This window comes from Meriones unguiculatus, chromosome 5 (genome assembly GCF_030254825.1).
Source record: "Meriones unguiculatus strain TT.TT164.6M chromosome 5, Bangor_MerUng_6.1, whole genome shotgun sequence".
Classification (NCBI taxonomy): domain Eukaryota; kingdom Metazoa; phylum Chordata; class Mammalia; order Rodentia; family Muridae; genus Meriones; species Meriones unguiculatus.
Genome location: NC_083353.1, coordinates 133,810,766 through 133,873,078, shown reverse-complemented (window position 1 = coordinate 133,873,078; position 62,313 = coordinate 133,810,766). Strand labels below are relative to the sequence as shown.

The 62,313-nt window shown below is 42.1% G+C and overlaps 1 protein-coding gene across 2 annotated transcripts; it reads right to left on the bottom strand.

The window, feature by feature from the left end:
* Window positions 1-6,980: 6,980 nt before the first annotated feature.
* Resf1 (retroelement silencing factor 1) lies at window positions 6,981-29,493 on the bottom strand. 2 transcript variants are annotated; one of them, XM_021657539.2, is made up of 5 exons: window positions 29,320-29,493; window positions 28,678-28,737; window positions 12,877-17,251; window positions 11,189-11,272; window positions 6,981-7,811 (listed from the first exon to the last, which is right to left on the bottom strand). In XM_021657539.2, exons 3-5 carry the CDS (start codon window positions 17,192-17,194, stop codon window positions 7,654-7,656), a joined length of 4,560 nt encoding a protein of 1,519 aa, XP_021513214.1. In that variant the 5' UTR covers window positions 17,195-17,251; window positions 28,678-28,737; window positions 29,320-29,493; the 3' UTR covers window positions 6,981-7,653. The 2 variants fall into 2 exon arrangements, with proteins under 2 accessions (XP_021513214.1, XP_060240538.1); XM_060384555.1 differs by having other exon boundaries at window positions 28,696-28,737.
* Between the last annotated feature and the right edge of the window lie 32,820 nt (window positions 29,494-62,313).

The window sequence follows — 62,313 nt, the reverse complement described above, 5'->3', positions numbered from 1 at the left end:
ATTGAAAGCCCACGTTGGAAACTATATTTCAAACATAAAATGGCAAACGCCTCTGGTTATCTTGATCTACCAATTGTGAATGACAGTGGATTTGGTGACCTGGTATATAAGCTTTCTATAGTATGGGGGGAAATAAGGAAAATGATTTTGCTGGATGACTGCTCTTAGTAGCTCTGGTTAAGTTAATAAAGGATAGGAATGGGCTCCATGATAAAATTAACCAACTTCAGAATATGATGAAGAATAACAATGAACTTAGTGATAAAACTGATTGGCTCTACACATAAATAAACAATCTAAAGGTTTCTAAGAGAATGCTCTCTCCAGCTACCACAGACTTTGAGTTGCAGAAAATCAAAGTGAAGCCCTTATTATAAAGTTGGCTGAATTATTCCAAAAACTTAAGTCTCAGCCTCAGAGGGTGTCAGCAGTTAAAAAGTTAGGGACATTAATTGGAAAAAAAAAAAAAAGAAAAAAGGGATCCTATAACTTGTGATGGGAATTTTGGGAGGACCCCTACTAAAGCTGGGAACTCTGAACCCTCAGATTCTCAAGGGTTTACCTCACCTGAGGAAGCAGTGCCCTCAGTCCCACTCCTTGAAATATTGCTCTTTTCACTTGAGACATTACTCCTTCATTGTGTGTTAAACCAGCACACATTTTCTTCTTTCTCTGAAGAAAATGTCAGGTAAGACAATACTGATGTCCCTCAGGGCCCACCAATAGTTGCCTCTACACTTATAACCAGACTCAAAGCAAAGCAAGTCCCTAGAGGGGAAGTGGAAAGTATGGCTCATGAAGTGTCATACACTAATGAGGAGCTTAATGATTTTGCTAATTCATTCAAGCAGAAGTGTAGTGGAAGTTTTGCTTTCTTTAAAAACTCCAACCAAGGTCCATTCAAGGAGATAACCTAGAACCCTGCACAGATGTAGCCCACAGCAGCTGTGTCATTGTAGGTTCCCTAGCAATGGGAACAGTGACTGTCTCTGACATGAACTCAGTGGGTGGCTCTTTGATCACCTCCCCCTGAAGAAGATGTAGCCTTACCAGGCCACAGAGGAAGACAATGCAGCAAGTCCTGATGAGACCTGACAGATGAGGATCAGATGGAAGGGGGGAAGGACCTCCCCTATCAGTGGACTGGGGGAGGGACATAGGTAGAGAAGAGAGAGGGAGGCTGGGATTGGGAGGGGACAAAGGAGGGGGCTACAGGTGGGATACAAGGTGAATAAACTATAATTAATAAAAAAAAACTTAGTTGTGTTATGTGAATGTGTTTTTTGTTTTGGTCCTGTTATGCCTTTTTTAAATATTTTTTTATTTTTAAATAATTTTATACATTCACTTGTATCCCAGCTGTAGCCCTCTCCCTCTTTCCCTCCCAATCCTCCCCTCCCTCCCTCATCTCCTCCCTGCCCCCTTCCCAGTCCATTAAGAGGGGTGTCCTCCTCTCCTTCCATCTGGTCCTAGCTTATCAGGTATCTTCAGGATGGTTGCAATGTCCTTATCTGTGGCCTAGCAAGGCTGCTCCTCCATCATGGGGGAGGGAAAGTTCATGAGTTCATGTCAGAAACAATTCCTGTCCCCTTCTAGGGAACCCACTTGGATACAGAGCTACCATGAGCTATGTCTGAGCAGAGGTTGTAGGTTATATCCATGCATGGTCCTTGGTTGGATAAACAGTCTCATAGAAGACCCCTGTGCTCAGATATATTTGGACCTTGTGGGGCTCTCTAGGATATACTAATTCCTCCTTCCTTCATATGATTCCGTACACTCTGCTGAAGGTTTGGTTATGGGTCTCAGCATCTGCCTTGATACACTGCTAGGTAGAGACTTTCAGGTGCCTTCTGTGGTAAGCTACTGTCCTGGTACTTGTTTTCTCCTATTTCTAATGTCCATCCCCTTTGTCTTTCTAGATGAGGATTGATCATCTTACCCCTGGACCTCTTTCTTGTTTATCTTCTTTAGGTGTTCATATTTTAGTATGTTTATCCTATCTTATAGGTCTATATAAGTGAGGATGTACCATGTGTGTCTTTCTGCTTTTGAGATACCTCACTCAGGATGATTTTTTTCTAGATCCCACCATTTGCCTGCAAAATTCATGATTTCCTTGTTCTTAATTGCTGAGTAGTATTCCATTGTATAAAAGTACCACAATTTCTGTATCCATTCCTTCCCAGTTATGCCTTTTAATATTTAGGCAGCCTGCTTCTGAGCTGCCTAGCAACCTATGATGTCATTATGAATCGTTGCCCAGGTAGCTACACCTGGCAAGCATGGTTACATTGCTCCTTAAAAGGATCAACTCACCACTTTGTCTCCCTCTTGGCTCTTGCCCTTTCCTCTCTTGCCTTCTCCCCTTTCTCTGTTGGGGCACCTCCTCTTCCCCCATCATGTCTCTCTCCTCTCTCTCCCTTCATCTCCATCTAATAAACCTCTTTCATATAAAATCTGATGTCTGTATCATCATCATTTTCATTGGTCCTAATATTGGTGCCTTTGGCTGGGAAGGGCTGTCTTGGTAGCACCTGGTCTGGTCAAGCCAGGACCCCTTTAATCTTAATTGGACCATGATGCCTGCAGCAGATTTTTCTCAACTGCCCTGCCCTTACTGCACACACCTGTCCTGCTGCTTAGAGTTGGCGTCCTGCCAGATGCTCCAAGTACACAGCTTACACTCACAGTGTGCCAAAATTGGCTTGGAGAAACTACAACACAACACTGACACTTGAGACACAGCCTGCTTCTAAACTATTACTGTTAGTTACACAATTGCTGGGGACCCTGCCCACACACAGATGGCTTTAAATTGTACCACTGCCTCAGGCAAGATTTTAAATCTCTGGAGGAATGCCTGCTGGGAGAGGCTGGCTTGCAGAGGAGGGTTTTCAGTTGTGCAGACTTCTGATGAGCCATGCCATGCCCACCCAGAGTGTTTTGAACCAGGCTGGGACAGCCATCCCACAGGCATGCACATGGCTAGCTGCCATTTGGTTTTGGTATAAGGTAGGTAGAAGCATGGCTTCACTGCCATCTCCACTAAGGGCAAGCCCATGGTTTCACAGCCATCTTAACTTAGGGCCATTAAGGACAGTCACATGGCTAGCTGCCACCTTGGTCATAAAAAAACAAAAGTGCTATGGTTTCCCTCACTGCCGGCTGCTTTTACTACTTTGTTTCTGTCCTACTGTTTTCATTGCTGCAAAACTGCAGTCTCTTATAAGCCCTAAAGGACCACTGTGCCCCTTCTACCTCCATTCTAAAGCTGCCTATCTGTCCCTATCCTTTCCTTCAAATGAGATTTCCTCTTCAAGAACCTGATCAGCCTTACTGTTGACAAAGCCCTGGTACCAGACAATGAGGTTCTCAGGCTTAGCTGGGCAAACCCCACGACCTGCAGTGCTATTTGGTTGACGAACCTCTAGCTGCATGGTCTAGGTTCTGTTTCCCCTTCCTGATTCACAGGAACGACTTCCTCATATCTCTGCTCTTAGGGAAACCTCTGGCTTCTACACCTATATTTTCCCTACTCAAATGTTTACTATCCAGTAACACTAAGAGCAATCTGTCAAGCAAAAAACAGTTTTTGATTTCTCTTTTCTCAAAGTGTTGTCTGTTTCTCTCTGCCTGCTATCTCACTGAAAATACTCTCTGGTTTCTTTTAATACTCTCAAGAAAAAAATCTTACACTGTAAACCTTAAGGTGACCACATGGTATGAACAATTTTAATCATAATTAATTCTCTGTTTATCTTATCTTCTTTTAGACTAGGACAGCAACAAGCCTCATTTTAAATTGGTATGGATTTTTATAAAAATTCAAAGTTACATTTTACAATATATGTAATGTCTTTATCAATTCCTAAATTAATACATGCTGTTTCTCCTGCCATGAGCTGCCTATAATCCAGATTCACCACTAGGCTTTCTGGCAAATGGGTCTGATATAATAGATTCAAGTGTAATTTTAAAATTGCTTTATATTATTCTACTATATTGTTGGTTTTAAAACTCATAACTCAGGGGTTACTATGTACAAGTTTTTACCAATACTGTAAATTAAGATCTATTAATTTTGGAGGCATGTATGTTAAAACTTGATCATTGTGCTATATCTTTACTATCAAAAGGTTAAAATATGCTTGGTCTTGTTTTCTAAAACTGATATTATTATTAATCTATAGTATTAACAAGCTATAGTACTTAACAAGCTCCAGGTCAGCCAGGGCTACACAGTGAGACTCTTCCTTAACCAAACAAGTCACACACACACAAAATTAAACAAACCCAAACAAAACCCTATTATGATGCTGTTGTGTCACTATGTGCCAGACACCTACAGGTCATTCACCTTGGCACTCACTATATATGGACCTAACCTAGGTGACCTTTAACAGGTAAGAATAATTTAACAATAAAGAATAAAATCCTGCCAACTGCAAAAAAAACCAAAAACAATAAAAACCAGATGGAACTGGAACGTTCAAGAAATTAAGCAACTAAGCCAGGCACTTAAGAAATAAGCAGCACGTGTACTCAGGAGGAAAATTAAAAAAAACACACTGAATAGTGCTAGCTCAGTGTAGCCAATGTACAGACACATCTTAATAAAATATGTATTTTCTTTTCCTCCATAAAAATTCAAGGTGCTTTTCTTTTTTTATATAATTTATTTTTATTTTATATGCATTGGTGTTTTGCCTGCACGTATGCCTCTGTGAGGGTATGGGATCCCCTGGAACTGGTACAGACAGTTGTGAGCTGCCATGTGGGTGCTGGGGATTGAACCCACTCCTCTGGAAGACCAACCAGTGCTCTTAATTATCGAGTCATCTCTCCAACACCCAGTTTTTCTTTCAATGAAAATCTGTCATCATATTAGGGAGGAAGTAATATTCTAAATACTACTGCCCAGAACTGCAAACATAGAAATTTACTGATCTTTTACTAAGTCAACACAAAAACTTTTTGCTGAGATTTATTTGAACTTAAATTTGCCACAAAACATCCATTGGCACTTAACAAGTCAGGTTCTAAATTTAACATGTAAAAATTACTTCTAAAGTAAAAACATTAACAATTAAACAATATTAACAGCCAATGTAACTGTTAAAGATTTTAAAAATTAACTTTATGGAGAAATAGCTGCACAGGTAAAAGCACTTGCTATTCTGCCGGAGGACCCAACTTGAAGTCCCAGAACCCACACCTGGCAGCTCACAACTGCCTATAATTCCAGTTCTAGGAGAATCAAATTGCCCTCTGGCCTCTGCAGCCACTGGCAAACACATTCACAGTCACACAACTAAAATGAATAAATCTTCAAAATGAGATGGAGAGTTGGCTCAACAGTGAAGAATACTTGTTCTTGCAGAAGACCCAGGTTGTTCCTAACAGCCACCAAGCAAATCAAAACCACCAGTGACTACAAACCCAAGGGGTTCCAAAACCTCTTATAACCTCAAGTACCAGGCACACACATGGTGCACCTACATACAAGCGAGAGTAACACTCAACACACACCTAAATGGAAATATCAAAACACAATTTAGACCGAGGAACGGTAGAGACTGTTTTTGCATCTCTTCAAGTCTAATAACTTATTTACAACAGCTATTTTCATATCTGCTTGTACTTTTTTTCTGTGGTTATAGTAAATTGTGAGGAAAATCTGACTCCATAAACACCTTTGCTTTCTCTTGATTTGGGCAGGATTTTACCCCCTAGTCCAGACTATCTTTGAAGTAGCAGTGACCTTCCTGCCTCAGCCTTCCATTTTACAGTGTTGTTTTCATAGAAAAATACATTAACATTTTCAGATAATCATGTATATTCCTTGAAGAGTAATAAGGAGTTCTGCAAGGAAATAGTTTCAGCGTTCATCATTCAGTAAGGAAATAGTATACAGTAAGTAACTAGCAAACAACCCACATTATAGCTAAATGTTTGCTAGTAACTTACATACACAATTCTTTAAAATCCTTCTGCCTTATCAAAGGGTCAGTTTGATGGGCGCAAAGTGGCATACACATGTAATCCCAGCACTTGGCAAGGCAAGACAGGCAGATTCTGAGTTCAAGGCCAGCCTGGTCTACAAAGGACAGCTAGGGCTACACAGAGAAGAAACCCTGTCTCAAAAAAACAAAACAGTTAAAATGGCATCAGGTGTAAGGGCATCAGGTATAAGCCTATTAGTACCAGGATTGTGAATTCAAAGCCAGCATGTTACACAGTGACTCTGATGACCACTTCTCCTTGGCAAAGTCTTAAGTTTATACCAGAAGCCCTGTCTCTAAACAAGTCATCCAGAGGAAAATAGTTGCTGTGCATGGGGGCACCCAAGCACTTGAAAGGTAAGGCAAGCAGATGAGGAGTCATGGTCATCCCACCTACACAATGGGAAAGTATAAAGCTGCTAAAAAGAACAAGGTTTATCTACACATACTGATATACATCCTAAAATTGTCCTTTAAATGCACTAACGGCATGACATATGATAAATACACACATACCAATATTTTATCTCACAATGTGTGCAAGTTTTGCAACAAGACCTCACTGTCTAACCAAGGCTGGCATAAAAAGTTGTTAAGTAGGTGTTTCCTGCATGATTGGTGGCAATAGGGAAGATGAATGTACAAGAGACTTGTACAAGTCTTGATTACCTTCCACTCAATGTATTCCTTAAATAAAAGTTACATATACAACACTAGCATTTCAAGAAAGAACAGGACTGGGGGATAGTTAAGTGGCAGAGCACTTAGCATGCATGAGCTCTAGAATTCCATTTTCACCACTCAAGAGGGAAGGGTTCTCTAAAAATAACCATGTTCTAAAAGTAAACATTCTGCATCCACTGTAGCACAGGCTGCCTTAGTCTCCCAGAGAGTGCCACCATGCCTAACTTATCAACATCTATCCATTAGCGAGGGTAAGAAACCAAAGAGAAATGGAACTCTGAAGACTGAAACTGTAGTTCTTTAAAAAATAAATGTTTATTTCAAGTAAGAAAAGTAATGTCAAGACATCTTCCAACAACTCCAGTTTAACAAAAGTATAAAACAAGACTTCTGAAAAACCTTTACAGAAAGGTACAAAATACATAGGAATATACTTTTGACATTCACAGTAGACACTTTCTGAAAAATAAATTTTGCTAATGTGCTTAGAAACAAAAATATATTTACAGCCCCAGTCAAACAACAAAGTCCTCAGCTAATGAAGTTACCCAAGGATAGCAGCATTTCAAAGTTTTTCATTGTTGTTTTTAGAAAGGGTCTCATAGAGCCTCATATGGCCTCACTATGCTGCTACAGATGACCTTGAATTCTTGACCTTGTCTCCATTTGTCAAATGTTAGGGTAACAAGTACGCACGACTATGATAGCAAAATTAAAACCAGTAAACATGGTTCAACGATGTAGAACACACTCTGTACTTCCCAGAGAAATGCAATCTACTTCTTTTGCCTGCTCAGCAACATTTTAGTCACACAGCATCAGTGAAAAATGTAACATAAGCTGTGACTGGACTCCTTGGTTGAGAAGTCCAAATGTAATAGTCCTGAGTTATCTCCAGCAAGGGAGCCTGAAAAGAAAAACTAGGGATTTCCTGGTGGTAAAAGCAAACCACTACATCCTGTGACTATTTTACTGGACTGCTCCCGAGGCTTCTGCTTCTCTTCTCCAGGTACATTTTTTTGTAGGTCCGGAACATGACATTTGAGTCTTTTACTGGGTTTTGTAGCATTTCAAATTCATCTGCACTGAAACTTCTCTTAGAGAGTCTTGAATCAGCACGATCTAAGGAAAAAATGGGGGGGGGGGAGAAGGACAATGTTCAATACAAAAAAAATACACAATAAAAAACGAGACAGGAAATGTAAAGTATCTGTGGGGACAGAAAGCAGATAGCTGAAACTGCAATAAGTGCCTAAAATCTCAGCATTTTTAAGGTTGAGGAAGGAGGATCTTCAGCTCAAGGCCAGTCTGAGTTTCACAGCAAGAGCTTGGCTCAAAAACCAAGGAAGGAGTTGGAGAGATAGTTCAGTGCTCAGTGCTTTCTCAGTCTCAGTTCTTGGGAGGCAGATGCAGGTGAATCTGAATTTGAGGGTAGCCTGGTCTACAAAGAGTTCCAGGCCAGCCAAAACAACACAGTGAGAAGACAGAGGTAAGTTTGGTTCCCACACCTACATCATGAGGGTGCACAATTGCCTGTTAGCCCCAAGGGATCGGATGCCTCCTGGATCTGAGAGCACTAGGCCATATACACATAACCCTTCCCAACAACATATACACACAGTTACAAATAAAAACAAGCTAGGAAGTGGTGCTGCACACCTTTGACCCCAGCACTCAAGAACCAGAGGCAGGCAGATCTCTGTAAGTTTGAGACCATCCTGGTTTACAGATTGAGTTCCAGGACAGAGAAAATCCTGTCTCGAAAAGACTATATATGTATATATATACATACAGCATAAACAAAATGTAGAAAATACACAGAGGTGATCAGGGAAATGACTGTAACCTAGGTGGAGATAGGATGATCAGAGTTCAAGGTCAGTATCAACTACACATCAAGTTCAAGGCCAGCCTGGGCTATATAAGATACCATGTTTGAAAAAAAACAGAAAAATGAGCAAAACAAAGTATGGCCATTTCCAAACAGTGAATAAAAGGGGGTAACTTCTAGGTAATCCTCTAGTTCTGGTTCTCCAGTCTCCAGGCATCTAGCTACAACTCTCTCACTTCAGGGGCCTCCTCTTTGCTACACTTTTAGATCCTACTTTAGCCATTCCTTCAACTGGCTGGCACGGGTGTCAAACCCAGAGCCTCCAGATGTGAAGCAAGCTATTTATCCCAGCCCATTTTTTTGTTCCTTCTTTGCATCCCTTCAAGTATAGGGCTTACAAGCAGATGGATCTCCATGAGTCTTGGTCTACAAAGCAAGTTCCAGGACAGTCAGGGATACAGAGAAACTTTGTCTCGAAAAAAACAAAACAAAAAAACCATTCTGGAGCTAGAGAGTGATTTAGAATGTATACCATTCTTGTAGTGCACACAGATCTATTCCCAGCACCCATGTTGGTGGCTCAAAACTGTTTATAAATCCAGCTCCACGGGATCTAACGCCTTTGATGGCACTCATGTGCACAGACCCAGAGACCCACTGTAAAGGCTAAGCAAACTCCACTTTGAATCAGGCTCCATTTTGTAAAAGGTACAGATCCAAGAATGACCCTCCACCCACCCAGTTGCAGTAAAAACCACAGGATGTACAAACATTTAACTGCCAAACTGGGCCAGATGTATCCTATAGATAGGCTTACTTCCCTCAGCAACTCTGCCAGATGGCACCCACCAATAGCAGTAAAGGTCACCTTGCTCACTCAACCCTTATCCAATCCTGTAACACCATGGCCTGGATTCTCCACTTGCGGTTTTTTCCCTTTAAAAACTCTGCTCCCCTAAACTCCGAGCTGCTCTCCTAACATGCTTCTTCAACAGGCCCAAGCTCCAGCTTGTAACGAAAAGATCCTCATGTGTTTTACAATGGACTCAACTCCTGGTGGTCTTTTGGGGTCTCACGAATCGGGCACAACACCCACCAATTAAAATAATGCACTAATTAAAAATATTTTAAATTTAAATATCTTTTAAAAATATTCTATCATTGCTCCTAATAAAACTGTTCCCTATTTCATGACTCTAACACTATCTTTGCCTTTTAAACTAAACAAAACTAAGACACAACTCCTCAGTTCTATCTTTAAATCTCAATGCAGAACCTAGGATATTCCTTCCACTTTAGTTAAACAAATAATGAGGATCCAGTTAACACAGCTCTTGTTTAGCATGCACTGGGTCCTGGATTCTAGTCTCAGCAGCACAAACTTTCAGCATGTGGAGGTGGAAGCAAGAGGATAAAAAGTTCACGGAGAGTACAAGGCTAGCCTACCACATAGTTACTGAGCCCAATCTCCAACAAATAAAAGCTACCAGGAGGGCAACCTTTGGGCAGAGTGCAGGGAATCTTATGAAAGAAGTGGGAAAGATCTTATGAAAGAAGTGGGAAAGATCTGGAGAGGTCAGGAACTCTACAAGGAGAGCAACAGAACCAAAATATCTGAGCACAGGGGTCTTTCCTGAGACTGATACTCCAACCAAGGACCATGCATAGAGATAACCTAAGACCCCTGCACAGATGTAGCCCATGGCAGTTCAGTATCCAAGTGGGTTCCACTGTAATAGAAACAGGGACTGTCTCTGACATGAACTGATTGGCCTGCTCTTTAATTACCAGGAAGCAGCATTACCAGGCCACAAAAGAAGACAATGCAGCCACTCCTGATGAGACCTAATTGACTAGGATCAGAAGGAAGGAAAAGAAGACCTCGCCTATCAGTGGACTTTGGGAGGGGCATGCATGCAGGGGGTGGAGGAAGGGAGGGGAGGAGGGAGGGAACCACAGGGGGGATACAAAGTTAATAAAGTGTAATTAATAAAGAATTAAAAAATATATAAATGAATTATAAAAACTGAATTTAAATCACTTTAAAAATGAAAATAAAAGACTATGTAGAAAAAAAAAGCTACCAGGATAACTAGCTTTCTGTCCTTTAAAATATTTATACCACTATCCTCAATGAACTCTGAAGAAAGAGACTAGGATCAAGACCCTATCTGGCAATGTAATAAGCCAGATGAAAAATAGTAATGTCCTTGCCTACCTTGTTAAGGGAATTGAATGAATGAGGCTGCAAATCACCAAGTGGAGATTGGCAGACATTATAATCCAGCCTGTCACAGCTCTTAGTGAAGAGTTTAATCTCAATACTCTCATTTATATATCATCTGATACAATGTTAAAATTGAGGTCAGCTCAGATCCAGAAAACTCAATACTTTATCTATGTCCAACTCAGGGAAAAGATACAAAACTCCCTTTTCTAATTCAGTGTGATAGTATTATTTTCCTGTTAAAAGGAACTAGATCCTGACCTCCGTCCTATTCCATGCTGACAGAGAAAACAGACCACTATCTTACCTTCAGAAACAAACACCAACGAACTGAAAAAAAGAATATGAATTAAACCATGCATTGTGGTAATACTGTAATTATATCCATGTTATACACAAGCTGGCAACTTAAAAACAAAACAATAAGGAAACAATGTTTACCTGTTTCTTGACTTGATTCCGGCATCTTTGTCTTTGTAGGGATGCATTTTAACCAGTCTTCTTTTGTACTTTTTATTCCTGAAACTGTTTGGATATATAACCTTTATTCCTCTATTTTAACATAACGAAGAAATAAAACATCTAAGTCTATATAATACACATCATGGAGCACCTTACTTTTTCTTTTTTGGTTTTTAGAGACAGGGTTTCTCTGTGTAGCTTTGACTGTCCTGGACTTGAGTGCTGGGATTACAGGTGTGTGCCACCATGCTCTGATCTATGTAGTATCTTATGATACAGTATATAGACCATATGTATATAACCTTTTTTAAAGGGCTTGAAAAATTATTTTTCCTGTGTGATAAAACTGAATATTTTACAACAGAAAAATGAATTGTTCTTGTTTTCACACTAGGAAAACATTTTCTCACCTTGGCTGAATCACCAACCTTTCTCAGGGCATTTAGAAGTATAAGAGAGGTAGTTACTCCCCTGCTCAATCAAATTTCCAGCTACACTCACGTTCTCAGATGCTAAAAACTTAATAAAAATGCCTACTGAAATCACCCTTTCATTTTATTTGTTTTGAGACAAGGTCTCATTATGTAATTCTAGCTGACCAAGCGCTCACTACGTAAGCCAAGTTGGGTGTCTGAATTTGACACCCACCTGCCTCTGCCTCCTAAGTGTTAGAATAAAATGCCTGGCCTTGAAATCAGCCATTTTAAACAAAATTATTTTTGTATTCTAAACCTAACACCTTACATAAAGAAACACTATGCTATAGTTTTATTCATCCCAACAGGTAAACAAAAACAACAGCAACAAATCACAGATAAACTAAAATCTTATATTTTTCCAATCTGAGTTTCATTGCCCTCTGTAATAGTGATGGTACCCACAACTTCAAAACCTCAAGACCACAACTACTCATCCATTTTCCCCTCTAATTTTGCAATTCATGGAGGTACTACCTGTGTCTCATGATTGCTATTCTGGCTTTTTTACTGATTTTAGTTTTTCTAATGAGGTCTTATAGCCAAGGCTGGCTTTAAATTCCCTATATTCTTCTGCCTCCAGCATTCCACATGTAACACTCTGCCCAGTCACCATTTAGGCTTTCGTGACTAATTTGAGATTAATTTGTTTCAAGCAATTAAAGTGTCCACAGGCCTTCTATTTTATAGGTAGACTACATTACCATTTTAACTTTGGGGATAACATCTTCATCCTCAGTGTCAAAGGTGGTACCAAGCGACCCATTATTAAAAAGTACATTAACTCCCAGTTTTGGAACAAAGTTCCACATACAGGCTACTTTGAAATTAACAAGTACAAAGGGAAAGTAAAACCAAGTCTCTGGCTGTGGCTAGGGTTTATTGCTAAAGTGTTGGGTTTGACCACCAATACACAAAATCCAAAACTTCTTGAAATAAATGCACACCTGATACTTTTAAATTTTTTACCACAATCACTCACTCACCCACTCCTAGGAATCATGCCTCTATAGTGCTTCACACATAAAACCTATGGCTGGACCCTGTGCCAACTTTTCTACTACTTGGGAGATGGAGACAACAGGATCAGAGTTAAAACCAAACTTGAGATGGTGGTTTAATGGCAGCCTGAACTGTGTAAAACTGTCTCCCCAATGCCACCCCTCCCCCAACACAAAAATTTTACTGGACCTTGCAAAGGCACTTGCTCCTTCCCAGGCCCAGGCTTTAGCTCATCCTCCTTGTGGGCAGAGCTTGTATTCCGCAATAACACATCTGGACATAATTTAAACTCCAACATCCCAGGTTTGTCTATGGCTGCTGTCTTGGGAGCAGAGGTCCTATTCTTTTCCTCTTCAGGGAGCTTCTTGGATGCACTGTCCAACTTGCTGAGACATATGCTCTCCCCTTCAGTGCATTTGAATGCAACTCGATTCAGGTACTGTTTCTTTTGTTCCTTTACCTGGAGAGCCCCCTGGCCGGACTCACTACTTGGCAATCTTTCTAACTTGGTTGTATCAATATAGGTTTTGTCAGGCTGCTTCCCATCAAATTTTCCTTTCCTATTACTTGACACACTGTGTGTACTAGATTCCTCAGAATGGTGGATCCTGACATTTTTACCATGGCTGGAAGAATTATGTTCTGGTTCTGAGGTCTCTGCACCGACACTCTGGCTCTCTAACTTTGCCCAGCTTGCTGGTGCAGAGTGCTTACTGGACTTCATGTATTCCAAGTCACGCGGCACAGTTTCTACACAAACGTTCTTAGAAGCATTAGTCCCGACTACATGTTTGTCTTTCTGCCGCTGTAAATACTCCTGCATGGTTATAACTCTGGTATTCTTAGAGGTGCTGCTCTTGGAGTCTGAGGACCCAGAACTTGGCACTGTTTTTTCTTTAACATTGGCTCTTTCATTTGGTTCTTCTATCAGAGTACTGCACAATTTGAGTGTGGACCCAGAATTTTTGTTCTGCTCTTGTTTCTCATATTTCTTCTTTTTTATTTCTACATCTGGAACAATCACAAGGTCTCTCTTTCTTTTTTCAAAGTATTTCAGTCTGGAGCCGCCTGCTTTAAATTTTAATTTTTTCTTTTCTGGTGATACTGATTGCACCAAAGAGTTCTTTCTCCTGCATACATCTTCATTTGGCAAAAGGCCTACACGTACTTTTACTGGGCCTGAGTCCTGGGATATATACTTTTTCTGTAGGCTTTCCTGAGAAGCTTGTTTAGAAAATGATGGCATATTTTTATCAGAGTTGGATGCTATCACATGAAGTATTTTGGAGGTTGCTATTTTATTGCTTTTTGAAGGATTTGGTTTCTCACATTTAGATGAAACATTTTTTAGTTTTTGCTCCATTTTCAGTGAGCTGACATGCTTTACTTTTAAATTACCTCTTTTATCTTTTTTGTAGCATTTAATTGAAAAATCACAGGCTAATTCCCGTTCCAACCTTGGTGAACTGCTGCCTTCTGTTTTGGATGTTTTTATCTTTTTACCACGTATTTCAGAGGAATGGCCGTTCTCAGGTGTTTGGGTGAGAGGAGTATCTGGGTCATTAGAAATAGGATTGATTTCAAAAATAGTAATTCCACTATTGCAAGACTGTTCTCCTCGTGTGCAACTGCTGTTCTCCGAAGAACACTGGTCCTTCCCTTTCTCCTCTGTAGAACTGCAATGACACTGTGGCACACCTTCATAAACCATTGAGAGCCAACCCAAGGCACAGCAATGGATTCTGTCTTTCTCCAAGTCCAACATTCCAGAGTCATGATTTCCTTCTCTGGGGACCAGGGAGTCACATGGACTCTTTACTTCTGCAATTTTATTCTCAGGTTCTTCCAATTTGTTTAAGTTGCAGGGCTGATCCTCTTCAGGAAATAATTCTTTGATTTGTTCGGAGCTTAATACTGTAATTTTTATTTGGTCTGTGCTATCCCCAGATGCATTACCAGCTTTATTACCAGTCTGACTTTCTAAGATTTCATGTGTCTTTTGTTGGTCCACAGAAACTTCATGTCTAGTAACAGATTCAATGCCATAAGGGAACTCTTTTAAAAGTTCTGACAGCTGGTCATGTAGGTATGAGACAGACTCATTTTCATCATTAATCTCACTTATTGCAGAAAGACTCTGGGCTGACTTACTGCTGAATGTATCAGTTTCCCGAGGGTGAGGATCCTGCTGAACAGCAGCTGATGAACACACATCCTTAGTCGGGCTTTCCTCTCCAGTGGGCTCTGTACTGCTTTCATCTAGAACTTCTCTCTTTGCTTCAACATATTCACAAGATGCTGGCTCTAGAGGCTGCAGCGGCTCTGGCTGCTCAGGTACTTCTTGAGAAGGATCTGTAGACTGTAGAACATCTGAAGTTTTCTGAAAACTAAAGTCTTTACTTTCAGTGGTGTCGCCTACTTGTTCTTGTTGACTGTTAATTACCTGATTCGGTGAAGATTTCTGAGGCTCATTTTGTACATAGTTGAATATCTCTGCTATCTGGGAATTGTAAGATACATCACCTTCTGCAAGAGAACAGATACTTTCGATCTGTAACATGGGTCCACTCACAATGGTGCTGTCCCTAGGGTTAGGCAGAGCTTCAGTGCTTAGGGAAGAGTGTTTTCCTAGGATGCTATCAGCTATGTCTGGATTACCCTGTGTTGGTTTGTGCTGCTTTTCCTTATCAACAGGCAGAGAAATCTCAGCTGATCCGGTACTACCTGCTAGTGTTCCCGTAACATCAAAAGGCAAAGCAGTTTCCGCCTGTTGGTTTTGTAAGCTACAAACACTGCCTTCCTTAACAACTGGATATAGAGTTTCAGGCAAAACTTGAGCTGCTAACTCTTTTCCAGGTAAGGTATTGGTGCCTGAAAGAACTAAGGGTGACACCACAGCAATCTGAAGCTCTGTTCCTTTTCCAACGGCTGAAGACTCACAACTTGGTGTGAGAACTGTCTGTGAGGAGCTCATCATTTTCTGAGAATTTCCAACCAAACAAAAATTCTTAACATGAACTTCATTTGTGGGATTTGAACTGCCAACTGCTGTTGTACTAGCTCTTGATGTGTTATACTGTTTTTCTTCTAAAGGTTTTGGAACATTTTCTTCTGTGGTTTTTGAAGGTTGGTTTTTCCAAAGAGAAAGACATGTTGCTAGTAATTCCATGGAGCAGTGATTGTCACTTTTAGCAGACTTTTCTTTTGCTGAGAATTCTGAAGGCTGAGTTGGTTCAGTGTAAGAAGTATTGGCTGTTTTACTACAACCAGCTGCCATCAAAAGACTTTTATTAATTTTAATTTTTCTTGCAAGTTCTGAAAATTTCTTTTTGATTTCTACAAGTGATTTAATATCCCTCACCAGCTTTTCTTTTGTGGCATTTGTATCTATTACTTGATTTGTATTTGGATTATAGGAATACTTTCTTTTCTCTTCATTATTCTGAACAAGAGCCTGAATACCATCACCAGAAGATCTAACAGATTCATTATAAGACTGTTTGGTGTTTATTTTCAACTCACAGAATTTTCCAATGGTGCTGACGTTTTCACTAGAGTTCTGCCACTGCTGTTTAAAGCCTCTGTAGGCATCTTTCTTTTCGGATGAGTGCATTTCTGAACTCTGGGGCACTTCTATAGGCAAGTGTTTAGAAACAGGCTGAGAATTCTGCATGTGCGGGCTTCCATATCTACAGCTGAAGGGAAGGGCGGAGAGTCCCTTGCTGGTTTCTGTAGCATACTGATATGACACAGATGCTGATGGTAAGGCCTGTGTATAAGTTGGAAGCTGATTGTTTTTGACTTGTAATGATGTAGTAGATGGCACAAAGCCTTGTTGTAAGTAAGGGTGTTGCTTTGGAGGTGGCCTGCATTCTGGGAAAGGAAGTTCACTGGATGTGTACTGTGTCCAGTCAACCAGCTGATCTGGTATCAAATGATTAAGTCCTTGATTTTCTTGATAATTTCCTTGACGTGGTATAGGAACTTTTAAAGAATTTGAAGGAGCCATCTGTAGTTGCAAAGAATAGGTACCTGATGGGACAAGCTGACTCTGTGGTGCATGTATGAAAGGCACATTAGTCCCTCCACCAGGATTATGGGACATGGCTCCCTCTGTATGAGAAGGTAGAAGATTCCTCACTGATGACTTCAACCAGACATTCTGCACAGCTCCTGAAGACACTGTTTGCAAATTGTGGCTTGGCTGTTGAAGTCCTTTAACAGTTGTACATATGACTCTTTCTACTGAAGACTGTGGGGCCACAATTGTCCTATTATGCAGATTAGAAACAGGAATCTGAGGAGATATATAATTTCTGCCGTTCAAAAGTGGCTGTGAAACTAAATTTGAATTACTAGAATACATGCATGCTTCTTGATTGATGGCAGGATAGCTAAAAGAACTTTGAGCAGTTGTGGAAGTCATTAAAAACTGCTGCAATAAAGACGGGCTTTTGGAATATGGTGGGGCGTTGGCACCGCTCTCTGGTTTTGCATTCCAATTCATAGTTGATCTGACTTAATAGTAGTGCTATAAAAATCTGTGGTCTTGAATGTCACAAATCTGTAAGAAATACAAATAAAGATCTTTTATTAGAACTTTTTTCTCCACCCCATACTTTTTGTTAGTTTTTGAGTTTTTTCTGGCCTAGAACTTCTTCTATAAGATTAGATTGGCTTGAAACTTATGGTAATCATTCTGCATAAACAGAAATTTGAAGAAAAATAGAAGCACGCAGAAGAACCTCACATTAATAAACTGCACTCTTAATCGGAAAGAGAATTAGTAATGGAAGCTGCAACAATAATTGAGGCAATTGTCACTATCAATGGAATGTGTGAGGATCGACTCTGAACAAAGCAGCTGTCACTTGTTATACTTGAGTGGCACTTTCCTGATTTTAATTATTTTGTGAGGTGTAGGTGATGAACTGCAGAGCTTCAGTATGCTAAGCATTCACTCTACCACTAATATATGTATGTATACACACATACACACACACACATGTGTATCTATACGTACATATACAGATGTATGTATGTCTGCACATACATACATATATCTATAGCCTGTTTTTACTTATTTTTATGACTTATGTATTCTATGCAATCCACGCTAGTTGTAAAGCAAAGCTTACAGAAAAAGTTTATATTGTACATCCTCAACACATAATTCTTTTGGAATGCACAATATTATTTTTTCGTAAAATCCATAAGCATAAACAAAAGTTCATAAAGCTTCCCATTCTGCTTTCAACTACTCAAGAAGCTCAATGAGATTGTGAAAATATCTGGACAACATGAAGAGACCCTACCTGAAAAATGAAACAAAATCTAAAACATCTTGTAAGACAAATAGAATCCTACCAAACACAATCTATTGGTTTACTTTCATTATCATACACAAGCAGGTTATTATATTTCACTAAAAACTTTATCTACCTGCATGGCATTCCACTTACAGCTGTATCACTCCTAATACACAAAATTAATTTTCAGCCAGGACTAGTTGTGTATGTTTATAATCCCAGCACTCAAAAAGCTGAAATAAGCAAGTTTAAGGCCTATCTAAGCCATACAGTAAATTCAAAGCCTACCTAGGCAACTAAGTAAAGGCCTTGTCTCAAAATGAAAAGTTAAAACTGTGAGCATCCAGATGGTCTGTCATTCCTTTCTCAAGAAGAAAGCCTGACTGAGGTATGACTACATGACTTCAGAAAGCAGCAGGCTTAGCTAATGTCTAAGAAGAAATGACCTCCAGCACAAACAAGACCACAAGAGAAGAAGTGTAGAAAAGGAACTCAAAGAATGGTACCAAGAAGCTTGCATTCAATTCTGTCTTTATTAGAGAGCTGAACTGCTATAGGAACAGCTGTGGAAAAACAAAACTTACTCATTCTTGAAGTGAAGCCACAGTCATAGTCCTTCCTGTGTGTCTGCCTATCACTGCCCTCCCTTCCAGGACCCTGCTAGCCTAGCACTTAAAACAAAAAAGAAAAACAATTTGATCTTTGTCCCTAGCACAAAACATTACATCACTTGTGATACCCTGAGCAATAGGAGCACCTTTATACTACTGAGGTAACAGGAAAAACGCAGCACACACTCAGCACCAATGGGATAGAACTTCCAACCACACCCAGTTTTAGAAAGGGCAGGAGGAGCCAGAACAGCACTCCACGAACAGCAGCACTGAGATTTGATATACAGTAGTGCTAAAGGGCTAGTATGCTCTGACTTGAGGTGGAAACCCTGCCTACTCCTTAAAAAAGGCTTGCCATATACATCTCATTCTCCAAGTTTTGTTGAGTATAGCAAAAAAAAAAAAAAAACAACAGGGGGCTGTCAATGAGCCCTTTAATTTGATGACACAGGATTGAATGGGAGGGCAGGAAACCCAGAAGGGATGCACAGACTAGAGAATAATCTGGCAGGAAGAAAATTCCCTGTTGTCACAAGTGTTTTGTGAATGTGGGAAGACAGCATTAAAACCATGTGGGTTATGGAGACACACTGGAGTTGCTGGCAAACCAAAGGACAGTGCAAGGAACAGACCGTGAGGACAAAACTTTGGGAAAAGATACACACTTTAATTTTGAACTTCCAGGCTGCAGAGGTGAGAATGCTGGCTGAGCATTTCACTGTGTCATATATTGTATAGTACAACAATTGTATCAGTAACAACTGCCTCAGTTCTAGACAGAGCTCCCCATATACCTACAGACTTGAGATAGGGTCTCACTCACTCTTTAGTCTTTTCTAACCTTAAACTTGTTATCCTCTGTACTCAGTGTAGGAATTACAAAGCATGTTCAACCATGACCAACTAAAAACACAGCTATACATCCTGGTAACCCCATGTTGGAGGTTTGAGGATGGAGACCACAGTCAACTGACGGATGGACTACAAAACTGAGTTAGACATACAAAATTTTAAGTTATCAATCCTTATAATGAAAAAGCCGATTGTGCCTCTTAAGGTAGATAGAACTCCTTGTGCAGAACTGAATAATTGCTGTTAATAGGTCCAAATGGTTTCAAAGAGACATCTAATGGGATTGTTTTCCCTGTTATTTATAGGTCACTACAGCCCACACTCCAGGGTCTCCAGGTAATTCAGATTCTGTTCAGTTAGCTGGTTACAAGAATGTCAGCACAGGCTTTCTGTGAGCCTAGGAAGGAAAGGGTAAATATCTCAATGGTCCCACTAGACAGTCTACCTTCTTGTCAGCACAGTAAACAGGGTAAGACAAACCCAGCCACACTGGGTGACACTGTAATCCAGGGTACTTTCTTAGCACCAGAGACCATGGGAAACCATGACTAATAAAGCAAAGATAAGATTTTTTTTTTCTTCACCTTACACCCATTAGAATGGCCAAGATGAAAAACTCAAGTGACAACACATGCTGGAGAGGCTGTGGATAAAGGGGAACCCTCCTCCACTGCTGATGGCAATGTAAACTTGTACAACCGCTCTGGAAATCAATCTGGTGCTTTCTCAGACAACTAGGAATAGCGCTTCCTCAAGATCCAGCCATACCACTCCTAGGCATATATCCAAAAGAGGCTCAAGTACACAATAAGGACATTTGCTCAACCATGTTTGTAGCAGCTTTATTTGTAATAGCCAGAAACTGGAAACAGCCCAGATGCCCCTCAATTGAGAAATGGATGCAGAAATTGTGGTACATCTACACAATGAAAAATAAGGAAATCATGAAATTTGCAGGTAAATGGTGGGACCTGGAAAGGATCATCCTGAGTGAGCTCTCCCAGAAGCAGAAGGACACACACGGTATATACTCACTCATATAGACATGTAATATAGGATAAACCTACTAAAATCTGTACACCTAAAGAAACTAATCAAGAGAGAGGACCCTGACTAAAATGTTCAATCCCCATCCCGAAAGGCAAAGAGGAAAGATATCAGAAGAAGAAAACAGGAAACAAGCTAGAAACCTGCCACAGAGGGCCTCTGAAAGGCTCTGTCTGCCCTGCAGACTATCAAAGCAGATGCTGAGACTTATGGCCAATTGTTGGGCAGGGTGCATGGAATCTTATGTAAGAAGTGGGAAATAGTAAGATCTGGAGAGGACAGGAACTCCACAAGGAGAGCAATAGAATCACAAATTTGAACACAGGGGTATTCCCAGAGACTCATACTCCAACCACGTACCATGCATGGAGATAACCTAGAACCCCTGCACAGATGTTGCCCATAGCAGTTTATTATCCAAGTGGGTTGCATAGTAATGGGAAGAGGGACTGCCTCTGACATAAACTGATTGACCTGCTCTTTGATCACCTCCCCCTGAGGGGGGAGCAGCCTTACCAAGCCACAAAAGATGACAATGCAGCCACTTCTGATGAGATCTGATAGACTAAGATCAGAAGGAAGGAGAGGAGGACCTATCAGTGGACTTGGGGAGGAACATGCATGAAGAGGGAGGGAGGGCAGGATCGGGTGGGGAGGAAGGAGGGGCTTACGGGGGGATACAAAGTGAATAAAGTGTAATTAATAAAAAAAAAAAGAAAAAAGATTTTTCTTTCTTTCTTTCTATTTACTTATTTTCTAGGTATACAGTGCTCTGCCTGCACGTACACCTGAAGGCCAGAAGAGGGCACCAGCTCTCATTATTGATGGTTGTGAGCCACCACAAGGTTGCTGGAAACTGAACTTAGGACCTCTGGAAGAACAAGCAGTACTCTTAACCTCTGAGCCATCTCTCTAGGCCCAAAGTTGATATTTCTATTCATTACTAGGTTACCAAGTGCTTAGTAATCAACAAGAACTTGGAGTAGCTAATGAATGACAGGAATAGCCCGTAGAATGTTCCTACCAACCAAGCACAATGATACTGAGTTCAATCCATAGGACTAATATGTTAAGACAAAAAAAAAAAACTCCAGCAAGTTGTGATCTGACCTGTGGATGTTCAATTTTGGTATTCAGATGTGCATCTCACTTTTACATATACAATATAAATACAGGTTTAAAAAAAAAAGTTTTAAGGGGCTTAAGAGATGGCTCAGGGATTAAGAGGGTTCTTCCAGAGAATCCGGGTTCAATTCTCAGCACCCACATGGCAGTTCACAACTGTCTGTAACAGTTCCAGGGATCTGACTCCTTCACAGTGACACGTGAGGCAAAACACCAATGCACAAAACATAAAAAAAAAAAAACTTTTTAAAAATGTCTTAAGATTATTTGAAGTGCTGAAGAGATGGCTCAGAGGTTAAGAGCACTACTGTTCTTCCAAACATCCTGAGTTCAATTCCCAGCAAACACATTGTGGCTCACAACCATTTATAAGATCTGGTGCCTTCTTCTGGTGTGCAGGTGTACATGCAGGCAGAATAATGTATACATAAATAAACCTTAAAAAAATTATTTGGAGGACTAAGGTAGGCATGGTGATAATACCCATTTGTAGAATGAGGCAGGAGATTTTCACAAGTTTGAGACTATAGAAATAGGCTATGTAGTAATTTTCAGACCAGTTGAAAAAGTGATAGAGGAGAGGAAGGTGAGAGGCTGGGATTGGAGGGAAGATATGAAGAACTGAAAACCTAAGTCACCCCACAACTAGGTAATGAGGATCAGATGGGTAAACACCCACATCTGAATAGAAAGATACACAGTGTGAGGATATCCATTACTCTACATAAACTACCCAAACAGAGCTTCTCAGCAAGACAAATTCTATGATTATCTCAGGCATTGTTTTGCTGTAAAAGACACCCTGACCATAGCAAATCTTATAAAGGAAAGCATTTAATTGGGGCTTGATTACAGTTTCAGAGGGTTAGTCCACTATCATCAAGGCAGGGAGCATGTTGGCAAGGATGGCCCTAGAACAGAAGCTGAGAGCTACACATCCCGATCTGAAAGCAGAGAGGTAGAGACGAGGAGGAAAGGAGCACCTGAGACAGGACCTGGCCTGGGCTTTCGAAACCTCAAAGTCATTGGCAAGGTCCTCCAAGGGCCTATCTTCCTAATCCTTCTCAGAGAGTGCCACTAACTGGTGATATTCAAATGTATGAGCCTGTGGGGGCCACTCTTATTCAAACCACAAGGACAGAGTTGTCCATCTTCTCACCGTACTAGTGTTCTGAATAGTCACATTTTGCCAAAATGCCTAGTCTCTTAATTTAAGTAGCCTGTTCTGGGGTAGAGAAAAAAAAAAAAAAAGTTATTCAAGGGCATCCTTCTCACAGCTAGTACCCAATGGGAGTTCCTGGAATCTTTCCATCAACCAATTCTGTTTACATAAGGGAACCATGCAAGTTTGCCAATTCATTCCAAATTTTAAGCCAGCCTAATCACAGTCCACTGTTACAAGTTGTGTGCCAGAAGCCCTGATGAAAAGCCAAAGGGAACTAGTTCTGTGTGCTTGCCCAGTGGCAGAGTTGACAAAGTCTGGTCCAGGATAGGGCCAGTGGGCCTCAAAGGAGTTCCGGTTTCAGTTCTTGGAACATTTCTCCCCCCTCTGAATAAGTATCAATGCAGCCAGGCACAGTAAACCCAGCACAAAGGGAGGCAGAGGCAGGCAGATCTTTTTAACTGTGAGGCCAGCCCGGTCTACAAAGTCAACTGGAGTTTATATAGCCAAGGCTACACAGAGAAAACAAACAAACAAACAAACAACACTAAGTTTGAGCCAGACATGGTGGCTCAAACTTAGAAAGTAGAGGCAGGAGGATCACCCTTTACTATACAGTGAGTTTAAGGCCAGCCCTGAATACATGACACCTTGTCTCAAAAATAAACAAGTAAAATACTTTGGCTAGGTTACAAACACAAGATTAATCACGAAACTAAACAGGTATGGTAGCATATGCCTGTATCCCTACCACTCTAAAGAGAGAATCTGAAAGCTCTCTTTTGAGGATAGTCTGTACTATATAGTAAGACATTATATCAAGGAAAGAATGAAAGAAAAAGGAAAAAAGTAAATGCATTTCTTCATCAAGTCAGAAACTAGAAAGTTATTCCATTTACAGCAACATCTGTTAACATTTCGGAGACCACCACTCACATATACAACTGGCAAGTGCTTTTTATTTAGCAAAAACAAGAAGCCTACCTGCACGGTTCAGCTACTTATTAAAAAAAAAAACAACAACCCCAGAAAGAAGCACCCAGCTCTATAGGAAACTAGGGAGATGCTAGCAAGGGTTAGGTAATCCAAAACCTCATTGGTCGGTGCCGGGAAAAGTTACAAGGGTCAATTCCCTGATTGGCTTACCTCCAGGTGGTCAGTAGACTGCATTCCTGTGCCATAAATGTTTAACTATAGAATGAAATAAGGCTGCCGGGCACAGATGCCCCACCCTGAGACAAGATACTTTCCCATTCTTGTGGTTCTCTCCAGGCTGTTCCTTGGGTAGGGGGATTTATGGCTTGTTTCTGGAATTTATGGTCTGTTTCTAGAACTGGTGATCTATGGCCTAGTCCCTGGGACTGATGACTTATGGCCTGGTCCTAAAATGGAGACAAATTGGAGTTTATGTCATAGTCTCACATCAAAGACAATGTTAAGGAGCCAGAAATGTTGGCACACACTTTCAATCCTAGCACCCAGGCAGCAGAGACCAGCCTGATCTTCATAGTGAGTTCCAGGACAGCCAGACACTCTTATCTCAAAAACAAACAAAGAAAAACCACCAACAAACAAGTATCACAGAAGGCAGCTCATAACCACCTTTAATTCCAGCTCCGAGGGACCTGACCCCTCTTCCAGACTCCAAGGGCACTTACACCCACATGCACACACCCTTCCTCATACTTTAAGCCTTACTGAATTACTAAAAATTGAAACAACCAATCACATTGACCTAAGTGTTTGAGCAGACTGCCTGTGCCAATCTAAATTATGTCTAAATAACCAGCAAGGCCAATCAGAATTGCTAAAAATTTTAACTCATTGTTCCTCTTTTAAAAAATCATTTCCTTTGAAGCACCATGTTTGATTTCTAATTTAACCTGATTCTTCCAAATTATATATTTTATTTTATATGAAAATAAAAACTTTACCCTCTTCTGTGATATCTTGGTCTAAAACTGGCTAAGAACACATGGCAGAAAATGGCACAGCTCAAAGACAGTTTTCACATCTTTAGATTTGTTTGTTGGGTAGTTCTAACCTCACCTGAGATGTGTTCCTCACTAGGCCAGCTCTAATTACACCCTTCATTTACAAGTTCACTTAGCACACTGTTAGCACTCACTGTTTCTCCCTACACATTAGCATAAGCATGGCCATTTTTAAAAAGATTTATTAGTGTTCTGCCTGCATTTATGCCTGAACACCAGAAGAGGGCACCATATTTCACTATAGATAGTTGTGAGTCACCATGTGGTTGCTGGGAATTGAACTGAGGAGCTTTCAAAGGACAGCTAGTGTGAGCCATTTCTCTTGCCCCGACTTAAAGATTTACTTATACAAAGAGCACTCTATTTGCACATATGCCTGAATGACAGAAGAGAGCATCAGATCCCATTATAGAAGGCTGTGAGCCTAAGAGATCAAGACTAACACCATTTTGTTTTTCAAACACCATTTTGAGCCACCCTGTACTTTAGGTGACCCAATTTCCCCCACCTCAGTTCCAGGAACTTGGCAAGTGAAAAATCACAGGAGGAACTTGGCAAGAATAATTAGGCCCTGCACCTGGGGCCAACCAATGACATAAAAGTACACCCACTCACCCAGGTCAAACTGTTTTCTGCTGCATCAGGGATGATTAACAACCTGAGCTCAAGCTTGAATAAAGACCCTCATGTTTGCATTAGACTTGTGTTCCTGGTGGTCTCTTGGGGCTCTCTCGATCTAGGACAAGACACCATGTGGTTGCTGGGAACTGAACTCGGGACCTCTGGAAGAGCAGACAGTGCTTAACCACTGAGCCATCTCTCCAGCCCAAATGTGGCCATTTTTGTTTCAGGACCAGCAGGAATAGCTGTCAACAGAAAAATCTCTAAGGTTGCGCTGACCACAAACTATGTTTATATTAAGGGATTTGTTGTTCTCACACTCTGTAGCCTTGTTGTTCCTAGAAATTCCTCAACTATAAACTCAGGTGGCCCTAACCAAAGGCCCCACTTGGGACCAACCAAATTAAAGATCAGCTAGAACTGCTTTGTCTAGTTAGCAAAAGTAAACTGAGGTAGAGCTGACCACCCTGTAACACTTTCCACCCCCATGTATGAGCCAACTGTAGTTTTTGCCTTTAATAAACTGACTCAGTAAAACATTCAGGGTTGCAGTCAGTCTTAGGGTATGTGTTTAATAAACCATTCATATCTGAGATCAAGTGTCTGAGTGGACTGTTAGGCTATTCCTGGACCGAAACAATACTAAGAATTTTAATCACTGCATACTTGCCTTAAAAAAAAAAAATAAATCACCATGTATGGATATAACCTAGAACCTCTGCTCAGATGTAGCCCATGGTGTAGCCCGTGGTAGCTCAGTATCCAAATGTGTTCCCTAGTAAGGGGAACAGGGACAATTTCTGACATGAACTCAATGTTGGGCTCTTTGACACCCCCCACCCCAGGGAGGAGCAGCCCTGCTAGGCCACGGAGGAGGACTTTGCAGCCAGTCCTGAAGATACCTGATAAACCAGGGTCTGATAAAAGGGGAGGAAGTCCTCCCCTATCAGTGGACTTGGAAAGGTGCTGGAAGGAAATGAGGGAGGGAGGGTGGGATTGGGAGGGAATGAGGGTGCAGGATACAGCTGGGATACAGAGTTAATAAACTGTAACTAATATTAAAAAAAACTTTTAAAAAATAAGAACTCAAGGTCTCAAGGTTGTTTTTAGTTTACTATCTAGTTTGCATTTCTATAGTCAGGGCTGGTACAAGTTCTTGCCTTACCTCAAAATGAATGCTTCCTACAGTTTTAAATGACTTAGTTTCCAAAGAAGTAAACAGCTAAATTCCTAAAATCAAAGCACTGATAACAAACAAGATTTTCAGAAACTAAGCAGGCATATTGTCCCACACCAATAATCCCAGCACTAGGGAGGCAGAGGCAGGTGGATCTCCAAGTTCAAGACCAGCCTGATCTACAAAACCCATGAAAGCCAAGGCTACACTGAGAAATCCTGTCTCAAATAAATAAATAAATAAAAGTAGTTTTTTTTTCTAAGAAACTAATTAAACAGGAAAAAATTAAGACCAAGCTTCCTGTATCCAAGGAATTCACTGGGTGGTTTTGATTTCAAACAAGCCCTAGTGAGCAGGTCCAAATCTAATCCCAGCATTCAGGGGGAAGACCAGAATTTGGATCAGGAATGAAGGTTATCCCCAGCTGGATGGAAAGTTGAAGGCTAGGCTGTAAGACATGGGTTTAAAATAAGTCCACTAATTTATTTTGAATTTAAATGAGCAAATTAGACTGCCTATGAGACAGTGTAGCTTTATAATGTGTAAGGCCATAAAAAATATACTTCCTCTATCTTAAACTGGACTAAGCAAGTACTATGTGCCAGAAGCTATTTTAAGAGTCTTCTAAGTGGTTGGCTGGCTGGTTGTTTTTGTTTTTTTAGACAGGGTCTCAAAATATAGACTAGGCTGGCCTGGAAGTCAGAGTTTTGCCTGCCTCTGTGTCCTCCGCTGGGATTAAAAGTGTGCACTACCACACACAGCCTAGTTACAAAGCTTGTAACTTACCACAATTCCACACTGTAGGTCCTACTGTTACCCCATTAACATATGAGCAAGCTCAAGCAGAAAAGTAAAATTCTGAGATTTTAAGGTGAGGGGTGGAGCCAAGACCTGACCTGTAACATAACTGCAGGACCCATAGGCCCATCAGCAGAAGAGGCTTTCTAACAAGCTTTGTAGTCATGAACTGGGACCCCAGAGATCACTGTTCACTCCGCAGATAGGACTCAATAGTTGTGGTCCTAAAAGAAGACCTGTGTTGCCGTCGTAGCACCACCAGGGTAGATGCACCTGCCTGAGATTCCAGAGCGGGGATCCACACCTTCTTCTGGGCTCCACACATCAAGCACACACAGACCACACTTACATATGTTCATAAAATAAAGAAAATCTTCAAAAAACATTTAAAAATAAGAAATGTTGCGCCTACATTGCCGAGACCCCAAGAGATCACCAGGAGTCAAGTCTGTTGCAAAACACACAGGGTTTATTTGGGCACCGAGGTCAACGAGAACAGGGTTTTAAGGGGAAAACAGCAAGCAGGGGCTCCAAGCTTTGGGTAGAGGATCTACTTTAGGCGCCAAAACCATCCATTTGGAGAGTATTTGATCATGAGCAATGCCTGGAATGTGCTGATTAGTTGTTGCTAGGGAAGGGCAATTAGCACACTCTTAAGTTCAGGAAGGAATATGGTCCAGCCTGATTACTCCCTGTAGTGGGATGGACATGTCGTAATTAACCCGGTCCTTTGTCTAAACTTTTATCCAGAACTTTAGTCATGCTGCCCTAAGACTCCAAGTTTTAACTCTGGCCCTCTCAGAGACAGTCCCTGGTACTCCATGCCCACCAACAGCCTCTGGTAACTTTAATTCACCACCTAACATAACCTCTCAGGGCAACAATCTGGCCCAGACTTCCATCTCCAACACTGCCAAAATCCTCTACCCCTATTTCATTAAAGCAAAAAAATAAACTGTTAAGTTCCATAACAGCAACATTCTTTCTTACTCTCTGTCATCAAATCCACTGTGTCCCATCTGTTGTTTGGGGAGTTTTTGAGCCTTTCATTATATAGTCATGGCGAAACTGGATTTTGCTATGTAGCCCAGGCTAGCCTTGAACTCAAGAGGTTTGCCTGCCTTGCTTGGCCTTCCACATGCTGAAATTAAAAGTGTGCAAACCATGCTGGGCCAAGTTCTGTAGGTTTTAACCAGTGTTAACTAGATGATGTTCCTTTTTCCAAAACAGATTACTCCACGGTATAATGTGAAATCATCCAGTAGAATAACTTTATAAAGGGCAGACTTACCTGTAAATACAATTTTACCTTTTAGTCTCTTCCACAAGGAGTATGTTCATACCTCTGATCCTAAGAAAAGCAAGAAAACAAAACTACTGAACCAGGCTAGTCTCAAAATATTTTCTGCAAGTAGAATTCAAGTGCAGTCCTCCAAGTCCACTATTGTCCTGTAATTCCAAAGCAAAAGTACTTCTTTTGCAATTTTATTGGACTGGGGCTGAGGGGGGCAGTAACTGAGACCTTAGCATACATGCATTTAACAAGAAACAAACTTAGGCTTTTTAAACGTAATATATTTAGCAGACAACTTAAACTCCCAAGAAAGTTCTGTAGTTGGCCTACTGAAATGCTCACACATTTCACCTGTTTTTCCATTTTTCTAGGAAGGACTCAAAGTACCACAAATGCAAACTGCTTCCGAGATGCTGCGGGCCGCGGCGCTCACCCAGGCCTGGGCGCTTGAGGGCGGAGCGCCAGGCAATACCGCTGGGTCGCAGGGGCGGCGCGCGGAAGACGAGCCAGAAAGAAACCGAAAAGCGAAACAAAGCTCGGCTTCTCCTTCCTAAACAGGAAGGAGCGCGAAGCTGCAACCCGCCTGCAACCCCCGGCCAGCAACCGCGGCCGCATCCGCCCCGCGCGCCGCGACCCTACCGAGGTGGAGGACGCGGGCGGCGGCCCTCGCCCGGACGGAGGAGCACGAGCCCGCACCCCGGGCGCGGGACAAAGCCGGCCCCGCTGCACACCGTCCCCGCGGCGGGGCTCGCTCGCGGACGGCGCGGACCGAGGCCTCCGCCGAGCGCACCGCGCCGAGCTCTGCTGGCCGCCTCGGTCGGGGCGGATCCGGCTGGCTCCGCGCTCCGCCCCCAGCGCCTGCGCCGCGCCCGGGTCCTAGTGCCCGGCAGATGTCCGTGAGGTCTGACTGGAGAGGAAGCCGCTCCCTGCACGTGGAATTTGCTGGAGACTCACCTGCAGGGCTTCTGGAGTAAATACCGGATTCTTTCGGTTGGGATGGGGCTGAAACTGCATTTCAGAGAAGTTGCAATTTCTGTGAAGATAAGCTGATGATGATCTCATAAATCACTGATCCGCCAGATGTAGCCATCTGGAATAACTATGTTGGTAACCATAATGACAACATATAATTGTTTTAGTAACCGCAAGGACAGCGGTCATTTTGACCTCTTTTCTGATTGGCTGGTTTCAGGGTTGGCAAATTTTGGGGTCGTTCTCAGAAATGTTGTGGTTTCCTGCAAGTATAAACATGTTTTTCTGAAGCTGAGGACTTCAGTGTGCACACAAGGAAACACTCTGGTGTCAACAGGCCCACCAGTCATCTTCAGGGGATGTAGGATAACCTTGCTATTTAGGGGTCTGAGTAGCAGGAGCAGTATATAAGTGCTGAAGATGAGCAGTAACCTGTCCTCTACATAGACCTGTGCCCAATATTGATTGAAGGGTGACCAGGGGCCTCTTGATGTCCGCAAGCAGTTACTTCTGTAGATAGGGGATAGTTTCCTCCCATAGCTCCTCTAGACATAACCAAAGGAATCGTAAAATCTGGTCTAGAGGCATTTAAAACTTGATACGTTCTGGCAAGTAGATTCCAGGTAGGGTTAGGCTCTCCCTGGACGAAGTAGTGACTGAAGAGGCGCAGCCTGACTTAATCCTGGAGTTTTAACCTTGTTAGTTTGCCCTGGGGGGTGGGAGGGTGTAATACTTTGTTGGGCCCAACTGCTTTAGGTCCAAAATTTTTATTTTTAAGGAGTAATGATTTTAATCGGATTGTGAACAATCCTCCAGGGTCCCTTCCTGGTCGTGGTTTTTCGTATATGTGAGTTCCCCAAGTTTTTCCTAATTCCCACCCTGTGGCTATTTTTCCCTTAGGAGTGAAGCCTATCCCTACTGGATTGCATTTTGTTACCGATCTCGTGCAGTCATAATCACAAACAGCTACAGTGATTAAATCATCTTTCTTTGGTAGACACACAGGACTAGGAGACACAAAAATAAGACTCCCCTCCCCTACAAGTTTTATCGAAGTTTTTCGTATGCCCAAAGCAAACATAAAAGTGTCTTTGCAAAACACTGGCTGGTTCAGGGCAGCAGGTACCTGAAAGGTAATTCTAGCAGGATTAAGTAGCAACACTGATATTCGTTATATAGGCATTAATGAGCCAGCGGTCAGGCTGCTTTAGTGCTCCCTCAATGTCATGTGGAGTAATGACGGTCAGATCTTTACCCAGAGACAACATGTCAGCGTCCTTGAGCAGGAGAGCCTCTGTGGATGTGATGCCAAGGCACAGGGGCCATCCTGCAGCCACCAGGTCCAGTTTCTTAGACAAGTAGGCCACAAGGTGGCGGCATGGGCCAAGCAGTTGAGTCAGGACCCCTTTCAAAATACTCTTATTTTCAGGTGAAAAGGCTTAGTCATATCAAGTAGTCCAAGGGCAGAGGCCTAACAACAGGGCCTGTTTTAATGCCTCAAAGGACTGCTGGTGAGCCTCAGTCCAGAGGAATCCTGGTCTCTCACAGAGGGACTTGGCAATCTCTGCAAATCCTGGTATCCATGGCCTGCAGAACCTGGCAGGCCCCAAGAACTCCCATACTTGGAGGGGACTCTTTGGGGTTGGGATCCTGAGCACAGTTAGTTCTCTTGTAAGAATGAATGAGCCAGCACTTACCTTCTTTGAGTATGTAGCCCAGGTACTGAACTTGTTGCTTGCACAGCCTTTTCGGCAGAGGCTCCATATCCTCGATCTCCCAACACCTGCAGCAGATGTTCTTTGCTGATCATGATCATGAGGCTCTGACTGTGCCACCACAAACAGATCATCTACATACTGCAAGAGAGTGAGGTGAGGATGCCAGGCATGGTACTCACCAAAGTCCTCATGTAAAGGCTCATCGAAGATGGTCGGCAAATTCTTGATTCCTCGTGAAAGTCTAGTCTGCCATTCCAAGGCGAAATAATCTTGGCATTTCAGGGCTGGGGGTGGGTGGGCTGAAGAAGGCATCTTTTAGATCTCAAACTGTGTACCAGGTGTGCTTGGGAGGGAGTGTACTCAACAAGGTTAGGGTTAGGTACTGTGGGGTGACGTCCATCACCCATTCGTTCATCTCCCATATATCTTGCACCAGTCTATAGTCATTGGAATGGGGCTTTTTTACTGGTAGTAGGGGGGTGTCCCAGGCCGACTGGCATGGACTTAAGACCCCCAAGTCCAGCAACCTTCGGATGTTGGGAGTGATGCCTAGCTGCTGGCCAGATCAACTCCTTGTTTGAGCTCCACAAAGATTGGGTGCCAATGTTTGGCCATCCCTCATCCTCCACGAGGCTCCAAAAGATCACCAACACCACCAGGAGTCAGAAATCATATGCAAAAGCAAAGAGCCTTTATTCGGGCTTAAGCTTGGGCTCCCAGCATGAACTGACACAGCAGTCAGAGCTGGAAAGAAGCTAGGTTTTAATAGGGTTTTTAGCAAGGGGAAGGCGTTTCCAGACTTGGCAGTTACAAGATTGGGTGACATCCAGCAAGAGCAAGCTTGTTACATAGTGACTGATTAGAGACAAGCTGTGACCATCTGGAGTAACTATTTTGATAACCATAATGATAACATGTAATTGTTTTAGTAACCACAGGACAACGGTCATTTTTGACCTGTTTTCTGATTGGCTGGTTTCAGGGTCATTCTCACATTTTGGGGTCATTCTCAGAAATGTTGTGGTTTTCTGCAAGTATAAACATGTTTTTCTGAAGCTGGGGTAAGTTTTAAGTCATGTGTAAGATGGAGGCTAGTGACAAAATGGGGTCAGTTTTGTTAAGGCTCTTCAATGGCACACACCTTTAATCCTAGCACCTGGGAGAGAGAAACAGGTGGATCTTTTTGTGAATGAATGAGTCCAGCCTAGCTATATAGGATTATACAAAGAGACCCTATCTCAGCCAATGGAAAAAATAAATAGAAGATGCTGAAGGGTTCTGACAGACCCAAACATGGCACAGGTCCTGCCCTTTCCCCCTTCTCTTTTGCTAAACAACTAGACTCATCTGGCTACTTCCTTGTGACTGACTCATTCTGAGGCTGACTACCAGGGTCTGGCTATCAACATTTATTATTTGGCTAAACTGACTAACATGTCCAATCAGGACTTGCCAACTTGCCCCGTCACAGACTTCCCCTATTTTCTCCCTAAAAGCCACTCCTGCAGAGCCACCTGCTGATGTTTCTGCCCAGTTCAGATTCGGTTTAAAAAATTAATGGAGCAGAGGTCTTAGTTACAAGTTATCATAGATGGTAGTACTTTCTTGTGCCTTTGAACCTTGATTCTAAACTATGCTGCTAATTAGCATAGCTCATTAGGGGTAAATCACAAGATTGTGACTAGCCGAATGAATTAAACACATATACTTCTTTTGGAACAGCTGCTGCAACACAGTTGTAGCACACCAGCTAGAGAAATAACTGTAGGGTAAAAGGGCCAGGGAAAGAATACCCTGACCCTGACCCTGACCCCAAGCCCAAGACATAGACCGAAGGAAAACTACCCAGGCCCTGGTTTGACCCAGAAATCCAAAGACTTGGAAATCCCCAACCCCTTGTGACTCTTCTAAGATACTTTGCAACCAAGGTCACTTCTCATGCTCCAAAAACACATATAAAAGCCTTCCCCGAAATTTAAACCTCTGTTGTCTTTCTTTCTGTTCAGAGGTAGCAACCATTCTCTTCTCCCCTAATAAATCTCTTAGGTGAAGTTTATTCCATGCTATGACTTTGTGGTATTCCTTGGCTCCTGACTGCCAAGATGCCCTTGTGGCAGAAAAACCTTTACATTGATGTCCCGACCCGCGGGACCTAGTTATTTGTGGGGGCGAAGGGGGTCGTACCTGTAGGAGATGAGGGAGAGAGAGAAACGAGCACAAGTAGACGAATGCCTTTCAAGTGCTGACTTTATTGTGCAGCAGTTTTATTTTTATAGGGCAGTTCTGGCAGGGAGGGGGGTTTTGAGGAGGAGGAAATAACAGTGGAAAATCACCAAGACTATTGTAAGAAATCACTTGATTCATGTGATTGTTACAGTGGAGGCTCACAAGGTTATACAGTCACTAAAAACAACATCTATGGTTTCGGACATCTGTTGTTTGTCCGGCAGGGCTATTAACCGAAAGGTATGATTCACAGACCTCTGTTGTTTGTCCGGCAGGATATTACAAATCAGAGTCTGGGGGCTTTGCCGGCTCCCGACACATTGATATCATAACAGGCCCTCCCAGTGTCCTTCCTCTCCCAGTGTAAATCACGCAGGGCCTAACCCTTATCGTCAGCCCCACACAGCACTCACCTTCCAGTTTGCCTATCTGTCAGCACCTCATCCACAGGGGTAATTCAGTAAGTTTCCCCTTTGGTCAGTGTGAATGCTTCCTTAAGTCTGAGGAAGTGACCATTGAGTGTCTGCACTCCTTTGGTACTCATGGAGGTGAGGGTAGCCCCAGCCATGGTCCTCATGGCTGCCACTGGCTCTGTTCACTGAACACCCCTCCACTGAACACACACACATACACAGACACCCTCAGAGCTGCAATCCTACAGTTTCCTTAGGCCAGACTGGACTCTTGTGACTCCTTCCCTTTTATGCCTCCCCTTCAACAGTTGCATAATGCCACAGCTTCTCTATGCCCTCATGGCTTTTATGATGCTATGGGATGAGTTCTCAGTTCCTTTCTATGGATGAGACCTCATTCCTGAGCTTGGTTTTCTGTTGCCTTTTGGCAAGCCTTCAGGCCTCATCAAAAGCCCTGATAGCAAGTGCAGAGTCTCCTTGAGCACTTACATCTGACCCTGTTGAGTGCCGTGACAACCCAGAGAATGGCTTGGTCCTCTTTTGGTCCTCCCTGAGGACATCCTCAACTATAAGCTGATGTGGTACCATTCCCATACATGGGAATAGTATCATCCATACCTTCTCAATATCCCCTTGGAATATCCCTTAGAAAACCTCCAGCCTCTTCACCTAGCACCTGACCTAAAGGATCCCAAAATTACTCACTTTTGCAATCAAATTTGGCCTAAATATCCTTTAGATAACCAATAAAAATGGCCACCTAACTGCACACTAGACACCAGTATTATTCAGATCAGGGACATGGAAAGAGACTCCCTATTTTCTATGTTCCAGCTTTCTCTGACCTCTACTACAAGCCCTTTTTTTGTGCTTCTCTTCTCCCACCTAACTCATCCTAGCTATGAAGCAGGAACCACTTCCAGTCCAGCTGACAAGCCTGGTGTTTATTGGCCTCAATTCTCATCTCCTTCTCTTCTTCTGGCCCCTCCAGTGACTCCTTCCTCTCCAGTGAGAGGCCATCCTAATCCTCCCTATTTGGCAGCCACTTTTAGACCACTGGAATCCTTTAGTCCTCCTGCTTCTTGCTCCCACTCCACCATAGGACCTTCTCAGACAGCCTCTACCTGACCTAACCCAGCCCTGTAATATTTATGTTGGGTCTGGAGTTCTGCAAATGAGACACCAGGGACACCCTATGAGCAAAAAGGTTATTTGTTTGTTTGTTTGTTTGTTTGTTTGTTTGTTTGTTTTTGGCAAAAAGAAGAACTGGCAGCCAGGGACTCAGTTTCAGTAGCCAAATTGAAGACTGAGAAAAGGGCAAGCTCATTTACAGCCTTTTTAAAAGCAGAACTCATTAGTAGAAAGGTATGTGCAGGAACGGGAGAGGTTAGTCTTACCTGGTCAATACCAGGTGAACCTGATGGGTCCTAGCTTGAGAACACCTACGAAAACTGGGAACTTTCCACTGATTACCAAATGCAGAGTACACCCTCTTCCCTCTGCCCTTCACCCCCAGGACTCAAACCTTACAGAAAGTTGCCGGAAACACCAAGGACATATATGCAGGCAGTCCTTGGAACATCTGCCTAGACAGATGCTGGAAACACTCCAAGGACACAGATGCAGGCAGTCCTTGGAGCATTCACACAGACAGATGCTGGAAAAACCCCAAGGACACAGGTGGGGGCAGGCAGCCCTTGGAAAAACTGCAATTCGGGTGGCTTGACCCAGACCACACTGGCCACCCTCCCCACTGGAATGTCTCTAGCATGTAGCTAGACCCCAGATATCCACCAATGAAAAACTGCCCTGTTGCTATTTTCAAAGTTTGCCTATGCCTAAATGTATAAAACCCCAAAGCTTTTGTTCCTTGGGGTCACCTCTCCTCATGGTGCAGGATGACCCCATGTTGGTTTCAATAAACCTCTTGCTGTTTGCATGGATCCTGGTCTCCATGCCTCACTCGAGGGCCTTCCTGATAGCATAGGACTCCCCGGAGTCTTACAAACTCATTATTTCTAACAAGGTGGGGAGTGGGCAGGATGTGATAAGAACCAGGGAGTTAACAATGTGTGGAGTCAGCAACTTGGGACTGAGACCATCTGTCTGTCCTTGACAAATAGATGGTCCTTTTGTTCTGGTGGTTTTTCCAGAACTGAAGGCCTGTGTATGTTAGGCCTAAGATGGAGTCTGGTTTGTTAGTTCTTTCATTTATCTTTCTAAATTAATCTAATATTTGTACCAATAAAGACATAGGAGGTATAAACTGAGGTAAAAACCTGCTAGCTCAGCAAGGTAACTTTATTTTCTGAACTATATACAAAATATTTGCAAGCCTGATTCTACAACTAAACTGCTAGTTCATTAGAAATCTTTCTGTGTTCTTTTTACCTAGCTAGTCTATCTTTCTCTTGAACTCCTCCGAATCCAAGAGGGCTCCTGTTGGTATAATGTTCTTTTGGAATGTATACACTTTACCCTTGTTCATTCAAATGCTGGTTTCTCTCCCCTACTCTCTGGTTTCAATCCCGACATTGCATTGTGATATTTATTCTAAGCATCACCTGTCCCAACTTTGGGTAAACATGCCAAAATCAAGCAACTAGCCACAATGTTGAGCTAGGGAAAGGAAGCAAGAAGAGAGGGAGGAGCCAAAGAACAGGAAGGTGGGAGGCAGAGGAGGGGAGAAGGGCAAGAGCAGAGCTGGGAGGATCAGAGGCAGGAGGAGAGGTCTGGGAACTATGTGGAGAGATATACTGGACCTAAGATTTCACAGAAAGCAAGTATAATGGGTAAAATCTAAATGCTAGGAAACTATGAGGGCTTGGAAATTTAGGATGGAACAACTATTGCCCAGCATTGTGTTCTAGGTTAACTAAATAACCCAGTCTCTGCATGGTGAGGTTTGGTTATACAGCTGTTTAGTATTAACAGCAGCTTTACCAGAAGATATATCAATAGTAAATACTAATTGACACAACAGGCTCCTTAGCTCTCTTTCTTAGAATACTGTTTTACCTCTTGTAAGGGTCCGAGAATCACTGAAGAAAGACCCCAGACTCAAGTAGTTTGCAAAAGCAGAGGGGGTTTATTCTGCAGAATTCCAGCATGCAGGGATCACCTTTTTAAAAATGGTGAGCCAGAAGTGAGCACATAGGCTTTGTTTAAAGGCAATTAGGTTTTTTTCAGAGGAGATGAGGTGAACTTTAATTTGACTCAGAGGAGATGGGGTGGGCACAGAGGGATTTAGAATTGGCTAAATACTTAGAGAGTTTTCCTCAGAGTTGCTGAATCACTGTGCTTGGCTCAATTTCATGTGTTAACCTTTAAGCTGATTGGCTGCTCTCACACTTCAGCTTTCCAGGAACTATTTTTCTGTATTCCAAGAAACAGAAACTCAGGCCTAGTCAGGCAAAGTTGAAAGTGAAGCCTGCATGGAGTCAGGTTAGCCAAACAGATTAGAGCCTTCTGGGTGGGGAAAACTCTCAGGGGTTTGGGGTTACTAGACCTCCATTGTATCCTGCCAGTTGCTTCTCTGTGTTCCTGTAAGCCCAGAAAGAAAATCTCTCTTATCCAGAGCTCCTTCCATGAGGGCTCTGGCAAGCCAAAAAGGGGAGCTCTCAAAGGACCAGTTGCCATATAAGAAGTCTCTAGTCTTCCCCTACACTCTTGGCAAGCTGACCCATGTCATCTTCATGGGGTGGGGGCTCCAATCAAGTCAGGAGGGCCTGAATTATTTCACCTTTAAGGTGGGGCAGCTCAAGGCCTGCCAGCTGAATTTGCCTCTGGTTATAGAATAAAGATCACAGGAACTCTTCCAAAAAAACTTGCCTTAAAATAGATAGGAACTTTCTTTAGAACTCTTATCTATGGAGGCTTTCAGAGGCGTACCCAAAATGCATCTTTTCACTTCACACCTAACTGCGTCTATGCTTTTATATGTTGCTTATAATTAGGTTTTCTATGTACAATAATCAAATACCCTGCAACGTAGCCCTAGTTTTCCCTTTATGGGCCCCCTTTCAGGAGGTTGGGTTCTTATATCACTAATCAATCAACCTTCATTAAAGAGTTCCAATATATCACCCAATCTTACAACCTCATTTTCTATGACATTAAATGTGTAAGACCTGGAGTCTCACAGCTCAGGATCGCGCCCTTCCCAGGAACCCTCACAGACCACGACTCGATGCAAAAGCAAGAGGTTTTATTCCGATTGCAATGGGGTCGCCCCTCCAAAAGCAGGAGATGACCCCGAACATGCAAAGCACAGGGTTTTTATACCTAAAAATCAGACCACATTTGCTCCTTACATTGATTGGTCAGCAAGAATAGCATAGAGACAGTTCAGCAGCTGGCTGTTTGTGGGTTTTGGCCGTTTGTGGTTTTTCTCGGAACAGTCCACCCTGCCCTCCGAGAACTATCTGCACCTGGCTTCAGTTCAAGGGTGGGAATAGTCACACTTGTTTCTCTTTTACAGTTGCTTTTCTCATTCCCGGGTGGGCTCTCAAATGATTCTCACCAACAACTTTCTCCGCAAGGAGCACTGGCAAGTCTGGTACCAGCACATGCAAATGAAATTCACCAAACTAATGCTGCTTACACACTCAGAGCTGAGGCAGTCCCCAACTGACTGGGACCTCAGGAGGAATTACAATACTCCTGGTGTACCAAAGGTGATTCCAAAAGGCCTCAAAACAAAAATACCTGATGTTGGCTAAGGCTTTTCAACTGGCCATAGCAACTGCCCAGGCTCTCTTAACTCCCAAAGCCCAAGAACCTCTGAATGTCTCTTCACAAGTAGTCAGAAAGGTGCCTAAACCCAGGCCTGCCTGAGCCCTCATAAACCACTAAAGAGGAATTTTAATCCAGCTGCTGTGATCACATTTAAAGACCTTCTAGATCTGTTTGATCTGGCTGGAATGCAGATACTCTACACATCTTTAATCCCTTTGGCTGGAATTCAGACATGCCCTTAGTACACACCTTTAATTCCAAACAGTGACATCTAATTGAAGGACAGACAAAGTGACACATCAGAGAAAGATTTGACAGAATAGGGTAGGCCCAGCTCTCAAGAGAGCAGCACAGGAAAGAGAGGTGATTTAAGAGAGTACAGGGAGAGGCACTGGAGTTGAGTTGAAGTCAGTTTGTCAATTGAATCAGTCAGTTGGAAGTAGGTGGAAAGGCAGTGCAGGGGAGTTGAGTTCAGAGGCAGTTTTTACCTGGAGAGTTTTACAGTTTTACAGACACTGGTTGCAGAGAGAACAAGCTATACACAGGTGAAGACAGAACAAACCAGAGAATAAGAAGCCAGGAGATTAGAACAGATTGCTAGAGTTAGTTTGAGGCCAAGCAGAGCAATTCAATCAGAAGATAAGAGAAGCTGGTTTGAATCAGTCAGCTTGGAGGAGTTTGTGCCAGAACAGCTGAATTGAACCAGCTAGCCAGAGCTCAGAAAGAGCTAGAAAAAGTGAGCTAATTCAGCAGTAAGCCTCTGAGATGACAATTATATCTGGAGAATAAAAGTTACTTTTTTAAACCACCTCTGCTGTGTCTGTCTGTCTTAGGATTTCTGTTGCTGTGAAGAGATACCTTGACCACAGCAACTTTTATAAAGAAACATTTAATTGGAGCTGGCTTAAAATTCAGAGGTTTAGTCCATTATCATGGTGTCAAACATGATGGCAGCTATAAAAGTACTTGAGAAGAGACAGTGACAAGGGCCTGGCTTCAACATCTGAAACTTCAAAGCCCCCCACCCGCCCCCAGTGACACACTTCTTCCAAGGCTACACTTCTAGTAGTGTTGAGGACCACCAACACTGAAACATGTCCAGACATGTCCAGGTCAGCCGGAGCATGCTGGCAGAGTCGAACAGTTCCTGAGTGGGGAGTGAGGATTGAAATAATTAAAACAAGTCACAATACACATGGGTCCAGCTTGAGAGGGCTGTCAGTAAGACTGCAGTGTGAGTTTATTCCACAATTCCTTTTTACAGGCACAACAAAAACAAGTCATAGCAATACAAGAAAGAAGTTTGTGGAACTGTCAAACTTGTTTTCTAAAACTACTTCCCTATATCAGATATGGTCCAAGGTCACACAAACAAGTTTTAAGGAACTCGGCAAAACTTCTTTTCTCAAGGTGAAGGCCAGGGTGAAAACATGTTTTTCGCTAAATAACAAGGCAGCTTGACAAACAAGCAGCTCTCCACACAGGTCTTCTTTTTTTATACTTTAAAAGACCATAGCTTAAGAGCTATGAAGTAGAAGATTGTGCCTGTCTTAGGTTGTCTCTCTTGAAAGATATATTCTTACCTGCTATTGGTACAAGAATTCCACCCTTCCTGCCCTGTCTTAGGTTGAATATTCCTCAGAGAGATCTTTGACTACCAACCTCTGCTAGGGTAGACACTGGAATTTAATCTTATGCAGATCAGCTGTAACATTCTTGAAGGCCTTGATGAAGGTTTTAATTATCCCTGGTAGGAGACATGCTCCTAATAAGAGTAATAAGCCAAGTACTATAAAAGTGACATTAAAAAAAATGACCATGAGGGCCATAATACCTGAAATAATTAACCCAACAATTCTTTTAGGTCTGCTTCTAACACGTATAAGCTTATCTAGCACTTATTCTAGCACTCATCAGAATACCAAGCCTGAGAAACACTCACAAGAACCATAATAAAAGAAGGCTGTTGAACAACCAGAACCTGCTGTCCATTTGAAAGCTTAGAAATAGTTTCTAGTTTACATTGATGACAAGAAACATTAAAGGTTGGATCTTGTATAAAAATGTTAACAAGCCAAATAACAAAGCATAAGGAGGAATTACACAAGCAGTTACAGGGCCTCCTGAGAGTTTCTGAAGCAAGTTTCCAAATATAGGTCTGCTGAAAAGAGAATCAGACCAAAGTCCCATAGTCAGTCCTCTTTCCCAGTCTTCCCGACTTTGTTGAGAATTATCCTGATTACCAGACCAATCAAGTCCAGTCACATTGTATCTAAAAGGTTTCTCTGCACAATATCTTCTTCCAGAATCTAACAAATGTGAGTCAGGAGCATAAGCACAATACAGCTCTCCATTCACCATCAGGACAAAATTCATTGTTGTCAGCAGCAGGAGTATCCTCCTTCTGGGGAACTTCTTCCGAAAATCACACCAAACTTTCTGGGATCCATTGGAATCCTTCAGCATCCTGCAAAAAAAAAAACAAAAACACAAACATGCCCTTTTCCCCATATTAATACAGAGTAGGGGCCCATCTATATTCCAGTAATCGTATCTTTCCTTTTCACTTGGGCATAATTAACTTTGGTATTAAGGTGCCACAATCAATCAGCTGCAGAACGGCCTTGTATATTCACATTCAAAAAATTTTAAATAAAGAGAGCATTATTAAGATAATTCTGTGGTGTTTGGGGATATAACTCTCCTGTTTTTATTTTTTGCAATTAGTTCTTAACAGAGCCATGGGCATGCTCAACAGTTCCTTGGCCTTGATTATATAGAATACCTGTTTTGTGACTTATATTCCTTTGTACACAAAAATGCTGAAAAGCTTGACTGGTATATCCCGAACCATTATCAGTCTTTATAATGGAAGGAATACCAATTGTAGCAAAAAATTTTAAGCAATGATTTATAATATATTTGGTGGCTTCTCTTGTTAAGGAGTTGCCATGATATATCCTGAAAAAGTATCAATTGTTACATGAACATATTTTAGTTTTCCAAATTCTGGGATATGAGTTACATTCATTTGCCACAAATGATTGGGAGTCAAGCCTCTAGGACTGACACCGTATTGAGGTACATTAAAATGTTCAGGACAAGAAGAACATAATTTTACAATTTGTCTAGCAGCTTCTCTGGTAATATTAAACTGCTTTCTTAAGTTCTGACTATTTTGATGATGTAAGGCATGAGATTGTTGAGCCAGTTTTTGTTGGGTTAATCTGACCAAACATGTGGCTTGATCTGCTAAATCATTCCCTAAAGTTGGAGGTCCAGAAAGCCATGAATGAACTTTAATATGCCCTATATAACAAGGCTGCACATGGCTCTGGATACTTTGTTGTATCTCTCTAAATAGATCTTGTATTTGTTTATTAGCTGTATCAACATATGTTACAGTCTCTAGGACTTGCAAAGCCTTAGCAATATAATGACTATCAGTGCATAAGTTAAAAGAAGTAAAAGCCATATTTTTAAAGACTGCAGCTACAGCTCATAATTCTACAACTTGAGCTGAGGCTGGTAATTTTGCAAAACAAAAAGTCTGTCCCTGCACTATATACACAGCTTTCCAATTTGAAGATCCATCTGTGAATACTGTTGGAACTTAGGTAATGGTTTTTGTTTAATTATTTTAGGAAACACAAAAGCATGCTCATTGACAAAGTGAAGTAATTTCTCTTTTGGATAATGATTGTCAATACATCCTAAATAATGAGCAAAAGCTATGGCCCAACAATCTGCATTTTGAAATTATTAATCTACTTGCTGTTTGGTAAAAGGCACTCCAATTAAGGAGGGCTCTCTACCAAAATACCAAGATTCTATGCAAGCCATCTGAACTAAATTAGCCACTGCTTCATAATACAGCAGTAGAACTCACACAGGAGAAACAGGCAAGTACAACCATAATAATGGTCCTTCTTGCCACAATACAGCAGTGGAAGTATGAATAGTAGCCAAAATGTATGCACCCCATTCTTTTAAATAACCTATATAATGAATATGTTGTTTTTCAAAAGCTAATTCTATCTTTTGCAGAGCATCATGAGCTTCTTTGGTAAATTCTCTTTTTGACAAAGTATCAGCCTCTGCTTTTAAAATGTCAAAAAGTGGTTTCAGCTCTCCTGTAGTTAACTTCAAATGAGGTCTAAACCAATTAATATCACCTAACAACTTTTGAAAACCATTTCAAGTTTTTAGGTTGTTAATTTCAGTTAAATTCCTTAACTGAATTTTCTGAGGCATAATAGTCTGAGGGTATAATTTATGTCCCAAATACAAATAAAGTGGCTCTGTTTGCACCTTTTCTGGTGCAACTACTAAACCTTGATCCTTCAAGGCTTATTAGTGTGCGAAAGCACTCAATAAAATTCCTCCATTTTTATGAGCCAATAAAATGTCATCCATATAATGAATAATGTACACAGAAGAATATGCTTTTCAAGTTTTAAAAACAGCTTGAGCCACAAATATTTGACATAAGGTTGGACTGTTTGCCATACCTTGAGGTAATACAAGCCAATGATACCTCGTCATATGTTCTTTAAATTTTACTGAAGGCACGCTAAAAGCAAATTGTTTACAGTCTTGAGGAGCAAGAGGAATAGTATAAAAACAATCTTTTAAGTCTAGTATAATCTTAAAAGTATCTTTGGGTATAGCAGAAGGGACAGGTAGTCCAGGTTGTAAGGCTACCATTGCTACCATTAACTCCATGGTCTCATTTACTTTTCTGAGATCTTGTAAAAGTCTCCATTTTCCTGCTTTCTTTTTTTTATAACAAAAATAGGGGAGTTTGATGAAGCAATATGGCCACTATCAACTGCTAACTGCACTAACTAACTTCTCAGTGGCTTTAATTTTCTCAAGGGAAAGAGGCCACTGATCCACCCACACAGAAATATCAGCTTTCCATGTTATTGGATCTGCATGGGGTACAGGTCATTCAGTGACACCCCCCTAAAAATAACTCAACCTCTTTTTACAATTTCTTGGGGTAGGCATTAATGATTGAGTTACACCTTGTCTGAATTTTCCTAATCCTGAATTTGGCAAATATCCTGGATGAATCGTCTGATTGGTAACTACATTACTAGGACTGTGAAGATACACTCCCATGTTGCTCATCACATCTCTGCCCCACAGATTAACAGAAAGGCCAGAAACAATATATGGTTTAGAAGTTCCCTCAAGTCCTTCCTCATCCTTCCAAGTTAATTCATCACTACTTTGTTCAGGACATTAGCTTTGTCCTAACCCTTGTAATTGTGTAATAGAGAAAAGTTTAGGCCACTGCATAGGCCACTGATCAGCACTTAAGACAGAGACATTAGCTCCTAACCCTAACCCTGTAAATTTTCTTCCATTAATTTGTAACACTAGTTCAGAACATTGGGGCCAATAGTTTGTATCCAATAAGTATCAGAGGATCCAAAGCCTACATCTCCACTCCTATCCTTCTTACTTGCATTTTTTTGTCTGAACTTGGGGAAGCAATATTAATTGAGCTAATCTTTGACCTTGTTTTATTACAGAAATTCCATTTGGAGAGTGTGTCATAATTTTTATCTCCCCTTCAAAATCAGCATCAATTATCCCCAGAGCTTCTAAATTTCCCTGCATAGTAGTACTACTTCTTCCTAGTAATGATCCTACAGTCTCCCTAGGTAATGAACCATAAACTCCTGTAGGTAGGGCCTGCATCCCCATTTCAGGAGTTAATACTGTGTAGGTGAAGGAACTAAGGTCCAGTCCTGCGCTACCTGTGGTTGCTCTACAGAGGTCCTGAATGGATTTCCTTGCTGAGAGATAAAGGTCTGTAGTACCCTGTAACATTGTTGCAGGGCCTGGCGCTGGCCCCTTTTCCAGTTTCCCTGCATTAAAGGGTTTCCTGCAGCATCTCTTTTAGACTTATATTCATTAGCCCACTGTTTCCTCTTTTGCATCTTGGGCATAGACCAGGTTCCTTTTGGCTCCCTTCTTTCTTACTAGTGTTAGGATAATTTTTTTTTTTTTTTTTTTTTTTTTTTTGCTGTCCCATTTGCCCACAACCATAACAACTTCCACATACTCCATTCTTTGTGCCTTTCTGTTGCTGAAGTAATACCTCTTTAATCTTTCTTGTAGGGTGGCAGCCATAGCTACTCCCTTATACTCAGAACCTTATACTTTTTGAGTATAAGATGGCCTGATGTCCAAGCAAAACCTGATATTTCCTTTCTTCCTAAAGGGTCTCAAAGCTGCTTGGCAGGCACTGTTAGCATTTTAATAAGCCAGTTGTTTTACTAATAATAATCCAGAATTTGCATCGCCTGTAAGTCTGCTTGATGCTTGCATTAACCTTGCTACAAAATCTTGAAATAACTCATCAGGTCCCTGACAGATTTTAGACAAATCCTCCATGTGTCTACCTGTTTGTGGAAGTTTATTCCAGCTTGGCAAACAAGCAGCTCTCCACCCAGGTCTTACTGCCTAACATAAGAATAGCCATTTTGTCTTTATTCTTCATCTTTTATAAGAGTTACCATGGTCGTAGTGTCTCTTCACAGCAGTGGAAACTCTAACTAAGGCAATAATCCTATCATATACATGTAAAGAGGACTTGCTAGAATGACTGGGAAGCAAAAGTTCTTCCTCAAGCTGTGGACAGCTACTTGCCTGGCAAGCTGGCTTTGTTATAGATTTCAGTGAAAAAATATGTTTTAGCCTTTACCTTGAGACAGAAATAAGCAGAAGGTTTTGCCAAGTTTCTTTAACTTGTCTGTGAGACCTTCGACCATGTCTGCCATACAGGAATGTGGTCTTTGAAAACAAGTTTAACTGTTTCATGAACTCTGTCCTTGGACCAATGTGAACTGTGTTTGCTTTGTATTTAAAAAGCAATTGGAAAATAAACTTGGGACTGAAAGGGTTAGACTAACTCTGTAACCTGTATGTCTTCTAAAGCCTATAGTTTTGAGTTTTAGGTCCAGGTTAAGCTAAAGCCTCTTAGTACCTTTCCAAAGAATGGAGAAATGTGACCCTATCTGTGAGGACAGATAGAAAAAAAAGCAAGCAAGCAATGACCTTCACTCAGCAAAAAGAATACTGTTTCTTAGCAATGAACCCAGACTTCTTCTGAGTAGCTCCTGACCTCCAGCCAAAAGTCTGCAGCCCCTAATCTTCAAGGATGAGCTAGCCACCCCCACCTTAAATTTCAGCTGCATCCACACTTGGCAGGATTGGCCAAGCTTGAGCATCTAAGATTAACCAATTATCTTACTTTATAACTTCCTTATCCAATCCTAAATTGCCAAAACTACAACCTCAAATTTCCCGCAATTTTTCTTTTAAAAACCTAAGGCCTTTGTCTCCCGGTGCCACTCTTTGCTGACCAGCAGGGGTGACCCCATTGTGCAATGGTTAATAAACCTCTTGCTTTTGCAACGAGTCGTGGTCTGGGGGAGTTTCTGGGAAGGGCACGATCTTGAACTCCTGAGCTGTGAGACCCCAGGTCTTACAGGACTTTTTTCAGTATTGACGGATAACCCTCTCAAAACTATCCTAAATTTTCTGTCTCTTTCTCTTAATCTGTAATTTCTCAATCCCCACTCTCTCTGTCATGACCCGAATTACCTACGGCAGGTTCTGCCAATTTACAGGTTGAGGTCTAACTAATCCAGCAATGGTTGACTATAAACAGGAAGTTCAAGAATCCAGTAGTTGTTCAGTCCACAAGGCTGAATGTCTTATCTGGTCTTCAGCATATGCTGGAATCCTGAAGAAGTAGGCTGTGATTCCAGTAAAGGAATGGACTTTCTAGAAAAGCAAGAAGAAGCAGACAGAGTAAAAGCTTTCTTCTGTGTCCTTATATAGGTTTTCAGCAGAAAGTGTAGCCCAGAGATGGGTTTTAGAGATGGGTTTTCCCAGCTCAACTGATCTGGATTAAAGGCTGTCTTCCTACCTCAAAGATCCAGATTAGAAGGGGATCTTCCCACTTTAAATTAAGCAAAAATCCTTCATAGGTCTGCACTACATTTCGGGTTTCCATTCTAGATATAGACAAGTTGACAACCATGGCTAGCCATCACAGCTTCCTTATCACAGTGCATTAAAAAACCCAAAATATGCAAAAATAGTGAGGTCAAGATAACTTCTGCAAAGAGCCCATATATTTCAGTTGTTTAGCTTCCCTGAATTGCTTTTCAAAGATCTCGTTTTCAGTTACTGGCACTTTACTCAGAAAGACAAAGTTCATCTCAGGTACCCAAATGGAATTACCAGAGTCAACTTACAGCCCATGTCATATTCTCCCCTGGTTCTATAGGCATGTGAATCACAGACTCATCCTGGGAAAGAGGATTGATTATATTGTTTTCTTATAACAACAAGTTTTAACAAACTGTTTCTTTTTCTAATATAGATAATCATACCATTAAGGACATAAGGGGCAACTGTTAGGGCCAGGAGGAAAAGGATTAAGGGGCCAGTGATGGCAGAGATCAGCATGGTCAACCAAGGCAATCAAGAAAATAGGGGTTGATACTGATTATGGGACTCAACATCTTTTCTTTTTCCTCTCCTTTAGATTATTTCTGACCATTGCTAGGCTTTCCCTGCCTATTCCAGACTGATTAGCATAAAAGCAACAAGTTTCTCCTAAAGCCATGAAAAGACTTCACTGTTTCATGAAAAGGTCTAGCCCTCCTTGGTTTTGTAAGACTACCTCTGAGAGGGAGTCAACTTGGCTCTTTTGCCTGGAAATACAATTCTCTAAATGGTCTGAAGAGTTTAAGTTAGCCTGGGTGACTCCATTTTTAAATGAGAAGCCATCTTGACTGGGAGCTGAACTCAGGCACCAGGAAATATCACAGAATGTGCACTTGGCAGAAAACAAAGTTAACTCTCCTAGTAACAGTCTCCAGGAAATATCACACAATAAATACTTGATAAAAAATAGAGACAATCTCCCTGGCAATAATCAATGAGAATCAGTTGGGAAAATTCTCCTCAATGTTCCAGATGTAGTTTAGAAGAATAGCAATTGTGATTATGTAGAAGGTCACTTTGCCCTTATGGCTTTTACCCAATCCCATAATGTCAATGCATGAACCCCCCTGCTTGATGCCATGGAAATCCCCTGCTTGCAGTTTTTTCCTTTAAAAACCTTGCTCACCCAAGGTTCAGAGTCCCACTTCTCTACTGCTGCATCAGTGAGACTTGGGTCCCAAGTTTGATCATTCTCGTAATAAAACACTCTTGCATCAAGTCATCTCCTGGTGGTCTCTGAGGGTCTTGTGATCCTGGCACAACAGCTGTTCTCCTTTAGGTAGTAAGGCCTGGACATGTCTGGACATATCTCAGTGTTGGTGGGTCTCAACAATAATGTAAATATTTTTGGAGATAGAGGTTTGCCAAAGGGGTTTTGACCCTCAGGTTGAGAACTACTGGTTTAAAATATGCCCCCCCAAACTAAACAAACAAACAAAACCCATGAATTTCAACCCCAAGTTTCTAGAACAGGGTTGGGTACTTTCCCATGGGACTTTTTACTGTAGAGTAGAAAATACGGTGTCAATTGAGACAAGATGAAGGAACTTTTGCACTGTCACATCATGTAGAAAGTGGAAGCAGCAGGATCAGAAGTTCAAGGTCATTCTGAGCTACAATAGGATTTGAGGGTGCAACTGTAAAAGATCCTGTCTCAAAACAACTACAACAATCAAGGTCACTATCAGATTCAATTTTTCAATATCATAATATTTAACCATAAGACTTGCTATCTACCGGTAGTGGTGGTGCATGCTTTTAATCCTAGCACTTGGGAGGCAGAGGCAGGTAGATCTCTGTGAATTTGAGACCAGATTGGTCTATATAATCAGTTCCAGGACAGCCAGAAATACATAAAGAGATCCTGTCTTAAAAACAAACCAACAAAACCTTGCTTATTTCCCAGCACTTGGGAGGCAGAGGCAGGTAGATGTCTGTGAGTTCAAGACTAGCCTGGTCTAGAAAGCCAGTCCAGGACAGCAAAAAAAGACTAACCATCTTGTATTAGATAACCAGTTAGTTTGCTCTTCCTTGCAGGAGACTATTTCTTACACTGGAGTATCCCTTGGTTGCCTATAGTTCTTTGTGTAGGGTTGAGGTCTCAGGGGTCACCTTCTCTACCACACCCCCATACCCTCCCGAGATTAATGCCTATTATTGTCTTTGTTCAGCTCAAGTTAAGCAGTAATTTTATGGGTTTAGCTTAGACATCCCGAGACACAAACTCATAACTGTTGGGGTCCAAAAATAGCTGTGCACAGACCACTGAGACACAGATCTCTGGTAAGATGAAAGTTTATTGAACACTTAATTCAAAAGCTGATCAATCAGGGACAGAGTATGGACTCACGAGTCAACTATGATCCAGGGCCATTTTCAGGGCAGGCTTTTTAAAGGAAAATACCACAACCAGATGCAGGAAGTAAGGGGAGGGCAGTATTACATTCCAAGCTCATTTTGACCAGGTAGGCAAAGCATTATCAACTGACCTTTAAGCTGATTGGCTAGGATTTAATGTGAGGAATTCTAGGGACTTTCCAGTCTCCCCGGAGTCTTATCTGACCTTTAGTTTGATTGTTCCTAAGTGGAGCTTCCGTTGGGAGTTTTCTAGAATGCCAAGATAATAGAGTATGAGTAATGGAATCATTGAGTCATAGCAAGATATGAGGTTAATCTGACCTTACAAAAAGGATTTTTCAGTGTCAGCATATTAATAACATTTGGGAGGCAGAACCTGGAAACCTGAACTTAATTTCACCTCATTATCAAAATGGAGACTAAAGACAAAATGGCTACAGTTATGTTAAAGGAGAAGGCCTCACTGTAAAAACCTTGTGGATCCTCTGGCTCTTAGAATTTCTTTCCAGTCCTTCTGTCACAGCCCATCCTCCAATGATCTCTGAGCCTTAGATGTAAGAGTTGTGTTGTAGCTGTATCCTTTGGGACTGGGCTCCACAATTCTCCATTTTTGTTTTGTTTGTTTTTGAGAAAAGGTCTCGCTATGTAGCTTTGGCTATCTTGGAACTGAAAAGGATTGACCTGCCTCTGCTTTCCCAAATGTTGGGATTAAGTTGTCTGCCATTATGCCTAGACACAATTCTAGATTCTTGGTAATAATCGCCATCTGTTACAAAACAAAAACAAAAAATTTATTTGATGAGTGTGAGAACTATACTTAGATATGGGTATTAGGACAAATATTTATAATGTACTTAGGGATTATGCTGGTTTAATAAAGTGGTGGATGTAGGCTCTCCTCCAAGATCTACGACTTTTTGAACACTAGGTAGTTGGCTAGGTTTCTGTTACCAGGCAAAAGTTCTCTTTTCGTGAGCAGGTCTTGAGTCCAAGGTATGCATACCAGTATTAGAGTGCCAAGCTGGTCATTGATATGGTTCCTAGGCAGCATAGCTGGGTAGGACTCTTGCTTGTTTACTTGCTTTGGAACCTTGCATAGTGCCTTCTGGTACCACAAAAGCTTGTTGTCAGGGAGGAGCCTTTCAAATCACTTCCAGCTCAGAGGCCTCTGGGCTCTGTGTCTGAAATGCATGATTTCTTCAGCAACTTATTGTCCACCTGGGGGAAGGGAGGGACAACCAAGGACAATAGAAATAGCCTGCAATGTTTTGAGTCTTTTGGATAACCTTGACCAGCCACTCAAAAGAGGCCTTCTCATGCCTGGTATAGGTTAGTCTTTGGCTCTTAGGGGGACCATTGTCAACCCATATAGAAAAATTTCACTTAAACTATGTATGTATATTTATACACAGACTTATGTGTATTATAGGTTTATTTGTCTAGTTTTTCTGGTAGCTAGTTAATAGTATAATTCCTTATAATTTTTTCAGGCATCAGGACTGTTATTTTACCCTGCTCTCTCTGTCTGCTGTATTTATTTCCCTTGCCCTAATTAGAATCCCCATTGTGAGGTTTAAAGTGGTCCCCCAAAATGGCAGTTATTGGATTAGTACCATGAATGCAGATAACCTAGGACTCCTGCACAGATGTAGCCCATGGCAGTTCAGTGTCCAAGCGGGTTCCATAGTAATGGGAACAGGGACTGTCTCTGACATGAACTGATTGGCCTGCTCTTTAATCATCTCCAGGCCACAGAGGAAGACAATGCAGCCACTCCTGATGACACCTAATAGACTAGGATCAGAAGGAAGGAAAAGAAGACCTCCTCTATCAGTGGACTTGGGGAGGGGCATATGTGCAGAAGGAGGAGGAGGGAGAGATTGGGAGGGGAGGAGAGAGGGAACTACAGGGGGGGATACAAAGTGAATAAAGTGTACTTAATAAAATTTTTTTTAAAGTACATGTTAATAATGTTTGTTATTAGCCCAATAATTATAATGGTGGTATTATCTAACTCACTATCATAATCAATAAAGACACCAATACCTGTTATATTTTACATTTGCCTTATTTTCACCTTGGGCTGGGCAGATAATTCTATCTATGCTATCTCATTCTCTCCCAGCCTCCAGCCCGTGCCATCTGCTTTAACCATTTCTATATAGACTACTTTTCATTCATAATTGACTGAGCCTGCTCAGTCAGGTAATGGGAGCTTCGAAGGAGGGAGTGAGGATTGAAAGAAAGAGACAAAATGAGGTAGATGTAAGGTGGACTTCAGTAAGAACTGAAGCAAGTTTATTTTTCTCTCAAGCCCTTTTATAGTCTAAAATGCTTAAATAAGCAAAAACATATTTCCCCTATCACATGAGTCAGAAAATAATCAAGTATTTGCTCAAAGATCATGAGCCACGTCCTTCTTCCTCATTTCTCACAATTCCCTATGACAAATTTCAAGAGTTCATGAAACATTCACTCTGAGCAAACAGTTTCTTTGTAAAAATATCCCAGTTGTAGAATTTAACTTGGCCAAAGGTAAAGCAGAATTAGCAGCAGCATTCTAAGATAGCTGCACCATGGCTTCTGACACATACTTTCATAAATACCTGCTTATTCTTCATCTAGGCTGCTTCCTCCGTCTATGTCTGCCATGTGGTTCTTTCCATGCTCATCCACAGCAGCCTTCTCCTTCCTTCCACCTCCTCTTCCAGTTTCTCTCTCCCATGAACCTTCTGTCCTTCAAAGCCCTAAAACCTTAGCCATACCTACCACCTTCTGCCCTCCCTAGGTGTAAGCCTTTTAGTCAGCCAACCAGGGATAATTGCGGAACATTTCTTTTCAGCACTTGGGTAGAGGAGATAGTTCAACATTAAGAACAATGCCCATGGCAGGGTGGTAACCAGATCTCCAGGCACTGAAATCTGCATTTGAATACATATCACCAGACCAACCCCTCAACAGGAAGTGCTACTGAAAGTGACCCAAGATGATGGCCTAGGCCTAACCCAGGGTAAACAAAAACAAATGTTAATAGGTAAACAGAAAAATGAACTTATCTTTACTCAGAGATCTTGTAAGGTGGGTTTCTATTTACCAGGAAAGCCAATATCTTCCAGATCTGCCCCCAAAGGACAATGTGTTATGCCCAGATCTTAGGGTCACCAAAGACCATCAGGAGCTGGACCATGTATGCAAGAGCAAGGAGATTTATTCCGGCTTAAACTCGTATTCTCAACCGTCACCAATGCAGTGGATGGGAGAGGAGAGCCCTGAGCAGCTGCAAGGCAGAGTTTTTATTGGAGTTTGAGTAAGGACCAAGAATTTCCAGCTTAGCAGTTACACAACTGGGTGACCTTTAGCAAGGGCAAGCTTGTTACAAAGTAATTGGCTGACCAGCATAACTTAGATTGATCAAGCTATCTGTAGAATGTTAGGTATTTTCATGTGCCCTGAATGTTCTACTACAAGATAAGGCTGCCCAGCACAGATGCCCCACCCTGAGATAAGATACCTTCTCATTCTTGTGGTTACTTGGGCAGTAAGTAATTTTATAGTCTTGTTTCTGGAATTGGTGACCTATGTCCTAGTTTTTCCTTTAAAGTCAGGTTTGGTCCTAAAATGGAGACACTCTCTCACATCTGTTTCCTGATTAACCCAAGCAACCTAGAGCAGATCAAAATTCCTATAGTAATGCCAGGGTACTCTGACTCATGGCCTCCCACCACCACCACCTTCCCAATAAAACTAATAAGGCCTTTTCCCTATGGCTGCTGCCCTCTGTAAGTATGGTAGCCTGACACCTTATTTCCTCAATAAACTTTCCATTTTACCCATGGAGTAGTCTGGTTTGTTGGTTTCACTGAGGTTTCACTAAAAGTCATTTGCCCATGGCTTGGTTAGGGTTACAATTTCTGTGATAAAACACCATGAAGAAAAACAAGTTCGGGAAGAAAGAGTTTATTTTGCTCACAGTTCTACATAACAATTCATCAAAAGCAGTGAGGGCAGGAATTCAAGCTGGACAGGAACCTTGAGGCAAGAGCTGATGAAGAGGCCCTGGAGAGGCAGTGCTTACTGGCTTGCTCAGCCTCCCTTCCTAGGATCCCAGGACTACCAACCTAAGGATAGCACCACCCATATAGGGCAGGGCCTTCCTCCATCAATCACTAATTAAGAAAATGCTCTACAGGTTTGCCTATAGCTAGACGTTAGGGAAGCATTTTCTTAATTGAGGTTCCCTCCTTTCCAATGACTTGTTTATTCAACAGCTCCTTTTTATAGGCAAAGCAAAACAAGTTACATCAGGATAAGGAAGGGGTTCATGGAACAGGCAGACTTGTTTTCCCGTATAGCAGATATGGTCCAAGGTCACACAAACAAGTTAAAGGAACTTGGCAAAATAAATAAATAAATAAAAATCCTGCTTATCTCTGTTCTGGGGTAAAGGCCAAGGTGAAAACATGTTTTCCGTTGAATACTCAATATCAAAGCAGCAGGTCTCCACAGACCCTGTTCCCACTGTGTACTAAATAGTTTTACATCAACTTGACATAAGCTAAAGTCATTTGAGGGCCAGAATTGGTGGCACACACCTTTAATCCCAGCACTCAGGGAGGCAGAGGCAGATGGAGTTCCAGGCTAGCCTGGTCTACAAAGCAAGTTTAGGACAGCCAAAGCTATTTTGTTCCCTGGATTGTTCTTGGATGTAATTTCATGCCTCCTCTGGCTATGGAAGTGTGTTTCTGTATTCTCAACTATTGTTACCCAGGCAGTGCTAGGTGCTAGCCGGATACATAAATGTTTGTTGCTTACTCACCTGCTCCAAAAGAGGGTTCTCTGATATTATCATGTTAAAAAGCAAGCTGCCTTAAGGGAGTGGTGTCACAGAAGGTTCCATTACCTTCAATATGGACAAAAGGCAATACTAAAAGATGGATGAGTGTAATCCTGTTGCTGATTGGTTCAGAGTGAATAAACTGTGGAACTTCTCCCACTAGGCTAAATAGAATTTCTTGTATGAGAGGGGAATGTGGCTTTGATATATGAGCTAGCATCTGGAGCTGGGGCAGAACAGGAGCAGGGCAGGAAGCCTGGGTGGTCTAAATGGGTAGCTGAGGGATTGCCCAGAAACAGGATAATGTCTTTGGCTTTATACTATACAAATGTCTCGGTGTCAAGTGGGATCCCTGAAAGCTCCTGAAATTGCTCTTGTTGGATGTCAGAACGTAGCTACAGAACCCAATCTGGTGAAAAGATGTGCTGAGGGCTGCCCTCAGTGTACCCTGAATCTGGAGATGGCTTCTGCCTTGCTGTCATCCTTTCCTAGATACCATCTATAACACATGCCAGGCAATAGTGTTTAAATTAGTCTGTCCTGAGAAAGTTCTGGAAAAGGGTTGTGCTGTTAGGATGTGCTTACTGATGTTTATTTATAAACTAAACTGAAGTAAGGTTGTCTACATCATTACACTGTAGGCTGCCCCATTCTTTCAGGTCCTCAGATCCCAGGACTAGCAGACAAGATACATCTCATCAGATTTGTGCCTTCTATTTTCCTTCTCTATTGCTCCCCTACTCCTTCACACCACCAATGGTTTCTTTTTCCTTTGCTGATTTCTTCAGTTACTCCAACATATGTACTCACATCTGAAGATTTGGAGCTAGAAGCCTCTGTTGGAGGAAGGTCCAAGTGTGTTTTCAGATGCTGATTTTAGTGCTTTGAGATCGGGTTACCACCCTGCCATGGGTATTGTTATAATGCTGAACTACCTCCTGTCACTATGAGATGATAAGGAATGTTCCCCTGAAAGAATCAGACTAACTTTGTAACCTATGTTTCTTTTAATTGCCTTATAACATATTTGCAAGTTTTAGGCCCATGTTAATTAAAGCCTCTTAGTGCTTCTCCAGAGAACCGAGGAATGTAAAAGTTCCTGACATTAGCCATCTGTGAAGGCAGAGATAAGGAAGAGAACAAGCAGAGATCTCTACTAAATGGAAAAAAAAATCACCGGCTGGCGCCGGTGAGATGGGCTTTGTTTGGAAACTGGGCCAAATGGCCCCAATCCTTCTCCTGACCTTTGATCCAAAGCCTGTAACCCCCACTCCTCAGAACAGACATGGGATGAGTTAATCACCCTCCCACATTTAACTGTGGATGGCAAGAAATTCCAAACTGACTTGGAGATCAGATATTTATAGCAGGACTGACTGGACCTAAGGGTGCCCAGAACCAACCAATTATTTTAAAAGTTAAACACCTCCTCCAATCCTAAATGGCCAAGAAGGCAACCCCAGGAGATTCCCGCCGTCTGCCTTTTAAAAACTTAAGGTCTTTGTCTCCTGGTGCAAGAGACTCACTCTTCTTGACCATTGCCTTGGCATTACAAGATTGGGTAGGAGGAACAAAACGCAAGTGGGGTGGTCTCTAGGGAAGCTGACCTTTAAAATGATTGGTCTATTTTCAGGCGCCAACATGGCTAAAGGTCGGGCCTAGCTACCTGGGAGACATCTGACCTCTAGTTCTTAGGGGCCATGTAACTCCAGTCATACCCTGAGGTTTATCTGGGTGGGGACTGCTGCTGGCCCATTATCTGAAAGGAATGTGGTCTTTTGATTCTGCCCTAGCCTCTGGGCTAGCCCTCTGCTCTGAAAGGAATGTGGTCTTGTGATTCTGCCCCAGCCCCAGGAATTAACTCTAACCTTTCACAATCAGATGACCTAAAATTAGATGTGGGGTTTTTTTTTGGCTGGGTATGGTGGCACATGTCTTAAATCTCAACACTTTGGTAGAGGCAGGAAGAGCTCTGTGAATTTCAGGCCAGCCTCATCTACATAGTGAGTTCCAGGAGAGCTAGGATTATATAGTTGGGGTGAGGGATGCTGATGATTCTGGGCCTAGAGTCCCTTGAGCTAAACTAGCAGAGCCAGAGGCCTACAGCCCTGAAAAACAGGAGAGTACAGATCCAGGCTCTACAGATCAGAGACTTACAGCTTTAGATGCTGTGTTAAGACTTATTGCTGCGGGTCTTGACTCTCCCTAGCCCTGTGCTCGGCTGCCAGTGACCAGTCACTCAGAGTAGCAGGTGTTACGCTGTTGAAAACCTGGAGCTAACACAATAATTGGAGATACTGCAAGGCTAAAAAATTATTTTTATTTTTACTTTTATGGCTGAGCCAGGCTTACAGTTCCCCTTAGTAGAAGCATGAAGTGGCCCTGATATCTGGATGCATAGATAATTTATAAGAACATAGAGATGTTGGGTTCAACCATAGGTTAGCCAATTAGGATAGACAGCACATTCACAAAAACCATAAACAAAACTGCCAGTTTACGAATGAGTTTAACCAAGAATCAACCAATCAGGCAGCAAGTTTGCAATCTGAAAATAAGGGCACCTCCGGTGTCATTATGTTAACATCCAAATGTTTTATGTCTTGTTTAGGTAGATTTAATTAATCCTCTGTTGAGAAATAGCTCAATATTCTTTTAGCAAATGTGGGTGCTGTTACACCCAGTTCGTGAGCCCCCAAAAGATTTACAGGAATCGACTCCGTTGCAAAACACACGAGGGTCTTTTTATTGTAAATTACAAGCTGCAGCTTGGGCCCACAACACCCACCGCTTTGGCGGTGGGAGCTGAGCGCCCCGCGCCCAGGCTAGTTGGGTGATATATAGATTCTGGTCCCTCCCAGCATGCCCAAGGTAGGGGCAATTCCTGCCTGGCAAGCATCTATTGGTCAAAATGCTACATTTTGAATTGATTGGCTATAGGAAGGTTCCCCAGACCATAATGACCTGGTGTCCCTCCCTAGAGGGATGAGCCAGTTTCCTAGCAATTGTTATCTCTAGTAGGTGGGGAAAGAATGCAGTAAGGCAGTCCTTCCTCTCTGGGCATTACTAGACTTCTCCACCCACATAGTTCAGGCCTTAATTAATAATAGCTGCTAATTTTTAATCTTTTTGGTCTCTCAGGTGCCAGATTTAGGTGAGAGATTAAACTGTGTCAATAGGTTTAGTTGGCAGCAGCTGACAATGGCCTGCGTTACTGCACCCAAACCTTGGGTATCAAGACCCTTGAGCTTGGAACCAGTTGAGAGCTGGCCTGGAGCTGGTAGTCCTTTTCTGGGATGGGGAATGAATGAGTTCTAGCCCCATATTAAGAAAGTAGAATATGGGTGCAGACAGCACATCATTGAGGACTCACATTGGTGAACTAAGGGCTAGAGTCCCCGGCACTTACTCTAAATACCCCCAAACTACAGAAACAAGTGCCATTCATTTTTTGGTTGGAATGCAATCTCTTAAATATAATGATAAGATCCACATCATAGATTTTCATGACAAAAATAACATTATAAATAAAAATGTTTTCCTCATCAAGTGAGTGAGATCTGGCATTTCAGTGACATGGGGTGCACTGCCAACTGTGACAATAAAATGTCAGACAGTGGAGTCTAGGTACACAGCCATGTGAAGGATGCCTAGCAAATCTGTACAAAGCAGGCCAGGCATCTCCTGCAAGCACTGTGAAGACCCTGGAGCTGTTCCATCACTTTTAAAACACAGCCTGTTTCATGTGGGACCTGATGGGAAGAAAGTCGGTTCCCTGGCTTACAGCCCTGTCCTGCTATGGGACCTCAAGGCGAGTTCAAGCAAGGTAGTGTTGGTCAGATCAATGGTGTTGGAAGGAAGGGGCAGCTGAAGTTCATTCACTTCTGGGCATTGGAGCCCACATGACAACTGTACCCAGGTGGTCAGAGCAAGTGACACCACCCTGCAAGACTGAGACACAGAGTATGAGCCAGATAGACTGCATAGTGCTCATTCATGGGCAGCTGGTATGTGACCTTGACTCCAATGCCAACAAGCAGAAATTACTACAAAGTGAAGTTCTGAGACATACAGAATGTCACCCAGAGGACCACTCCCACTGGATATGGAGCATTTGCTACAATCACTCTTATGACCAGCTGGTGGATAATGATGATGTCACACACCCCAGGAGCACCATGCTGAGAAGAGTATGGACCCCTTGCAGGACAACACAATTTCTATCTTTGAGGAACAAGGGGGCAATGTGTATCCTTTGGGCTGGGCCTCAGATGACCCATGGCTCCCTGAGTTGTGACTGGAGTTATCCGCAGAGTCCTCAGGACACTGAAGTACCACGTACTGCTCTAGGGCACTCTTAGTGGCTCATGGCACTGCTGGGTTGTACTTAGACTCTCAGAAACCTGCAGCTATGAGGTAATTCCCTTTGCACACAAATACATGTGTGGGAGAGCCAACATTTTGTCTATAGCAGTACTAGGGGAAATAATTGAGCTTCCGCCAGAAGGTCATCTGAAGCTGTCAGCACACTGCTCAGAAAGAAAGAGACCTGTGCTGGACACAGCTGGCATTCCTGTGTGAATTGGTTGCTGCCCAGTCTCTGCCACATTTCTGTTTTCTGTTCTAAGAAACAGTAATGTTGGGGGATTACCTTTTCACCAGTACCCACCTTACTATCTTGTCTTTTTTGTAATACTACAGCTGAAATAAGTACATGGGAATGAAAAGAGGAATCTTGGTACTTAGGGTTTGGCAGCTCTCTCAAAATCTTCCAGAAACCAGAGTGTAATCTCTTGTTTTCACCTGTTCTCACTGCCTACAATTCCACAGCCCTTTGTTATCTCTGCCATTTGGATACCCAGTTCCTCTGGACCTCATCAGCTCCCTTCTTGCTACTGCCGCCATTGCTGTTGCCTCTGCTACCACCTGTTATCAGTTCAGCCAGCTCTACTCATGATGAAATTTATGAGTAAAGTTGGGTATGGTGGTGCACACCTTTAGTCTAACTAACACTCAGAGGGCCGAGGCAAATGAATCACTGTGATTTCAGAGCCATTGTGGTCTACAAAGCAAGTTCCAGTTCAGCAATAATTACATGAATGGGTATGATAATTTAATCACAACACAGATTCTAGTTCTAATCGCAAGCTTTCTGGAGCCACTGGGAGAGGACTTTCTCTATTTTCTCAGTGAGAATAGATGTAGAGTAAGCAGGGTTATATAGTTTCCTGAAGTTTTTGTTTTGATTTTTGAGACAGAGTTTCTCTGTATAGTCTTGGCTGTCCTGGACTCACTTTGTAGACCAGGCTGGCTTTGAACTCACAGAGATCTGCCTGCCTCTGCTCCCTGAGTGCTGGAATTACAGGCATGTGCCACCACACTTAGCTCCTGAAGTCAAAGCTGATATAAATTGTCTAGGGTAGTCACGACTGGAACAAGGCCTTCTAAGAAGTGGTACTGGTTGTGTTGGTCCGCTGGGGTGTTCACACAGTGACCATAAAGCATCCAAAAGTAGTCAGGGTGCCAAATAAAGGGTTGTTTGACTGATAGTTACAGTTCAAGGTTTCAAGTACACAAAAAGATTCTATCAGCTGCCATTCAGATAAACAAATGGCCCAACTCCTAACAATTTCGTTCACAGGCAAACCAGTACAAAGCGCTTACAATATAGACTTAATGGGCTGTAGAGATTGCACAGTGGTTTAGAGCACTTGCTGCTTGTTGCAGGATATTTGATCACATTGTGGCCCCCCCAGACTGTGAACTGTAAAAAAAAAACAAAACAAAACAAAACCTGTTTCCTATTGTGGTGTGGCTTAACCCTAGCACATACCTTCAGCCCAGGAGCTTTCTGTAACTCAAGAGCTTTCTATTTATTGTAAATAAGTACTTGTGGTGTGGCTCAGCCCTATCATACACCTTTAACCCAAGAGCTTTCTGCAGACAAGATTAAATGAAGTCAACCATAGGACGTAGGCAGATCAAACAACCAGTGAAGCAACTGTGAACACAGGAGAACACATGAAGGAGGGATACTGAGTTGAAGGGATTTAAGGCACTGTGGAGATGGAGAAAGGGCTGTTTCCTTCTGGGACAAGAGCTGAGAAGGAAAGTCAGCTGGGTGCTTTGTCTGCCTCTCTGAGTTAGCAGGTTTTCTTCCCAGCATCTGGCTCCTGAGTCTTCATCGGTAAACTCAAATGACTGGGATTTTGTTTAAAAGGAACAACTGGTCTTGCAGAGGACCTTACTTGGGTTCATTTTCCAGAACCCGTATGGCAGCATACAACTGACTGTAACACTTCCAGGACATTCAATGCTTCTCACTTCCAAGGGCTCCTACACACATGGCACACATCATACGCTTGGGCACACTTTTTTTTTTTTAATATTTTAAGGAAAGCTGAACACCAAAGTAACATTTCTAGTGAAACAAACCAGGAGTACTTAGCCACTAACCAAATACAGGTACTAAATGCTGGGTTTGAGAGGACAGAGCGATTCCATTTTGAATAAAAACTCCATTTTGTACTAGGCTGACCTAGCCCTGAACTCTTGTTCCAGGAAAAACCACAGAATGTACACTGGGCACAAATATAGAGCAACTTCCCTAGCAACAGCCAATCAGTAGAAAGCAGGAAAGTACCAGAGTTTCAGATGTTCTTTTAGATTTCCTGAAGTTAGCCCTATGTGGTTTTAACATCTGACTTGGACCAATCAGTTTAAAGGACAACATTCCTCTGCAAATGTTAACCAATCAAATACTTGCCAGGCTGGAAACCCCCTGCTTGCTGGCTACAACCCATAAAAATCCCTCTCCCCTTGAGTTTGAGGCCTCACTCTAGATCCACTGCTGGAGAAAGTGAGGCTCCAAGCTTGAGCTTGTATTAAAGATCCTTGTGTGTTTGCATCAGAATCGGCTCCTTGGCTGTCTTTGGGGTCTCATGAATTGGGCACAACAGGTTCACCTCCCAAACCCAAATCTGTTTCAGGCTGAGTATAATCACATAACCTATTAAAAGCAGATGAACATGCCACAGGGCCTTGAAGCTCTTCTGCCCTTGACAAGAATTCAAACTAATCCAACATGACACAAAGAAAGAAAGAGAAAGCAGATTTAGTAACTAACAGTACACATGCAAAAGATCTGCCAACAAAATCTGTGCTTCAGTTCAGTTTGCTTGATTTTGAGATAGGGTTTCATTATACAGATCAGGCTGGCTGCTCTTTGGTTTTTTAAGACAGCGTTTCTCTTTGTGTAACCTTGGCTGTTCCAGAATTTACTCTCTAGACCAGGCTGGTCTCCAACTCAAAGAAATCTACCTGCCTTGGCCTCTTGAGAGCTGTGATTAAAAGGGTGCACCACCTGGCCTACCCACTCTTTTCACATCATTCTCTGCCTCTTGATTGGTAGGTTTAAAATATCTCCTGCCCTCTGATGGATGCTGTGGCACATACCTTTAATCCCAGCACTCAGGGAGGCAGAGGCAGATGAAATTCTGTGAGTTTGAGGCCAGTTTGGTGTACAATGTGAGTCTAAGACAGCCAGGGCTATACAGAGAAACCCTGTCTTGAAAATCAGGGTGTGTGTGTGTGTGTGTGTGTGTGTGTGTGTGTATGTATGTACATATATATACATATATATATGTTCTTCCCTCTGAAGGTTGACTTATTTGCACTAGAAGTTGTTTACTACTTTTTGAGATTGCTGAAGTTCTTGTGGTTGATCTCCTTATTGTCTGTGGGCTGACATCCTGTTGCTTCAAGATAAAACTTCTGATACTTTAAAATTGAGGCCTTACTATGAAAGCTGAGGCCAGGGTTTGGCAATCGCTTATCAGTGTAAATGGAATAGGGCTTGCACTGTGTTGAAGGCTCTTCTCTCACTTCTGTGCTCATGTCTCACTGCTACTTAGTAAGAAAACAAAAATGGCCAGGTACAGTGGTTCATGCTATAATCCTTACACTTGGAGGTAGAAGCAGGAGGACCTGGAGTTCAAGGTCATTATCTGCTACAGAGTATTTTCCAAGGCAGCCTGGGCTACAGCAGACCTTGTTAAAAAAAATAATAATAATAAAATAAATAAAAATTAATTTATATTTATTTATATATTTTAAATTTATCTATATTTTAAATATATACATATATGGGCTGGCAAGATGGCTCCAAGAGTAAAAACGCTTCTAAGCCTGACAAGCTGAGTTCAGTCCCTCGGACCCACATGATAGAAGAAGAGAACTAACTCCCCCAAGCTGTCCTCTGACCTTCATTCACATGGTTGCATGGGTGCATCTCTCCCATCTAAATAAACAAAACAAACAAATAAATGGATTAATAAAT

Coding starts and splice junctions, on each gene's coding strand:
- Resf1 (XM_021657539.2), bottom strand. CDS start 17,194: ATGAATTGGAATGCAAAACCAGAGAGCGGTGCCAACGCCCCACCATAT. Junction 11,273..12,876: donor GGAGCAAGTGCCTTTGCAAG/GTCCAGTAAAAT, acceptor ATATCCAAACAG/TTTCAGGAATAAAAAGTACA. Junction 7,812..11,188: donor GGAATCAAGTCAAGAAACAG/GTAAACATTGTT, acceptor TTTTTTCCTTAG/ATCGTGCTGATTCAAGACTC.